At 40.5% G+C, this 71,918-nt stretch overlaps 2 protein-coding genes and 1 long non-coding RNA gene across 4 annotated transcripts in view; 2 read left to right on the forward strand and 1 right to left on the reverse strand.

Annotated features, from left to right (window-relative positions):
• The first annotated feature begins 397 nt into the window (after positions 1-397).
• LOC112542750 (low-density lipoprotein receptor-related protein 2-like) lies at positions 398-58,884 on the forward strand. Its single transcript, XM_088147461.1, has 33 exons — positions 398-553; positions 2,004-2,117; positions 4,628-4,747; positions 6,527-6,751; positions 10,675-10,788; positions 10,880-10,999; positions 11,344-11,469; positions 11,720-11,926; positions 12,628-12,796; positions 13,304-13,472; positions 14,558-14,780; positions 15,383-15,508; positions 16,120-16,350; positions 21,722-22,039; positions 22,680-22,889; positions 24,616-24,915; positions 25,757-25,972; positions 29,220-29,458; positions 30,093-30,222; positions 30,725-30,900; positions 32,480-32,666; positions 34,244-34,462; positions 35,591-35,771; positions 37,841-38,042; positions 38,320-38,484; positions 42,501-42,701; positions 43,173-43,719; positions 48,091-48,219; positions 48,667-48,774; positions 49,172-49,408; positions 54,260-54,797; positions 56,018-56,135; positions 56,538-58,884. The coding sequence occupies exons 1-33, from the start codon at positions 475-477 to the stop codon at positions 56,580-56,582; spliced, it is 6,489 nt and encodes a 2,162-aa protein (XP_088003587.1). The 5' UTR covers positions 398-474; the 3' UTR covers positions 56,583-58,884.
• Positions 58,885-69,020: 10,136 nt separating this feature from the next.
• LOC112540359 (uncharacterized) overlaps positions 69,021-71,918 on the forward strand; it is a 5,079-nt gene continuing 2,181 nt past the window's right edge. Inside the window, exons 1-2 of the long non-coding RNA XR_003084446.2 lie at positions 69,021-69,110; positions 70,433-70,619. This is a non-coding gene — a long non-coding RNA (uncharacterized LOC112540359). The remainder of the gene's footprint in view (positions 69,111-70,432; positions 70,620-71,918) is intronic.
• CLDN23 (claudin 23) overlaps positions 69,104-71,918 on the reverse strand; it is a 2,910-nt gene continuing 95 nt past the window's right edge. Inside the window, exons 1-2 of one of the 2 annotated variants that reach the window (XM_007425707.4) lie at positions 71,761-71,918; positions 69,104-71,253 (exon numbers count right to left, since the gene is read on the reverse strand). The exon at positions 71,761-71,918 is cut by the window's right edge and continues 95 nt beyond it. In XM_007425707.4, the coding sequence (XP_007425769.1) occupies positions 70,370-71,143 (774 nt within the window). In that variant the 5' untranslated portion in view covers positions 71,144-71,253; positions 71,761-71,918 and the 3' untranslated portion in view covers positions 69,104-70,369. Of the gene's footprint in view, positions 71,257-71,760 lie in introns of both variants that reach the window. The other variant, XM_025165096.2, reaches the window with a different exon arrangement.

Here is a 71,918-nt window from a genome sequence, read left to right on the forward strand (position 1 = left end):
TTCTGCATGCTTACACAGAGGTAAAGGCTCTAGTAAGCATGGTGACCTCCAGGTGAGAACGCAGAGTCATCCGGCAGGCCCTTATGCTGTGTTATCCAGCCGTTCAACCGGACTCCCGGGTTCAGCGCCCTCCGATCCGATATACGTTTACTCAAAAGTAAAAGCCGGCTCGTGCAGCGCCGCCGTGTTCTCTCCCCCCGTTAAGTGCGCTCAGGATGGCAACTGCCGCGCGCCACGCCGCCCTCCTGCGGGCGCGTCGCTAGCAGCAGCTTGGCCGAGGCCGGACCGAAAGCGCTGATTGGCGCCCAGCTGAGCCCAATGGGGCTTCGGCGGCCGATAAAAGCTCCCCTAAAGCAGCGCCGCGACGTTGTCTTTTGTGGGTGGTGGTTTTTTGTTTCTTTTTTTTAAGACTTCGTTCTTGTTCGCCTTGTCCTTCTAGACAGCCGCTGGCTCGGCGCGTTTTTCTCCCCAGTCATGGAGCTTTTCCCGCTCCACGCTGTTCTCCTGTTTTTGGCTGCGTTGGGTGGCTGGGGTCGCTTGTCGCCCAGCGGAGGTGAGAGCGGTCTCTCTGTGGTTCCCCTGTTCTGGGGGAGAGCGTGTCCTAGGATGGGGGGGGGTCTTGCCGTAGCTTGGTTAAACTATGAAGATCCAGAGAAACGATGGGCTTTTTTTCCTACGCGTGTATTGATAAAACAGTAAAGGGGTAGGCTCGCTCGTCTTAATTTTATTTGAATCAGGTGAAATTGATGGAGTTTCACTAGTTTCCTCTTCCAGCCTAAGGGACAAGGGACCTCCTACTGATAAAATTGTGGTCTTTCCTTTTTATCTATCCTGGAAGGGTAAAGAAGCAGGAGAATCTACTAGCCGGGGGTAGTGGTTAATCTGGCCTGGACAGAAGATCAGCCATCACCATGACCAAAGTAGAGGAAAGGGTTGAAATCCTGGAAGAGGTTTTTTGAGCCTGCTTAATTTCCAGCCAGTATTCACATAGGAGTCAAGGAGCTTAAGTCAGTAGTGCAGAAAAGCTCTCAATTTGGTCTTAAAATAAAATAATTGGGAGTAAGCTTCACTTGCCTAGGGTTCAGTTGATATTCACGTGATTGTGCTATGCTATGGTGGCTATGTTAGGTTCAGGGTTATTTGTCATGGTCAAAGGATCTTTGACATGTTCAGCTTACATGAATGTGTCCACGTAGTTTCCTTGGAAACTGCATAATATTGTTTGCTATTGCCTTCTCAGAGCTGTTAGGCCTTTTCAGTCTAGCCTATAGTTCTTGGATATCAGTGGTTGGGAAAGTAAACTGGGTGGGTGATCTTGACTGTTTTGGAGCTCCTTTCTGGAAATTTTGGAGGACTCTGGCTCAGAGAGCCCTGCTTGTTGCACCCATCCCTACTTTTTTAGCTTTGGGGAAGGATGTTGAAAAGGGCCACCTTCTAACTTAGTTGTTTAAATTGATGTTGCAATATTTAGTGTTGGTTTCTAATGGGTATTGCTATTTAGATCATTTTTCAGTGCCTACTGCATTGGTGGTTTTTAGAAAAACAGCTGTGCAGAGATCTGAATTCAAAGGGCAAAATGTGATTTGGAGAGTGATGGGCATCCATGTGTTATACCTGTTAAGATTACCTTAAATCAGAAGCCTCTTTTTGCATGGAAGGCAGTTGTGACCCCAGGAAAAGCAGAGGTGCTTTAAGATGTGCCAGATGTGCGTTTCAAATTGCATTACACCAAAATAGCGGCACAGAAACATTTGGAATTGGTCTTCCCCAAGTTATGGTACCTCTTCATCCAGGTCTGTTGGGGCAGTTACTCTCATAAGTCAAATTGCTACTATAATTTTTGGTAATTTAAGAAAAAATGGATTGCTACTGTGGAAGTGGTGATTCTCTGGATTTAATTGACTTTAGTTTGGATTCGTAAACATTCTTCTTAAGATTTCAGCTATGAGTACATGATTATGTGGTCTGTGCAGACTGTTTTTGACTGTGTACTTTTGTTCTAGATGGAAGACCTTGTAGTGCCAGCCTGCAAGCTGGTTGCAGAGATAAATGCATTCCTTTCTCATGGCTCTGTAATGGAGAACAAGAATGTCCCGATGGTTCAGATGAGCATTGCGGTAAGTTCTTCAGAGCTACTCCATGCAGTTGAGGGCTGTTGTCCCTCTTTAAAATGTGAAGTGGGATGCAAATTCTTCTAAGAAACAAACATTTGGGCACTGACTTGAAATATCCCAGATTTGGGGGGAGGGGGCAGTCTTTTGCTTCTGGTGAGAACACTGGGATTTTTGGCAGCATGTTATTCATTCTCATAAAATAGTTGCAGAAGCATTGGCAGTGACTGGTTATAAAACATACTTTTTGGAGGGGGGGAAACAAGCATCATTTTTTGCACATACTACATCAAGCAAAACACTGGGCTGCAGCTGCTCACTTTTATTTTCTAAAAGTCCCTGTGGGCCCCCAAAGCCTTCTGGAATACGGTCCGAAGAGGAGGGTAGGGTTTGGTGTTTGGCTTTGTTGCATGTCTGTTTCCCTGCTGGGGCAGAGAAGCCAGGAAGCCCCAAAGAAAGTCTACACAAGCACAAAACTGCGTAGCCCTGGCTTGCTATTACTTGCAATTATTTACTTTCTCAGGTAAGGAACAATATTAGAGTTAAGGCCAGCATTTTCTATGCTGCTTAGTGTTATTTTATTATATATACAAGTTGAAAAAGTGAAGCAGACACTATGCTAGCCTCTTAAGCATCTTTAACTGCTTTTAGTTTGAACAGCATGTTTTTTCAACATGTGCCATGTCTACTGCTTCATGCCAGCCTATGCCCAAACTTGCTAGTTTTATTTAGCTAAGTTTGCACCTCCCCAAAGCATCTATTTTTGGCTTCAGTCTGTAAAATGCAACAGCCCATATTTTTAAGATATTCTATATAATTACAGACAAAGGCTAAACTAATAAGAGTTTATAAATGTATAATTATTATACATGTGTGTTGGGGAAGGAGGAAACTGAACCAGATCATAATTGAAAGAGAAAAGGAAAAGATACTCAACCATTCTTCTATTCTAAATCTTCTCTCCCCTGTCCCCTCAAAAGTGGAAAGCTAGAATTGATCACTATCTGATCTTGAGAAATCCTGAATGTTAATAGAATTTATTGATGGCAAAGAATCTCATTTCAGAGAGCCATGCATCCCTGGTACAAAGAAATTCTAAGTCTAATGTTCCAAAGAAATTCTGGATCAAATTAATATGTGTTGCCTTTGAAATATTTTGGATTTTACTTGCCGTCAGCTGTAACTAGCATGGCACTGGTGAAAGACTCTGGAAATATAGTCCAAAATCTCTGGAGTACACCAGATTGTCTACCTCTTGTCTAGGAATTTCAAACTCTAGTACAATGCCATAATCTCCATAGACCTTTGCCCTTTTATCTAATATGGCAGATCAAAACAAGGCAAGCAAAGTTAATAGCTTAACATAGAGTCCTCCAGATGTTCTGGACTATAAATTCAACATATCAGACCAGCATGACTAATAGCAACTAATTGGAAGTTATCCAAACCATTTGGAACTGCTTAATTTGGTATTTTGCCTTGTCACTAATTGTCAAAAAGCTGAAGCTGAGTTCACAAAGCAAGGAGCTGAGTAGTTTTTTAATGTTAGTGGTCTTTGCCCTGCTGTGACTTTTGCAACCCTCAATGTAATCCAGAAAAAAATCCGGTTTTGGTAAGACTTAGAAACAAAGAATGAGGAATGAAGACCATTATGTGAATGTCTGGCTGAAGTTGGTATAACTCTATCCCTAAAAATACAGTGATGGCTGAGCTAATGATCTCTTAACTAGGTTAATTCATATAGGCTGTTTGTGAAATGAGAAGAAAAAAAAATCATGGACTCATTAATGTTCACAAAGCACCAGTAAGTTATTATTTTCTTCAAACATATCAGCTTGGATAGTCGAAGCTTATGAGAGAGTAATCAGGGTGGCTTTGATGTGTATTGAATGGGAATGCTCATTTCCTAGACAGCGTTGCTGTTAGTTGCACTTACTGGAGTTGAGAATTATGGTCCAGCTCATCCAAGGTAACCAGATTAGGGAGGGTTGGCATGAATCCTTTGACACTTGACCTTTCCAGCTTGCCTGTAGCAGGAGCTGTTAGATGGGCAGTCAGCCAGGAACAGAGTGCCACCTCATGCACGTGTGCCGTAGCTTGCCTTATGGAAAGATTGATTACTATAAGTTCTCAATATATGATATTGAGAACTTATAGTAATCCCATGGAGGACCTACCTTTGTTCACTGGCATCTTTAGGAGCAGTTTAGTGAATTGTATTTGTGGTGAGGGCTGTTTCTGCCATAGAGTCTACCTAATCTTGAGCTCTTGATTGAGGCGTACCTACTGTGGTTACTGCTTCATAACGCAATTTACTAGTTTAATACAATCATCTTGGGCAGCTGTTTTATAGATTATGGTAATTAATTGTAATCCCAGAACTCTAATGCTGGGAAAGAGCATCTAATTGGGAATTCTGAATGGTGTTGTCCAAGTTCACCAGGAGAACTATAGAGCAGTTCTTAAAGATGAGTTTAAGTGAAACTATTCAGCCTGCTTTTGATCCTCCTTTATAGTGGAAGAATGTGGTGGTGATCCATATGCCTGGCAGTGTGAAGATGGAGCATGTATTGCTGCTAGGTGGCGTTGCGATGGAACCAGTGATTGCCTGGATGGCTCAGATGAAGAGAATTGTGGTATGTTTAACATGTAAAGTCCCAAACAGACCATCTTCATGATGCAGCTATTCAAAAAGAAGCTGACAGATAATAATAGGGAATAATTTAGAAAAAGGCAGGTAGCTGTACACAGTAATAAAGCATGTGTAGAGAAAAGAATACAATTTGGAGAATTAGGTTAGTAAAAAACAACAACTCTGCAGGCAGATATTTGTGTGAAAGAAAAGATCATCTTTATTCTGGGAATTTCTTTGATAGATTAGACAACGTTGGCTTTTTGTATCTGCAGCTTAGAAACTGTATGGTATTCCCTCTATTGCTGAAGAGATAGAGCAGAAAGAAAATTAGGTGGAAGAGTACTAGGAAATGAAAGCAATGACAGGCCTGAAAACATCAGTCTGCCCAATGACATTATATAGAGACAAGAAAATTCAGAGGAATTTTCCAAGGAATATGCCAAGGAAAAGTGATCGAAGTGCAGAGTCCCAACAGTGGCCACCATGTCTGTTGCCCATTGTGGGCTTAATGCATTCAGTATTAAATCTTACAAAGCTTGGATTCCTGAGTACAAACCCTGAAAAGAAAGGTCTCAATCAGCAATGGGCAATTTCTCATTGGCCAAAAAATGTACTGGGGGTGAAGGAAGGATAGACTGCAGTGTGCAGGATGATGACACAGTGATGTCATCAAAGGAAGGTACAGTTGTTTCTTGGAGGCAATTAGGGCATTAGTCATCTAAGCAATGACTTAAGTTTGTTTCATTTTTTTCTTCCCCCCTTGAAAACTGTCTATTTCTATTCTGAATCTTGGCTACTCAGGTCCATCACATCTTTTTGTTGTTAATCTTGGGTTTAACCTGGATGGCTGCTGGGGAAATTGTTTTGGAAGGACTTCTCTTTTCTAGGAACTGAAGTAGGCTGCTGAAGGACATACCTCCATGCCCCTGTTGGCTACTTCTGTGCTAACTAACATTTAGAACCTTGGACCAAAAGTCCAGCATTGTGACTCTCTTGTGAAGAAAACTAAAAACTAGCTTGCCTTTTCTCTTTAGCTTTTCTGATTGCCACTTCTTAAACAACTTGAAGTATATTCTGTTCAGGAAGGTGAGAGTAAATGACATTTTAGGGAGATGAGTTGCAATGGGGATTTTGGCCTGTAAGGGCTGAAGGTGCATTATTAGCCTCTGTAGCCTGGTATCCTTTAGGTATGTTGGTTAAGCTCGTTAGGGATTATGAGAACTGAGGTCCAATATATCTCAAAGAAAAAAGAGTGTGAAAAATGTCTTAAGATTGGGAAAGAAAATCCCTTAGCAAGAAAACAGACTTGTCCCTAATGATTAGTCCCATAGTCTTGTACATGGACATAGAAGACCTCTTTGTTTCTTTTTTTGAAGATATGGAACAATTTTATATAATAAGAATAAAGTCATCTAGCCCAGTTTTTTCAAGGATTTGGGGGGCAAAGATCTTTGCTCTACTTCCTACTAGTGGTCCTTAATTAAAAAATATTAAGAACTAGCTATAGAGTCCTATGCACACAAAGTGCAATGCTTGAGTTTTCCATGCAGTTCCAAAACTCCATTTGCTGTTTTGGACAAGCAAAAGGAACTTTCCTCACCTCTTTTGAAAAAAAAAGGTAGAACTCTCTAATGTAGCCATTCCAAAGTTTGTCTCCTAGTAGACAGAAATCAGGCATACCAGTAACGGAATGAGGAGAGAATTTTTTAAAAAAAATCTATAAAAAAAAGAATGAGGAGAGGAAAAAATAGTCTTTTCTGATGTTACAATTTTAATGTAGTATGTCCAGACAAAATTCCATGCCAGAGCAACAATCAGTGCATTGATCCGTGGGAAGTATGTGATAATCATGAGGACTGCAAAGATGGCTCAGATGAAGCCAACTGCTCGCCCAATAAATGCTTAGCTGGACAGTGGCAGTGTAAGAACAAAGTGTGTATTATGGAAGACTGGAAGTGCAATGGCATTGACAACTGTGGGGATCACTCGGATGAAGACATCTGTGGTAAGCAACTTGGTCTACTCTTGGATGTATACAAATCCAGCTAGTTCACAGTAGCAGAGTGCATATCCAATATGATCCCTATAGAGTGACAGACCACAAGAGAGATGTAAACAACCTATTACAAATAATATTAACTACACAGTCATAACAACGAATAGTAAAGCAGTGATCTAAAGTATAAATCCCAAACAAGATAAGACAGCATTTCACAGTAAAAATAACCTTAAATTTCTTTTGTTCCCATTATTGCTAATGCCCTCACTTTGTAAGCAAAACACTCTGTCATTTTGCTGAGGTGAATTTTATGAACTTTAGTGTTGAATATTCTTCTGCAGTAATAAACGCACAGGTTTAATTGTTGTCCTATATCCTTAGGCCTGGGAAGCTGAAGTTGAACTCCTTTCTCTTCTTTCCTCATGGTGGGACAGGCCATTATGGATGTGTTTTGCTGCTTTTAATCTAATAGAAGTAGTTTTTATTTGATTGTGTAGTGGATGAACTCAGTTACAGTGGGTGAACCATTGGAAGACTTGAAAGACCAGGTTAGGGACGGATCCTCCTAGAGAAAATCTATGTGATGGCTAAGAGTCCATATTGACTTGATGGCACATAGTCAAGTCATGAGTACTATTGTTTACATCTCTCATTTGTTTGCCACTGTCTGATTGAATACCAGTTAGCCCCATATTAAAATGCCTCAAACAAGTTTACACATTTCCATGTGGTATAGACCACTGGGGTCTGAGGATTTCATATCTGATAGGTTGTTTGGTTCACCAAAAACAGCTGGACAGCAGTTTTTCAAAATTATCTGTAAAAATTGCAGGCAGCTTAATTTATGTACAGGTTTCAATGTTGCTAGAGGAGTTAGAAATGTACCATGATGTATTCTGTATAGCAGACCTAGTGGCTGATTTGGATTCCTGCTCTACAGGAAGATGAAATAACTCAGTTTAAGCAAGACACAGCATATTTTTTAAAAAATATGGTGTTTCTTTTTTGAAAAATAGTAGGCCTAAGACAATGTTTGCTATGAAAAAGCATCTGAAAAGTAACAATGCTTTCTTCAGAATTAGCTTTTAACTATGCATCTTTAATATTAGTTAATTTGTACCTTGTTCAACTACTATGTCTTTATCTGAATAGCAGTCCTAATAGTTAAATGATTTTGGTAATTGCATCATGTCCTTAACAATATCAGGAATTGAAGTTGGCATCAAAAATCTATTTAACTCACAAGCCCAAACTAAGTATCCAGAGCTGAAATAGCTGAATATGAGATCAGCATCTTGAACTAATCCTATATGAAGCTTTTCAGATGGTTGGGTAATAAAAGTATTACATTGGGTTATAGATCCATTTGATTGACATATACAATTGCAGGCAGCTTAATTTATGTACAGGTTTCAATGTTGCTAGAGGAGTTAGAAATGTACCATGATGTATTCTGTATAGCAGACCTAGTGGCTGATTTGGATTCCTGCTTTACAGGAAGATGAAATAACTCAGTTTAAGCAAGACACAGCATATTTTTTAAAAAATATGGTGTTTCTTTTTTGAAAAATAGTAGGCCTAAGACAATGTTTGCTATGAAAAAGCATCTGAAAAGTAACAAAGCATCTGAAAAGTAATATACAGGTGAAACTCAAAAAATTAGAATATCGTGCAAATGTTCATTTATGTCAGTAAGGCAACTCAAAAGGTGAAACCAATATATGAGATAGACGCATTACATGCAAAGCGAGATATGTCAAGCCTTACTTTGGTATAATTGTGATGATTATGGCGTACAGCTTATGAAAACCCCAAATTCACAATCTCAGAAAATTAGAATAGTGTGAAGAGGTTCAATATTCTAGGCTCAAAGTGTCCCAGTCTAATCAGCTAATGAATCCATAACACGTGCAAAGGGTTCCTGAGCCTTTAAATGGTCTCTCAGGCTGGTTCAGTAGGAATCACAAGCATGGGAAAGACTGCAGACCTGACAGTTGTGCAGAAAACCATCACTGACACCCTCCATAAGGAGGGAAAGCCCCAACAGGTAATTGCAAAAGAAGTTGGATGTTCCCAAAGTGCTGTATCAAAGCACACCAATAGAAGGTTATGTGGAAGGGAAAAGTGTGATAGACAAAGGTGCACAAGTAGCAGGGATGACCGCAGGCTAGAGAGGATTGTCAGGAAAAGGCCATTCAAAAGTGTTGGGGACTTTCACAAGGAGTGGACTGAGGCTGGAGTTAGTGCATCAAGAGCCACCACACACAGACGGATCCCGAACACGGGCTTCAAATGTCGTATTCCTCTTGTCAAGCCGCTCCTGAACAACAAGCAACGTCAGAAGCGTCTTACCTGGGCTACAGAAAAAAAGAACTGGTCTGTTGCCCAGTGGTCCAAAGTCCTCTTTTCTGATGAGAGCAACTTTTGTATCTCATTTGGGAACCAAGGACCCAGAGTCTGGAGGAAGAATGGAGAGGCACACAATGCACGATGCTTGAAGTCCAGTGTGAAGTTTCCACAGTCTGTGTTGATTTGGGGAGCCACGTCATCTGCTGGTGTTGGTCCACTGTGCTTCATTAAGTCCAGGGTCAATGCAGCCATCTACCAGGAGATTTTGGAGCACTTCATGCTTCCTTCCGCAGACGAGCTTTATGGGGATGCTGACTTCATTTTCCAGCAGGACTTGGCACCTGCCCACACTGCCAAAAGTACCAAAACCTGGTTCAATGACCATGGGATTACTGTGCTTGATTGGCCAGCAAACTCGCCTGACCTAAACCCCATAGAGAATCTATGGGGCATTGCCAAGAGAAAGATGAGGGACATGAGACCGAACAATGCAGCGGAGCTGAAGGCCGCTATTGAAGCATCCTGGTCTTCCATAACACCTCAGCAGTGCCACAGGCTGATAGCATCCATGCCACGCCGCATTGCGGCAGTCATTGCTGCAAAAGGGGCCCAAACCAAGTACTGAGTACATATGCATGCTTATACTTTGCAGAGGTCCAATATTGTTCTATTTCCAATCCTTGTGTTATTGATGTCATGTAATATTCTAATTTTCTGAGATTGTGAATTTGGGGTTTTCATAAGCTGTACGCCATAATCATCACAATTATACCAAAGTAAGGCTTGACATATCTCGCTTTGCATGTAATGCATCTATCTCATATATTGGTTTCACCTTTTGAGTTGCTGTACTGACATAAATGAACATTTGCATGATATTCTAATTTTTCGAGTTTCACCTGTAAATGCCTATGCCAAGGAATTAGAAACCCAGTTGTATCACTTTCAACTTGGAAGCTAATGGAAGTTTTAGGCTATTTTTCCACTGGTGGCTTAAAGCATTTCCATTGCATTACCTAGCCCTCATTGAACTGACATAAGACTGTTCTCATTACTGTTAGTTTGGTGCAACGATGATTGGATGACTCCAGAAGATGCTATAGATAATTAGATTGAAAATGACTAATGAATGAGAACCAGCTAACATGGGGCTTCTGGGAGGTGCATTCTGAACACATGGGAATGGTACCAGGGGCAGTAGAGTTGTTTTGCACTTAGTAAGCAACAGTCACAAAGCCAGAAGGGGAGCATTTGAGTCTATCAAGTCCCATCCTCTGCTCAGTGCAGGAATTCAAATTCAAGTACACCTGAAAGGTGGCCATCTAGCCTCTGACTAAACATTCATAGTGGAGGGAAGTCTGCCACTTCGCCAAATAATTGGTTCCATTCATTCAAAATGTTCATGACATTTGTCCTAATGTTCAACTGGAATATGCTTATGTTTAGAACATATTGTGTGAGTCTCACATTGGGAAAACAGGTCATGGTCTTCAGTACAATTCTGTATGAAATTACGTTGGTAACAGATTGACTTGCAATCAGCATGAACCATATGTAATCCTTTTATTTTTGGAATACAGTTAACTGCCCAGAAAGAATGTTCCATTGTGATAAAGAGAAATGCATTTTGGAATCTCTAGTATGTGATGGAGGTACAGACTGCTTGGATGGCACCGATGAACCCCTTTCTTGTGGTAATAAACCCTAACAGCATGATCTGTTAACATGGTCTTCCACTAAGCAAAAGCTGAACGGGGGGGCTAATTCTTACCTCTATTTTTCTAGGCAAAAAATGCTCTCTGAATAATGGAGGCTGCATGGAGAAATGTACAGAGACATTTTGGGGTGTCAAGTGTTCGTGTGCTTCTGGCTGGGAACTTCTTGCTGATGGTCAGAACTGTACAGGTATGAATGCAAAGGGGCAATCCCTGAGCCAGATTAGAAGATACTTTCAATTGCAAGATGTAACCAGTATATGTAAGAGGAGGAGCTGACCACTTTAGCTGATGCAAGAGTCTTGGATAGTTGAGAGATCTGAACTTTCAAAACAGGGAAATGGGAAATTACCAAATCATAGAAACTACATTTCCTAATTTACTGGGCAATTAAACTATGCCAATAGCAACAGCATGAGAGTCCAAAGGCTTATTGTGAACACCTAATGTTGTCTATAAATGATCAAATCATTGATGTAGCTGCCTTAGAATTTATAGCAACTTCCAAAAGAGTATTTGTTCTGTACTTTGCAGATATTGACGAGTGTGCAGCAGCATACAGTCCTTGTAACCAATTGTGCAAGAACACATTAGGTTCTTTTACTTGTGACTGTGTTGAAGGATACAAACTGTCCAATGGAACCATTTGCAATGTTGTAGGTAAGCTTTCAGGGTACAGTTGGCACGCAATGGGTCTAATGGCTGGAAAAAAAAAAAAGATCTCTTAGTTTCACTAGAGTCAGAATTAAATAATTTCATAGAATTGAGGCACAATTAAATGCTATATATATATTGTCACGCTGGCTAGGAATTCTGGGAGGTGCAATGCCAGCACATCAGGAGGGCTTCAAGTTGGGAAGACTGAGTTAGACTGTGTCATAGAGCAAAGGTAACTAAAATTTTCTTTCAGATGGTGCTACCAAAATACTACTGGCTGTCCCTCAAGATCTTGTTCTCCTGGATTTAAAAACACACAGCGTGGAGATTCTAGTACCTACAAAAACAAAGCCTAACTCTGTTGCTTATGACCTCTTAAGGAGAAGCTATTATGGGATTGGTGAAGAGAAAAAACTGTATATTTATGCGTCTGGAAAAAATGAGATGATTCTTTATCCAGGTAAAGTTGTTTACTACAGGTAAATCCGGGGTCAAAGACTAACTCTTCTATTTGCACTCAATGTTTGCCTCTATACTTCAGCAGAAACACAATTAAACTTCAGTTGTTCTATGTGAACCCTAATTTTCTCTGAGTTGAATCCCGAACGAACCTTGACCTGTCAAGATTACTTTTTACCCATCTGCTTCAGTTTGAGCTGTCACATAGTGTTGTGTGGGGCTCCTTTTAGTATCATCATCAGCCCAATCCACTATGAATTTGTCCAGGCCCCTTCAAAATGGTCTAAACTGGTGGCCACCATTATATCTAATTTCAGCAAATTCCAAATTCTTGGGTAAAAAGTACTTTATATGATTAGAACCCATAAAAATACAACAATTTCTGTATTTTCTGTATAGCAGGGGAAGATCAGTGATGAAAGAAAACTGATAATTTTATGGGTGACCATTCAATAGAATATATTCCATTACTGTGAATTAAATGGAATTTGCAGGAGGGTGAAGTAGCAAACAAAACACAACACAGGGACCTCTTATGCTCCAGAGAGAAGTTATATAAACAGCTGTCTTACAGAATACTGTTTCTAGAGAAATTGTTCCCCTGTGAGTTACAAGTAGTCTATTTACAGGAAAAAAGCTCACTGATTTATTTCCCCGGTGCCTGTGTATAGCCATATTGAACTTCTCTAATTTTGCCTATAGATGTCAGTGGTGTCAACAGCATGTCCGTAGACTGGTTCACAGGGCAGTTATACTGGGCCAGCAATTTTCCTCATGCCATCTTTGCTGGTTTGAATGATGGTAGGGGTTATGTAAAGATCCTAGAGAAAAATCTGGTGCCGGAGCAGCTGATTACATTTCCAGAAAAAAGGTACGAGTTCCAGAATAGGCAATACTGTGATTACTGTGTTGAAATAGTGATATAATTTCATGCATACATGATGCCTATGAGCACCACGTTATTTGCAGCATGCCCAAATAACATCTCCAAAACCCACATTATTTATTAAAAAGTGCCCAACATTTCAGGAGGTCACCAAATCTAATAAGATTTCACTGTTCTCTCCAGAAATTCCAAAAGACTTTAGCGCCAGAACCCCAGACCTTCCTGTAATGAAATCTCACAAGTTTTTAGGCCTAGAAATTTGATAAATGTTTAACCTGCTTCTTATAACTTTTGGCACCTGTGATATAATACAGCATTACATAGTATTGCTCAGCTCCTGAGAAGATCCTGATCTAAGAGTGCTTAAACTCTTCATGTGTGGGAACAAACGGATGACTATGGATTGAAGAGTCATATTTCAAGACTCTTCAAGACTCTTGAAGCATTTTGGCATGCCACATAGAACAGCTCTGGTTTTCTGTCTTATCACAGATACATGTATTGGGTGAATCGTGGTGAAAAGGACAGGACTGTAATAGAAGCTGCAGGTATGGATGGATCAGACAGACATGTGCTTGTGGTACTAATCACCGAAGAGCCTGTGGGATTGACTCTGGATTACATCACTGGTAGACTCTATTGGATCAGTGTGTATAAAAAGGTGTGCAATTCAGCCCATCCCAAATTCAAAATTGCCCATGGTTTGTAACTCCCTCTGATGATTTTTGAAAACCAATCCTAAGAATGTGTGTGTGTTCTTCCTTTAGTTAAATATTATATTGTTGTAACATTTAATACTGTATATCAATTTTTGGAATTTCTGCCCAGGGAAACCATTACATTTTTAAACTTGTTCCAGTCTGTATATGTTTTATTAGGGAGACCAACAAAGAGGTCATGGAACTACAATCTGTGCAGAGTTTTAGACATCACTTATACCAAGGGTTCAGAATGTTAAAGTTGTAATGATCTTTATTCTTCTTGCTGTATTCCCACTGATACTGAACTTTGTGAAAACTTTAAAACTATTTCTACTTGGCTTTTAGATTACTTTGGAAAATGTTTGGTTCAGGGACACTCCCCCCCCTCCCCCACCTTACTTCAATCAAATAAGGCTAAGTGATCTGGCAGAACAAACTTTCTAAATGTCTGTTCAGAAGCAAAAATATTTTGTTGAATTGCTCTAGTCCTCTGCAGAACTGTCCTCAAATGAGGATGTGAAAGTATGACTTGAAGTTGTTTGAACCCTGAAATCTGGGGGCAAACCCATATATAGCAATGGTTCAGGGACACTCCCCCCCTCCCCCACCTTACTTCAATCAAATAAGGCTAAGTGATCTGGCAGAACAAACTTTCTAAATGTCTGTTCAGAAGCAAAAATATTTTGTTGAATTGCTCTAGTCCTCTGCAGAACTGTCCTCAAATGAGGATGTGAAAGTATGACTTGAAGTTGTTTGAACCCTGAAATCTGGGGGCAAACCCATATATAGCAAACCAAGCCATGGATTTATAGTATATTTGGGGTATTAATTTCAGTTTGCCTGAATCCCTAGTTGAGTTGCTAGCATCAATCCATATAGAGGGCCACAATGCATTGTAAACCATATGATCTGAAGAAGCGGACATAGAATGCCATACTGGCCTATCTGAATTGCATTTGTTTTCAGAAAACATGGCTAACTTGAAATAATTAGATAGTAATAGTCCTGTAAGACTGAATGCTGTTTTCAAATTGCTTTTCTTTAGTCAATTGAGACAGTAAAAATAGATGGCTCTGGCAGATATACTTTCCCTGATATAATACTGAAAAATCAGGATCCCCTAGGACTTGCTGTATTTGAAAATCTGTTCTTCTGGAGCAATGCAACACACTTGCTTTATGCATCCCGCAACTCACCTGGCGTTGGTATACTGCTGAAGGCCTCAGTCTCTTCATTCACAGTATTGCATGAGCTACAGCAATCACAAAGTAAGTTGATCTCTTTGGCAAGCCATAAGCAGGGCTGGGCTAGTAACGAGAATAATTTCATTTTCCCATTGGTGCTTCTGGGGTACGCTCTAGGAATTCATAAGCAACTGCAATCTTGCTTGGGCAGAATTATCTTGGAGATTGGATTAAAAGATGGCCAGGAACATGTGGGGAGAGGGAAGAGGCAATCAGGTAATATGACTAAGGCCACTTCATTTGAGCTAAAGGTTAATAGGTCTTTGCTGGGTTCATGCTAGGGCTGGGGAGCACTTGGGTTTGAAGGCAAAATTTGCTTCCGAGCACATGGGTTGCTTGCATAGCACTTGTCTGCAACTTGTTAAAACAGCATATTTTCCTGGAATTGTGCTGCTGCCTTCAGTAGCTGCAGGTTGATCTTGGGAAAAAGATAGATTTGGTGTAAGACATTGCAGTCGGGTGCTGCACGTGTGCTCTGAAGCTTCTTTTCCTTTGAATCCAAAGCTTTGTACAGCCCCAGTTCACATGTCATGCTAAAGAATTGCATGGTTTGCTTGGTTTGGGCTTAGCATGTTGGAGAAGAGGTTAATCAGTCTTGATTGCTAAACTATTCTCTTGATTTCCAGATAACACAAATGCATGTGCACCAGGAGTGTGTAGCCACATTTGTCTTTTGTCACCAGTTCATCCCAAAGGCTACAAATGTGCTTGTCCAAAGGGTACTTTTCTCCTAACTTCTGGTGAATGTGGAGGTAGGTCAATCATTCTTGGATACAGCTGGAAGACCATCCTTCCATGGAAGATTGGTGGAAACTGTCTCTTGACATTTTAAATACTAGTTTTGAGATGTGCATAAGCATAATCTTTTAGACTTCAGCTGTTGCGAAGGTACTGGTGCAGGTACTGAACATGCTTTAGCTGTTGATAGGAGATAGGTTCATGATGGTTTGGGCAGCTACCTGTTATGACCAATGGTAGTCAAGATGAATGTTTTGATCCCCTGAGCCTGCTTTGTCATTCCATTACATCAACATGTCAAAAGCTAAATGGCAGTAAAGTTGGTAGCTAGTCCTTGCCAGCTTTCATAAGACTTAAAGCAGATCTTACTTCAGTCAAATTCTAATACAAATATACAGCTAAAATATATGGGACCATGTCTTAATTTCTTTTGGTTAAACAATTTTCAAGTCCTCTGAAGAATACATTATGACTTGACTATTACGTGCATTTTCTCCATTCAAGGTAGCACCTATGTCAGATGGTGATCTAGGAAGCTGATGGTCTTAAGTGAATGTTCTTCATGTTGTAATGACTGGTGAAGTTAGTATCCAAACTAATCATCTTCATGTCTGTACCTTGACAGAGCTGAACGTTGTGTATTCTACTCACAATCAAATCTTCCAGATGCATGTTGGACCAGAAAATTTGGTGGTGCAGCAGCATCAGCCCTTGATACCTGAATGGCCGGAAACACTCTATTTTCAGGACATGGATTGGAAAAGAGGATTTCTCTACTGGACTGATGATAAAGGAGAACTGATGCGGTACAATATAGCAACAAAGATAAAATTAATAATTCCTACAAACTCACCAGGTGAAGTACTAGCCATTGATATAAGTGAAACCTAGTATGTAAATGGGTCCTTGTGCTAACAGTATGTTAAAATTGCTTCAAGCCTTGAAGGCCTGATATAACCTGCAGGTTATTAACAGCTGCCTAAAAGAACAGCCTCCAATCAGTATTGAAACCAGGAAGCTAAGGAAACTGATGTTACCTGCAGCTAGAGTACATCATAACTAGATTTCTCAGTAGTCTACTCTCTGGGGTATTATAGGCTTCCTGGCATAATGCCATAAAGCTCCAGATTTTTTACTAGTGCCAATTTGTTTGAGGTTTTCCAGTTGCTAGGAATATTTTCTATCTCATGTATAACAACTGCCAAGAACAGGGGCAGAAGCTTGTAGACCAGTGTTTCTCAACCTCAGCAACTTTAAGAGCTGTGGACTTCAACTCCCAGAATGTTCCAGCCAGCATGCTGACTGGGGCATTCTGGGAGTTGAAGTCCATACCTCTTAAAGTTGCTGAGGTTGAGAAACACTGCTGCAGAGTTATGCAGAGGAGCTATGGCCCTGAATAATACGGCTGCTTAAGGACTCACTGCTCAATAGGAAGGCATTGCTTAGGTATCTTGTGCCCACAGGGAAGTGAAAATGAGGTAGATGCCTATATAACACTAACAGGAAGTTACCTTCACACTGTGTATTTAGTTTTCCTTTCCTGATTTGATTTGAAGGAGTTATGTGCATTATGGGTTGCACCGCTGCTAAGGATGAAATTTCTAAAACGTGTCTATAACTTCCATCTGTTGGATTCTTTTGGAAGAAAAGGAATAGATCACTCCATTATAGATTTCTGAATGTGGAATATTGGCAGAGAAGGCTAAAAAGAACTGGAGATTTGTAACCTGAAAACATGGAGTGAAAAACAGATGTTGAATCTTGGGCGTGCAGATTGTATATTTTAAGCACCATGTCTGTATCAAACATCTGTTTTAATCTCTCCCATGAATAAAACCTTTTTAGAACAAAGAGGGAAAGATAGTCCCTTCTATTTTAGGAGTTTACCGTAGGAATAAGAAAAATACACACACACACACACATAAAAATTAGTTTTGAACTAAGCACACAAACATCATCTCCCACTGACCAGACTGGAAATGCAGTGATTGGATTAGGAAACTACACTGCAGAGTAGTAAGTAAGTGTGGAGAGAAATCTGGGGTCATATTGATTCCCAGCAGCACAGTCCTTATCACTGGGCCAATGGCTTGAGAGTCACATACAGGTTCCCATTCAGGAAATCTACAGATAGCTGATAGACTGAAATGAGCTGTTTCCAATAAACTTTGGAGGTGTGGATGTCAGACCTATTTCCATTTTAGATGAAACAAAGGACAGCAGTATATTTGGTCTGAATCTCATATTCATTCTGTCCTTAGAAAAATGAAATGAAAATGATAATTCTTAATGCTCGTTTTGTTGAACCACCCAACATTTTTGAGTTTATATCACACTCATGGCTTGGTGAAAGTTTATTAGAAAGCATTGTACTAATTGTGATATTGTGATATTCCAAACTTATGCAGTTCCCCACTGTTTCAGTTGCCCAAATTATAAAACACTAACCCTTTGAGACAGTGTTGACTCCTGGCAACTGTCTGGACAAGTCCCTGCAGTTTTCTTGGCAAGATTTCGGAAGTGGTTTGCCATGGCCTCCTTCCTAGGGCTGAGGGGGAGTGCCTGGCCCAAGGTCACCCAGCTGGCTTCATGCCTAAGGCAGGACTAGAATTCACAGTCTCCCAATTTCTAGCCTGGTGCCTTAACCACTACATCAAACTCTCTCTCCCTCATCTTGCTTAGCTATCTGAGATAACCAAATGTCAGTTAAATGCTAGTAGAGCTACTATTAACACTTTATCCTCTCTAATCTGACCCTAGGACACAAGGAATTCATACTATTGAAGGAAGGCATAGAGCTGTTTTATCAGCCAAGACACATTCAGAGCATTCATTGCCTCCATTCCAGAATTATGACAATGTAGGAAGTAGTTTGGTAATATTTGCTTATGACTTGAAGCAAATACACTGATGCTCAGTGGACTAGTAACTTGCAGGCTGAAGACAAACCATTTTCTTGTCCACAATTCCACTTGCCTGGCTAATTTATGTATTGTGAAGTGCTGGAAGCCAAACTGGTCTTTGCCTGTGAGAAATGAAGTATTATCTCTTTACTATAGAGATCAAAATTTAACTCAAACCTGACGAGTTACATGATATAAGTTATTGCCTGTAACTCACTCACTAGAAAGTAGAAGCTCCTAAGGGATATCAGCTTCCTAGAATCAAACCACTGATGAGTAGCACTGGAAAAGATATCCATTGATTTTGAAGGTCCAAAGATGTTCAATTTGGTACAGAACTTTAAGGACTTCTTATTCTCTTAAGTTAACACCCTTTTTTTTTTTCATTGAGATGCACTTACAGTGGAACCTCGGGTTACGAATGCTTCTGTTCACGAACTTTTCAGGTGACGACCAGCTCCGGCCGCAAAATTTTGCTTCGGTTCGCGAACTCCGCCTCGGGTCACAAACAGGATACGTGGCCATTTTCCCGCCCGTGACATGTGGTCCGCGGCCATTTTCCCGCCCGTGACACGTCCGCGGCCATTTTCCCGCCCGTGACACGTCCGCGGGCATTTTCCCGCCCCTGACATGTGGTCCGCGGCATTTTCCTGCCCCTGACACGTGGTCTGCGGCCATTTTTCCGCCTCTGTGGTCCACGGCCATTTTTCTGCCCCTGACACGTGGTCCGCGGCCATTTTTCCGCCCCTGACATGTGGTCCGCGGCCATTTTTACGCCCCTGACACATGGTCCGCGGCCATTTTTACGCCCCTGACACATGGTCCGCGGCCATTTTTCCGCCCCTGACATGTGGTCCGCGGCCATTTTTCCGCCCCCGACACGTGGTCGTGGGGGGGGGGACTCTCCCTCCAAGCAATAGCTGCCTCCCTGTCCTCCACGCCAGAACGGATTAACGGTAATTACATTGAACCTTATGGGAAAATTTGCTTCGGGTTGCGACCAATTTGGGTCGCGACCAGAGTCACGGAACGAATTAAGTTCGTGAACCGAGGTTCCACTGTACTATGACTTTCAAACTGATTTCTACAAATGAGTTCCTCTTTAAAAAGGGAAGTTTGGTTAAAATAGAAATGAAAGAAATGCCTTGGAGGAAGCATCCAAGGTTCTGGCCAAGGAAAATTCCTGGCTACAAATGGACCTAGCACCTATTCTAGTGAAAGTGAAAAAGTAATTGGATCTAAAATGGGATTTGCAAAAAGCATAGGTCTTATATATCCAAGAGAGATCTTACAAGGAAGTGGTACACTAATTCTTTTCATTAAGACAACTTTTATCTACAATATAGAAAAAACATGATCATAGAGTTGGAAGGGACTGTCACTTTGTCCAGTATTTCTCAGCCTCCGCATGCTGGCTGGGAAATTCTGGGAGTTGAAACCCACACATTTTAAAATTGTCGAGGTTGAGAAACCCTGATCTAGTCCAATCCTGTGTGCAGTGCAGGGCCCGTTATACAATCTTCAACAGATGGCCATCCAGCCCCTGTTCAAAGACCTCCATTGAATTGGAATTTACCGCTTCATGTGGAAACCTGTTCCACTGGCTAACAGCTTGTATAGTCAAGAAGTTCCTTGCAAAGTCTACAGCGAACCTACTTCTATTGTATCTCCCCTTAGTTGTCTATCCTGAAGACTAAGGATACCCACACCCTTTAGCCATTCCTCTTAAGGCTGACTCCAGACCTCTCACCATCTTGGTAGCCTTCCTCTGAGCTCGCTCCAATTTACCACTGTCCTTTCTGAACGGTGGCATCCAGAATTGGATATAGTATTCCAAGTGGGATCTGACCAGGGTAGGGTGGTCAGAGCTAAATGTAGAACTTTGCACTATTCCCGCTTAAATTCCATCCTATTATTTCATCCACTGCTCAAGCTTCTCTAGATCTTTTAAAATTGTTTTTTTACTCTTTAAATTACTTGGCACTCTTTCCAGTTCTGCATCATCAGAAAACTTGATAAGCATCCTTTCAACTGTCATCAAGTCATGATAAAATGTTAAATATCATACAGCCCTGCAACACTCCACTTGATGTTTCAATCCAAGCTAAAGTGGAGCCATTAACAATCACTCGTTGGGTGCAGTCATTCAGCCAACTGAGTTCATCTTACAGCAGAATCAATCCCACATTTTACCATGTTATTAAGCAGAATATTGTGAGGTGCTCCACTGAAGGTTTTGCTAAGGCCTAGTTAAATTACGTGTACAGCATTCTTCTGAATGACTAAGAATGACTTTCTCTGAAAGACTACTATCAAAGGAAATAGTTAGTCTTATCAAAGAATGAAATAAGGTTTGATGGTGTCAAAAAACCCTGATAAGAACAGTACGTGTCCTTGTACGTGTCCTAAGGAATGATCAGGCCACTTAGTATGCTTTTTCTCCAAGGGAGAGGGTATCTGTATCTTTGTATGCTGAAGGTCTCAGGCACAAAAGCTACTATGCAGGATAGTGTTATTGCTGTTCAGGGGAGTGCCCGTGTCTTATGGTCCTAAAAGATGATCACCATCTCCTTCTATTTTGTTCTTGTTATGAAAGCCATCTGGGTGACTTTGGACCAGTCCCCCTCTCTCAGCCCTGGGAGGAAGTCCATGGCAAGCTACTTCTGAAAACTTGGCCAAGAAAATTGCAGGGGCTTGTTCATATAGTCACTATGAGTCAAGACTGACTTGGCTGGCTGGGGAGTTCTGGGAGTTGAAGTCCACACACCTTAAAGTTGCCAAGGTTGAGAAACACTGAGTTAGAGAATACAAAATGGGAGGAAGAAAGAGCCAGATATAATAAAGTTCATGGTCACATGTTCCCGGTCTTGTTGGGGATACGTGGAAGCCACCTTCACAGGAATGTGGAAATGTTTTTAAGTCTCTACCTTATATGATAAGGGAAAGTACTGCCTTCTAAACAGGGGTGGTTGGGTGGGGAGGGATGGCGGTGGTAGTGTGGGTTGGAAGACAGCAATGGAAATGCAAAAAAGTTTCCTTAGTCAATAATCAGCTGGGAGTAGTGCCTGGCAGGAAGACGGAGAATACGAACTGGGAACAGTCTGTGTTGGGAGAGGGTTAATTTCCACAAATTGTAGAGCCTTATGTCTCTACCTGTTGAAGAATCTTGGATCTGAATATGAGTTTCTGCCTTGTTCTATTGGTGAGTCTTCTATTTTTAAGGCTTAAGTTTCTGTACAGAAAGAGCAAATGTCCATTTTCTGTCCAGCAAGTTAGTAAGGATTATGGAGGAAAGAAAACTGATTTCCTTTTTCTTCTTTGTAGTCTGTGTAGCAACTGTTGATATACCTTCAGGAGATCTTTATTGGTTAACTTGCGACAGAACGAAAATTATGTCCACTACTTTCGTTGGCCTGGTGACAAAGCTCCTCTATCATGTGACAGTCAAGAGTATTATATGGCACCTCTACCTAGACTGGCAGAGGGCATCTCTGTACTGGCTTGAAAGTGGCAAACCCATCCAGTTCCATCCTCTGAGAAGTGGGCTAATCAAGGAAGTGTGGAATAGAAGCTGGACCAAAGATATCCTGTTAGTTCTGGATATAGGCTCCTGCAGTTTTTTCTGGACGTCAGAAGATATGGGTAATGGAATCATTATCTATGGAGATTTGGCTAAAATATGAAACAGCATGGAAGTGTAGTACCAACCTACAATTTCTCTCATTCCAATTTGATTTTCTTATAATAGCACGTATTTACATTTGACTAGCTCAGTGTTTCTCAACCATGGAAACTTTAAGATGTGTGGACTTCAACTCCCAGAACTCCCATGCTGGCTGGGGAATTCTAAGAGTTGAAGTCCATACATCTTAAAGTTCCCAAGGTTGAGAAACACTGGACTAGCTATAGAACAAGTTATGTTCGTGGCAAGAGTTAGAATGAGCTGTTTAGCCCACCAGGTCCCAGCATGCTAGCTGGGGAATTTTGGGAGTTGAAGTCCACATGCCTTAAAGTTGCCAAAGTTGAGAAACACTGCTCTAGAAATGGGAAGCAGAAACCCCCCTGGAATATCATCTTTATGGGAAAGATATCCTCACTGTAAGATACTTCAAAGCCACTTTATTACAGTGTTCATATGAAAATGTTAGATCTGGCAACTGGTTGAGGCTTTAAAGTTAGTCTATTCAATTCATTGCTTCTAGAAAGTGGATATACACCTGGAATATTTGCCTCTAACTGTCACAAAGGGTTTCTAACATCTGCACACGTTTTGTTGTTACAGTGCCTAAGGTACTGAATATCATCACGCACCAGACACCTAATTTGAAGCAGAGATGGCCCCACGGAGTGGCTGCTGCTTATAGGCCTTACCTGGTGACATTCAACGACACAGCACTTACAGTCTGGAACAGGAAGTCAATGGAGCCCTCCAGTGTGCAAGTAGCTAATGTACAAAAGGCGCTGTTCATCTTTGACACAGATTTGAAAAGTGGTAAGTAGAGGTCTGGGGAAGTCCCCTGCCTCTCCAGTGAATAGCAGGTGATGGCCAGGCAGAAATCTTTGTCTTGGAGAACAATTTCCAGTTTGACAGTAGGCAGACTGGATTGGTACAGGGTGGCTTCCTATCTACTAAAGTGATTTCTGTAGGGCCGGTCCATATCCGCATGTCTCAGGGAAGGAAGGCAGATGCTTAAAGTTGATCTTGGCTTTCGTTGCTGCCTTCCTGTGTTTCGTGGCCTTAGTAGCCCCTGGAAGGGAGCAGTGACTAACATCTTCATGGAACTGGGGAGAGGGTGAAAAAGAAACTAGAAACAAATGATAATGCAGCCTGTTACTTTGGTTCTGACCTCAGTTCCTCTGGGTGTCCATTAAAAATTACAGTCCTGAAGTTTCAGCCAAGACTTGAGTGCTGGCAATCATGCTTGAACTGAAAGGGCTGTGTTGTTGCTTGCCTCAAAGTGGGCAGAAAATGCTCAGCAGAGTAGAGGTAAAATGGCCGTCCAGTGTTATAATGCTTGACAACTGTCCTAGCAGTACAGAGTAGCCATGGTGGAGCACCCTACCGAGATAAGTTGCAACCTGGGAACCAGAGACAGGAGGTTATCGGAAGGAGTGCTCCATGCATTAGTTCTCCCACCCTCAGAAGACCTAAGTTTGTGAGAGAAGAAAATCATGTGTGTCACACAGTGAATGTTGTTAGATCACAAAAGAGAGAGAGAGAGAAAAGACAAAGCTTCAAGTCTCTGGTAGTCACTGAATTCTTTGTATTGGTGATTTGCCGCCTCCTAACAAAAAACTAATTTGATCATGAAGTTCAAAAAGTTAATGTACCTTTTTTTAATTTATTTGTCTATCTACAAAGACTAGTATTTGCATTTTTGTTTTGTGCTTTCAAGTCAGACTTGACAAGTGACTGGACAAGTCCCTGCAGTTTTCTGGGCAAGATTTTCAGAAGTGGTTTGCCATTGCCAAGGGACTGGCTCAAAATCACCCAGCGAGCTTCTGTACCTAAGACAGAACTAGAACTCACAGTCTCCAACCTGGTGCTTTTAATCACTACACCAAACTAGATCTCAGTATCTAAGTAGGAAAGGAAAATAGGTCATAATGGGTATTTTGCTAACATTTCTGTTGTTATTCGTATGAATTAATTTGGACTAGTAACTTTTTAGGAATAATAATTTAGTAATAATTAGAAGTGTGTACGCTGATAGCTAAAAAACTCTTATTACTGCAGAATTCTACTATAAAAGTAATTTGATAGTTCTCTGATTCACCATCCTAAACCCAAGGACTGTCTTGGCTTAGTGTGTAAAATATGTTTTGATATGGCTTGATTTATTTGATATGCTGTGTCTGTTCTGTACCTTTATACTGATGTAATGCTATGTTGTTATCGTATATTTTAAATAAGAGAGAACAAACTAGATTCTATCTTTTTCTTTTAAATGACTGATCCTTAAGAACATAGGTGAAACATTTTCATTCTAATGTAAAGGCTTGTAACACCTTTCAATTTTTTGAGTGGGATTGAAATACCCAAGAGGAGATATGACCCATATCGGCTGAATGCAGCTTTCCTGGGTTTTTAGGCAACTAGTCCATTTTTCCACCGAAGAGAAGAAAAATTATTGTCAAATGTAGGAACTATAGTACTATATAAATCAACACACAAAGAACTGAAATTAACCTTTTTAGCTGCAATTCAACTTTTTTAGCTGCATCGCAAATGGTTCCTGTTACAAATCTGACTGTTGGGTTGCTGCATACTATGACTAGAGCAGTTCCACTGACAAGACTGGTGACAGCTGTGCCCAGGACTACGTCTATTACAACAGTGGCAATTTCTACACCTACTGTGAAGGCCGGACTCGTGCCAGCTCTGGTCTGTGGATGGGCAGAATTACTTTGCCAGAATGGAAAAGAGTGTGTTTCCTATGAATACATTTGTGATGGGGACAAAGATTGTTCAGATGGGTCTGATGAAGAGGGCTGTTCCGAGTTCTGTAATAACCCAGGTATTAAGTTCTCACAGTTGGACACAAAACATTGGGCTCCTGTTATTTCACCAATTTTGTTCTGAGATATTTGATCTGCAGTAGGTGGCTTGGAGCATAAGGAATAGGCACTGCACTGGCCGCCTCTATGTTCCGAATACAATTCAACATGCTGGTTTTGGCCTATATGACGGGTCCAGGTTATTTGGGGATCATTTTCTCTGGGTAGAATCTGTCCATCTTGTGCAATTAACCTGCAAAAGGATGCTTTGGATTCCCTCTTGGCAAGATATTAGGGAGGTGGGAGCCAGAAATTAGTCTTTGTCTGTGGCTAGCCAGCTCTTTGAAATAGTTGCCCCCAGTGGTTTGGATGGTTCCCACACTTTTAGCTTGTAGGAAGGTGATGAGAATTGTGCTTTTCCACCACATGTTTGGGGCTTATGTGTTACTTCACTGCTTGGTTTTCATCTTAATTTTATTGTCAATTTTAACTTTTAACCTTTAGTTATTGTTTCTGTTGTTTGGGGATTTACATGTGAGCTGCCAGAAGTCTATGGGGTATGACGTACGTCAGGTAGTAACTAAAATAAATCATCTCATGATCCATACCACATACAGCACTTAAAGAGCAGATGGAGAAACTCTTAACCTAATGAAATTAGACAATCTTGACAAATGTGGTTAAATACTTCATCAAAGGCAGGCTTGCTTAAATGATTGAAACCTACTCTTACTGAATATGGCAACTAGCTTTGTAGATAGTCTGTACTGAGATCGGTTCAATAGGAAAAAAGGAGCATGGAGACGTTTGTAACTAGAAATGCCTGAAAATAGAGCTTGTTGTATTGTGTCCCTCTTAAAGGAGTCTTCCAGTGCCTGAGTGGCCACAAGTGTATTAACGAGAAGTACCAGTGTGATGGGATACAACATTGCCCTGATGGCTCTGATGAATCTAACTGCTGGGTGCCAACACCCCTCTGTGCTTTACGTTGTGATGACAACACTCGCTGCATGCCTGAGAGTTGGTTGTGCGATGGGGACTCAGACTGCATTGATGAGGCAGATGAAAGAAACTGCGGTAAGCCAATGTAGGAAAGGCAGAGATGCCTAAGAGGGAACAACTGATTTTCAGATTGTTGGCTTTCTAGGCAAGTTGCAGTTGGAGTAAACAGGAAATGCTCTGAAATACATTTGAAGCTACTTGGATAGATGATTGGGGGCCAGGTGCCACATAAATGCTAGTGATACCCAGTTCTATTTTTCCTTGTCACTGAAGTCAGGTGAGAACTTGAGGGGGCTAGGTTTGGATGTAGGTTAATCAACATAGATAGCGTCCCAACAAGATGAAAGTCCTTTTGGGCTGAAGTAGATAAATAATCTGTACTGGATGGGATTGCTGTCCCCATGAAGGAACAGGTTAGGAATATTTTTCTAATACAGCTTTGTCCCTTGAAACTTGCTTGGCTTCAGTAGTAAGAAGTGACTTTACTCAGTTTAGCCGAAGTACCAGCAGTCCCAGACATGGGCAGCCTGGCTTGAGTGACTCCATCTAATAACCTCTTCACTGGTTTATGGTAATGCCTTTTAAAAAATATGGGATGCCTTTTAAAAAAAGAAACCAGCAGGAAGCTATAGTTAGTCCAAAATGCTGCTGCCAGGAATAGATGGTGGGGTTCATGTAACGCTAAACGTAAAGGGCTCTGTTGGTTGTGTATTTGTTTCTGAGCCAAATTTAAAGTGGTGGCATAGACCTACACTGCCTAAACGTCTCATATAGCTAAGAACATGAGCAAGGGTGCTGATATGGGAAAAGGGCTTCCTTCAGAAATCTCTTGCTCATGTTCTTAGTTATATGAGGTGAAGACAGCGCCTCCATCTCATCAGTAGGGAAAATCCACTGAGAGGTGATACGACCAGCAGCTTCAGTGTATTGAGTAGAATACAACAGTATCTCAAGACCCATATGAATAGCTGAAATCCATTATAACAAATGTGGGATCTGTGGCAAATGCACTGTAGGTTTTATTTATGTTGAGTGATACTTCATTTTCGTGTTTGTTAATATGCTACTTGTTTGTTTTGGTGCCTTTGAGTCAGTGTTGACTCCTGGCGAGGTTCCTGCAGATTTTTTTGGCAAGATTTCAGAAGTGGTTTGCTTTTGCCTGCTTCCCAGGGCTGAGAGAGAGGGACTGGCCCAAGGCTATCCAGCTGGCTTTGTGCCTAAGGCAGGACTAGAACTCACAATCTCCCGGTTTCTAGCTTGATCCTTAACCACTACATCAAACTGGCTCTCCACCAAATATGTTGCTTGCCCTGGGCTATTTTTTGTGATAGGCCACAAAAGCAAAATGAACCATGATTTGCTTTTCCCTGCATGTACCACTAAAGACTTGCACACCAAGTTAAAATGCTACAGATTGCCTTGTGGAAACCACATTTTGAACTTAACAGAGGGCTTGGGGAACATATAAGGCAGGCACTACCTCAACCGTAGTAACTGTGGCTCTTTTATGGTTGAGAGCAGTAGCTTCCTAACTCATGTTCTGTACTCATAGAACTAGAATGTTTCATCAAGATACTTAAAGACCTGACATGAACTTACTTATCAACTTACATCAACTCTAGGTATCTTAACACAAACAAAGGCAGAGTGATGTCTGAGGACACTTTTAAAGTGAGTGACAGCCCTGTTGCTCCATGTGAAAATATTCCCAGATTAATCATTGAGTAATATCTTTGTGTAGTCCAGCCAAAATGTTATAAAAGAGTGTGCCAATTTGGGGGCTCCAGACTTCTTCATCAAGCAAGATGTACTCTCCTATTGTCTTCTAGACATACTATCTTAAGAGAATGATTGAAGTTTCTTCCCCATTATAATCCTCAAACTGAGGATGAACTAAAGGTATTGGGAAATATTTTTTAAAATCTTTAATCTGCTGGGATTTAGAGCAAATAAAATATTTTTAGTGCTTTACTCATACTTCCATTTGGGCAAAGATGAGAAAGATAAGCTTTTGTGTCACTTTCCGTGACAATCATGGTAGTTAAGACCCAGCGTTGGCACCTGTTTGTTCACCTGTGCTAATAAATGTAAATGTGTTTCAGTTGTTTATGAATTTCATATTGTGCAAGATTCCAGCTATCTATATTTTATTGAAATTTTAAAACATTACAATTACATCTTCATAAAACATTTCATATTAGTAGCATATACGGACACACAAATGTACAGTATATAATAGAAAAGAAAGCCTAGAAAACAAAGAAAAACAAAAACACAAACAAAAATTAATAAAAATACCAGACTTTTCAGATTCAAAATTATACTTGTTTTTTGAAAATTTTGTTATCCAATATTTTAATGGTGAATTTTACCCTAAAATCACATGTAATCATATTGGCCTTGCTTCTCCTTTGATACAGAATTAATTAGAAGGTGAGAACTCAATATATCACAAGCTCTTCATAAACTGAGAAAATCCAGATTTGGGGGATAGCATTTTTAAAAATATTAACATCTTTGTCCTTTAAATTCCTTCTGAGGACCTAATATTCAATAGTAATAATACCTAATCAATAAATAATTACTAGTGGGCAAATCCATAACACGTGCACTAAAGTTTCTTCAAATGTGTGTCATTTCCAACCTATAAAGGATGACAGTCAACCTTTTAAAAATATCCTTTAAGGAGTCCAAAAAAATTGAAGCCATTGATTGGGCGATTTGAGATGTTCTAATTCTCTATTCCCGGTTTCCAAATTTGTTTTTGTAATTTTTTTTAAATTTTATGATGATAATGGTTTAGGTTCAATAACGATCTTCTCCAATACACTCAATACTCTGGAGTTTCAGAGGCCATAAAAGCATCTGTAAAGTTCCTGGCTACCCCACTTCCATGGTTTCCTCTAGAATTTCTTTACCAAGATCTTGTTGAAACACCTTGAGATAAGGTTACAGCACTCTCAGCAACTAGATTTTTTTCCTCTCTCTCAGAATTCAGTTTGTCTCCCAGATTCATAGGTTTCTTACCCATGTCTCTAGTATGAATTGGTAAAGAGGGTTTATGGAAAATATCTAGCTGGCTAGAATATGATTTTTCAAAATTCTAAATATATTTTAAACGTTAATGGCCAAACAAGGAACATAGCAAATTTTTTGCTGTATCTATTATTATTTTGCCATTTAAGGTAAATTGCAGCCCTTTTATAAAATCTCAAAGGTTTTAACAGCATTGTTACTTATTAATTGATTCTCTCTGCCTGCCTAGGTTTTTGGGGCGGGGTGTTGAAACAAGGGAGGGTTAAATGTTATTGTCTGCTTGCAGCTCAGGTCAAATGTGATCACCTGCACTTCCAATGTAGAAGTGGCCAATGTGTTTCTTATCTCTTGCGCTGTGATGGAAATTATAACTGCAAGGACCACTCGGATGAAGAAGACTGCCCAATCTTCAAACAACTACTCTGCTATGCGGATGAAGCCAAATGCCTTAAAAGTGGAGAATGCATCCTAAAGCAGTGGCTCTGTGATGGGGATCTGGACTGCAAAGATGGGTCAGATGAGCAGGTACAAATGGCTAGGAGTGTCTGTGTCCTTGGGCCATGGAGTGGACCATTTAAGCCGCATCGTAGCAGTGAAAAAGTAAAGCAAGCTAGCTGTCCCTTTGCTAAACAGGACAACATGGTCCCATCTCAACCACTCAGCAGCTGGATTAAGCTACTGGGCACTCCAGTACCCTTACTGCCTTAAGTTAGAGTTAAGTAACCTAAAGTGAGACGCTTATTTCCTGATATCCCTCAAGATGTATAGCTCTTGGCGAGATTGAAAGACTCAGTCACTGCTAGTACACAGCATATTCCTATTCATGGTCACCCAATGTCCCTGAACTGCTACAGATGCTGTTTCTTTCCAAAGGTGTATGTATGGGTAGACTTATAAACAAGTCAGAACAGGCAGGAGCAAACAGTCCTGCCCCTTCCACCAATAGCAGCCAGTTTTCAGGTTTCCTCTCAGAATTGCCCACCAGTCCCCAAAAGTTCTTTGTTCTCCTGTAAAGTAAAGCTCGGATAACATTTTTTACAGCAATATAGCCATTTGCCAGCCAACTCCCCAAGTATTTCAAATGTTCTCAGCTCCATTCCTAGCTGGCAAAACCTCATTGCTGCACAAGAGCAGTGCTTGATTGATTGATTTTTTGCAGGACTGTGAATTTTCAATGAAACAATGTGGTGCCCACCAGTGGCAGTGTAGCAACTCATCACAGTGTATCCCAGACCAATGGAAATGTGATAGGGAACGTGACTGCAGAGACGGGAGCGATGAGATTGGATGTATGTAAGCACTCTTCATTCCGGCAGCTGGTGCGATGGTCTTGCTCTTTGGAATCAAATGGTGGGAGGGATCTGTCCTTCCTGCGAGGCATTGGCTTAACAGAGGAGCACCTCTGCGGTTCTGCAAAACAAGAGCCAACGTACATACAATGGCAGGAGTCCTATATTAGTTTTCAAACTTTTGGTCTGGTGTCCAGTGGAGCTGAAATTTAAACTGTAACGGTGATGGTAGGACACCTCACTCTCACCACCCTTCTGCCATACCTTGCAGTTTATTCCCATTTGTGCTTGCCAGATGGTTGAGCTCATCTGGAGAAAGGATTGCAGCCAACATCACTGCATGTTCTTCTTACCTACCCTGTTCCAAGTCAACTGAGTGAAAAGATACAACGTACTGTATCTATATATCGAATTGGAATTATGCTTAATTAGACCTAAATAGTTACTTTGTATTTAATTGCACTGAAACTACAATCTTGAAGCCCTCTTTGCTTTTTCACAGGCAAGCCCAGGAACTGCTACAGCTATGAATTTCAGTGTGGCGAAACGTGTATCAATTACACTTTGGTCTGCAATGGGAAACCCGATTGCCGAGGCGGGATGGATGAAGGCAGCAATTGTGCCATGCCGTGCCAAAAATCATGCCCTCACACTTGTTATAAAACTCCTAGTGGGCCTGTAAGTAAAGAGCAACATTGGAATAACACGTTTTAAAATGAATATACTGTAGAAGCAAAACAGTGGGTTAAGGAGAGTTTGCTGCTTCCTAGGCTCTATTCCAAAATTATTTTAAAGCAGGAAGAGTAGGTGGCCACTCTCAAATAATAATACAGTAGGGACTCATCTCTACTATAATAGCAACAGGCTTTGTCATCTTAGGTTAAAAAATTCACAAGGATGGTGATTGTAGCCATGAGATAATGAGAAACACTTGGGGGGGGGAAGACTGACAGATCTGGGCAAAGTATTAAAATGCAGAGGCATCATGCTGGCAACAAAGGTCCATATTGTCAAGACTGTAGTTTCCCAGTTGCAATATATGATTAAAAGCTTGATTATCAGAATCAAGCTTTATTAGCTGAATAAAAAAGAGGCAAGGCTTTAAAACTGTGGTTCTAGAGAACATTTCTGAGAATGCCTTGGACTGCGAGAGCCAATAATTTAAAACTAGGTAAAGGAAAATAGATTGTTCACTGGAAGTGTTGCTAAATTAAATTAAACATTTTGAACAGGCAGTACAAAGACAAGACTTGTTGAAGTCCCTGATGCTTGGAAAAATGGCAGGTAATAGAAAAAGAGGCCAAACAACAGCTTGGGTAGCTAAATTGTCTTGCTGATGACACAATCATAATTTGACAAGAACTCAGAGCAGTTCCTGACAGATAATCTTGGCAAAATGATGATTATCAGGGCATGACAGCAACAAAAATCAATGCAACCAGATTGAAAGTATAAAATGTGGAAAGAAGGGAGCCATGATGTAACCTTAGAGAGAGAGGATAAAATATAAATGCATTTATAACTGCTGTCAAGGAGAGTGGAAGCCACTTCTTTATATCTTTTGTTCTTTTTATTTTCCTTTCTTTCCTTGTTTTTTTTTCTTTCATTTCTTTTCTATTTACTTATCACTTTTCCTTTCCTTTCCTTTTTCTTTAAATTTGTATTGTTTTTACTTCGTAAAAAATTCTTCAGTAAACATTAATTGGAGATAACCAATGTAATCTTATGTAGTATTTAACTGCATCCTTGCAAACTAAATCCCAGTTTGTATTTGATCGTCAGGACTCTGTGTTACCAGCAGCAACCCTTGGAGTATGGGGTGGGGAGAAGGAGGGGTGTGTGAAAATTTAGGTTGATCATGTGGAGTCCTTGGGGTTCTCTGAGCTTGGTTCTTTTCTTGCAAAGGTTTCATTACCCATCTTCAGTGCTAAAATGGGTTGGGTTTGCTCTCTATTTATATACTGTGGCCTGCCTTGCCAGTGCTGGTGGAGGTTTTGCTCCTCTGGTAGTTCCTTGATTAGTACATGTTGACTGCTTGATTGTGTGTCTGGTGGTATCCTTTGCTTATCTGGGTGATGCTTGCTGGTGAGATGATCTTCTGGTCTTTTGTCTCTTTTGAATAGTATGTAGATGCTGTTTATCTCTATGTGTCTGTTAATTGCTGCCTTGTCTGTATATTCTTACAGACACAGTCTGTATGCCTTGTCTGTAATATTCACCTCTATTAGGCTGATCATGCCTGTTTTCTCTTTTTCAGAAATGTCCTTGCAACGAGGGGTTCAGGCTAAGCAGTGATGGACGCTCTTGCAAAGACATCAATGAATGTAAAGAGTTGCCAAATGATAAATGTAGCCAGACCTGTGTCAATACAGGTGGCAGCTACCGCTGCACGTGCCACCCTGGGTATTTGTTGGAACCTGATGGTCACACATGCAAAGTAGTTGGTAAGACTCCTCATGTTTACCAATTGGCCTTCCTATTGATTATCTGTATGACTCAAAATTAGTGAACACATAAACCTTTTCTGAAGTCAGATGTAACATAGAAAGCTTTGCCTTCTGGTTAAGAAGCCCTAGAAATCAGTTCTTTTGGCTTCGCAGCTAAAAATCTCCTGACTTCCTAGATCAGGGTTTCCCAAACTGAGGGGTCCCTCCCTTGAGGAGGTACAGACAGAGTCCAGGGGAGGTAAGAAGAAACGTTTAGTTGTACATTGTTACAGTAAATCCCCCTTTCCCGAAGTTTCATTGTATTGTTTTCATTGTTCCTTTGTGTTCATTTTGGTGTTTGGATTTTTAGGGGAGGTGTGTACAATTAGATTACACTAAAGGGGAGATGTGATGGCAAAAGTTTAGAAACCCCTGCCCTAAATGGTGATCTCATATAGATCTACTAAAAGCAATCTTTCCTGCTAGGACTGCAGCTACAAGTACAGGAAGAAAAATGTAATCTAACACAATAATGTACTCATAATGAAATATAAATGCTCCAGGTAGGGTGCATAGTTGTTCAGTGTTTTCATTCTGCAGTGATCCTGTTTGAATTTCTAAATTTCAGCCAGTTTAATGCATATGCATATTAACAGATGTGCAAAATATTCTGAGTTTGAAATGTTCAAAACAGGCATGGGTTCTGAGCTAGGGACAAAAAAGTGTCTTCAGTTTTATGCCATTTCATATTCTGCCCTAGGAAAATATAGAAACTCAGATCACATCGCCATGCCTTATATTTAATCCTTGGTCCACAAATGATATAACCTGCAGTAAAATCAGCAAAAGCAACAGTTTTTCTAAAACTCAGTTCTTATAACAAAAAATGGAAGTTAATGGCCATTCTGCAGCCAGCAGCCTGTTGGCCCTAGGAATTAAAAACAAAAAATAATACCACCTTTAGGAATTTCTCTGTAGGGCTGGATAGCAGGTAACATTCAGTATGGATGACTTTGGTGGCTCTAGGGGGAAAAACCTAAGGGAGCAAAGAACTGAGCTTTCATAGTTCCCTATAGCAGAATATTACATTTACTTAAACAGAAGACAAGCCTGAATTTAAGAGAAGGTCTCCATAAAAGAAAAAGTAGACAGAAAACAGGCAAAAATCATGGGGGTTGCCCAGCTTCCCCGTGTTTTCATTTTAGGATTGCCACTTCAGGCTAATCTTCAAAGGCATCCATCAGTCTGAAGTCATTTGTACTCTAGACCATTGTTTGATTAATAGCTTCTGTTCTTTACAGCGAACACAAGACAACCCACACTCTTGGTATATAATGAAATGTTTTGAATTTTGTCTCAAGTGTTTTTGGAATCTTTCTGTTTTGTGTGTATATTTATTTGTTATGTCTAAATTTGAGCACAGTGCTAAATAACAGGAGATGAAGAATAGGGTGGAAAGAATGAACGCCATCACTCTTGGAATGGCAACTTGTTGAAGCACCTTCCTATCTCTTCTCCCTCAATTCACATAGCCGTGAGGTTGCAATATACACATATTTCGCATGGAAAGGTAACTATTTTTGTCTTTGCCATAGGCTCCGAGCCAGCACTGCTAGTTGCAGTTCAGTTTGACTTGCTTCTATATGGATTAAAGACCATGAAAGAGGATCTTATCTTCAGAGTTGATCAGGACATCATTATCTTTTCCATTGACTATGATTTTGTAACACAGAACATTTTTTGGATGGATCTTAACGCAGAAAGTATTAAGTGGGTTAATATGAAAACCAAGGAAAAGGGAACTTTAATAAAAGGTTGGTCTTAATATATTTTCAGACGTTTGTACATTTAAAAAAAATCAGTGGCTTGGGACAAAACTAACTTTAATTGTAACTTGGGTGAGTTAAAATATTGGCAGAACTCATATTTGACTGTTGAATCTGACTCAAACTCTCGCATGGTCATGAAACCTCATAGGTTCACTTGATACAAGGTGTACATTCAAACCCATCTGTATTTAAAAGGTGGCCAGAGCTCTGAGAATAAACCAAGGAAAAATTGAGCGCTCACATTTCCAAACTGATAACTTTTAACAGTATAATAAACTAACTTTGAGAAATAGCAATGTGCCTCATGTAGGTTCACAGATCTAATCCTACCTGCAGGTTCTAGCTGACAGATTGAAGGAAAGATTCCATCAAGCTCCTCAGAGAAGAAAACATACAAGTTGACAAAGTCTCACACCACAGATGAGGTTTTCCTACCCTAGTAAATTCCCTCGTGAATGACAAAGGAAGATTGAGTATATGTCATCTGATGACAACTGCTCAGAAGGCCAAGAATCCCTTGCTGTAGGGTTGATGATGGTTGAAATCTGCAACTTCCAGTCTATAAATGTAAAGGCAATCTGACTGCCTCCTCCAGTGTACACTAATATAGAGGGACAATAATAAAAGAGTTGGCCCCTAAAATGCACCCTTTTATGGTAATTGGTCAAGGATGAGTATTTTTGAGGATTGTCTGAGAGGAAGATGGATTTCAAGCACTGTGAAAAATGAACAATCTACCCTGAGCTGAGTATTAACTGTTTAGCATTAAACCAGAGGCATTCAACATGAAAGCTTCTGAACAGCTCTGTCTTTTCTCTTGTATGGCTATTTAAAGAAAGAACTTGTAATGAAGTTCTGCTTTATAGTTACTTACTAATAGTAGATGTTGACTGATATATCCTGCCCAATATTTTTGTAAATCCTAGCAATAGACTATTGATCACCAAAGGTTGGTAGATAAAAGCAAAAATAAATTTGGTTATCATGAAAGCTGGAATGCAACATAGCTGAATATGAAAAAATACTTCATTTTCTGGCCTTGTGGCCTAGCTTTTTTGACAGGCTGGAAACCTGAGTAGGTTCACTTCTGTTATTTCAAAAATCTGATTTCAGGGATCAAATCTGACAGTATAGCAGTGGACTGGTTAGGAAGGAATCTTTACTGGACTGATGGTAGAGCAGGACAGATCTTGGCTACGTGGTTAAATAGTACTTGGAAGGGAAATCCTGTCTACACCATGGTTCTTGATGATCTGGAGCAACCACGGTCACTAGCTCTCCACCCACTGGATGGGTAAGCCTTTTGTATTTTGCTTGTGCAAAGCCTGGCCTTGTTGGATTGGTTTAAAAGAACTAGAAATATATCTCAGAAATGAAGTGGATAGATGACTCCATCCACAATTAGCAACTATTGTGAAGTCACTAATGTTGTCGTCTTAGGGAAGATATTTGAGAGGGTGGCTGTTGTACAATAGTAGATACTCTTGAAGGAAACATTGTCTGGGCTCATGCTAATGGGAGGTCAGGTCTGTCTGATTGTGGGATTGAATCATAATTGATAAGGCAGGGGAAGAAATTAGGAGTACAGACTTATTGATTCTGCTTGATTGTTCACAGCTTTTGATATTGCTGATCATGGGATTTCCCTGGCCTGGCTAGGCACAATTGTTCTGCTGCCTGTCCATAAGGCTGTGCACCATAAAAGCACTGGATGGGCATACCTTGGCAGTTCCCTTAAAGGGTTATTCAGTGTCTGTAATAGTTTCATCGTTAGGCTGATGATGCCCAGCTTAAATTACCTTGTCATCAGAGTCAGGTGAAGCTGTGCAGGCCCTGTTCCATGTCTGAGTAGGATGGGATAGGTGAGGAATACTAAGCTGAGGTTGAATCCTGAAGGATTGTTTTGTGGACAAGACGGAGTTGCACTCTCCTGAAGGAGCTGACGTATGACTTGAGCTTTCACTGTGAAGGAGTGCCTTTTCCAACTCCACCTAATTTGCCAGCTATGGCAGGACAGAGATACCCTAACCACAGGAATCCATTCACTCGTAACCTCAAGACAGGCTATTGCAAAGCTCTTCATACAAGGCTACTCTGAAGTTCGCCAGAAGTTGAATTAGTGCAAGATACTCTTACAGATTGGAAGAGGCTGTCTCACAGAATTAGCAAACATTACATATCTATTTTGAAAGCACACACTGGCTGCCAGTTTGCTACCAGGCAGAGTTCCTCAAACTTGTGCTATAAAGCACTGTGTGCCTTAAACCAGCACACCTGATAGAGGGCCTACTCCCATAAGTTCCTATTTATCAACTAAAGCTAGAAAGGATGCCTTTTTCAGGATGCTTCATTGGCTGAATATTTGCTAGGTCAGAAGCGGGTATTTTCAGCACAAGTGCTGGGTTGCAGAATTCCCTCCCTTTTCACATGAGGGTTGCAGTAAGCCTTTTAAACCTCCAAGCCAGTTTAAAACATATCCATTCATCCAGGCTTTTGCTTAAACTGGCATGGCTCTGCCAGTCTGGTCCGGTATTGTTTCAGGTTTTAAAGTTGTTTAAATTTAAAAAAAAAATTAATATGTTTCTTGGAGTTTTTATTGAATCATTATTTTTGTTTAAATGGTTCCTTGCTGTTCTCCTTTACTGATGAGAGAGCTAAATTAGAGCCTTTAATAGCATGTTGCACCACTTGAATTTTATATTTTGGTTTCACTTTTGTAAGTGACCCTGGTTATTCTTACCTGCTGAAATAAATACACACAGAAACACGCATAGACACACACAGTGCATCATTCATACGCATTAGATCTGGCCCCTACCTTGGGAATGGCATGGATTTTCAAAATGAAGACTTGACCCAGATTATCAGAAATAAATGGTAAATAACATCTTATTAATTTAGTTTGGCTGTAATACTGTATAAATGCAAATAGATTGGCCCACATGGTCTGAAGGCTACTTTCCTCAACTTTGACCTCATATGTATTAAACTTTAATACAGTATCCCCCCACCCAACCTCCATGCTTAATGGGGGCTAAAGTACATGATGACATAATTGTGCCGAAACGAAGTGTTTGTAGATCTGATGCATGACTGGATAGAAAGACAGTGGTGATCTGACTTCAAATTCCAAAGAGTAGGATTCAAATGAAGAGACATTAGCAACAATGACCTGACATTAAAGTTCTCCTAGATTAAAATCATCTGAAAGAGGAGTGGGATACTTTGTCTGGTACCCTAAAGGAGATGTGCAATGAAAGCCAACTAACATGGCAGTGTGATAACCCTTCTAGAAAGCACTGTAAGCTGTAGTGATTGAATTCCATTCTATAAAAGTATATAACATTATCTTCCCTTTCCCAGATTTATGTATTGGTGTGAAATAGGCATTGAATCCAAAATAGAGAAAGCAGGGATGGATGGAAGTAATAGAAAAGTGCTAATTGATGATGGACTTGGTTGGCCCACCAGCATAGCCATTGACTTCTTGAGCTGGAGAATTTTCTGGTCTGATGACAAGTTTCACTGCATTGGCTCAGCCTTTTTGGATGGTAATGATATGAAGGTATTGTGCACTGTACATAAACTTGTCTAAGCTGGAAGCAGGCAAGAGTTTATTCAAGTTATTTGTTCCTAAGGGAAAGAGTCATTTCTCATAATGTGATAATCTTGCTCTGCTGTGGGTAGCATTCTGTATTCTTACAGAATTCTGTATCTGACCAGAGCTGAAATAAATGTGGGTAGCAGTGCCTGTCAAACTTCCAAATCTTTTTGCTTAGCTGAAATAAAATCTCAGTCCCTGAGTTGTGATACACCTCTTGACAACAGCATTTTTCTCTCAGGTTTTTCAGCTGAGTGAGATTCACAGTCCCTTCTCAGTGAGTATCTTTGAAGACTCCATCTATTGGTCTGACATGCAAACAAGGATAGTACAGAAGATAGACAAAAGGACAGCCAAAAATAGAACCGTTCTCCTCAAGAGCCATGGACAACCTTATGGGCTAAAGGTATTATTTAAAGAATACACATTAGGGAAAGGTTGATCACTGGAACAAGTACCTATTTTTATTTTATTTTGCCAAGGAGATTCTGTAGTTTGGAAAGAATAAATGAAAACAAGTTTATCTGGCCTGGGTCTTCATTTCTTAGCATCTATTTGAGCCAAGCCCCGTATTTTGCCAGACTAAGGCTGCTGCAAAACTGATCAGTATTGTACTGATAACAGAATTTTGACTAAGAATAAGGTATATACAGGCAATAGCATGGTTTGTTGCCCTAACTGAAAGTTAGAAGAAAACTACATCTAAACCATACTTTAAGGAAGAAGGCCTTCTTCATTCCAGTAAAAGTCCCTGATTTAGGCATTTCTTGCTAAGTTAGTTGCCCTTAAAATCCTTGAAATAATTTCAAACTTAGGAGTATTTGCAAGAGGCCTGGCTTATTAAAATAAGGTTTATCCAGTAGTAGATAGGATCAGTGCAAGGTATGTTAATATTACTAGGTCTTTCATCTGGATCATGTAAATATTTAGTTATCTGTTAGGAAGGCCAACTTGAACTGCACTCCATTCATCCAAGACCATATTCTTTGCTTGGAGCTTGAAGCTGTTCAAGTAAACTCAGGCGCAATCCAGGAAAGCAGGAAAATAACATGATTGAATCTGCTGTTACACCTGTATTTGCTCTCCTTTCTTTTCATCCCTTTGCCCAGGAATACCTTTAGCTGTTTTCTCACTCTGTAGTTCTAAGCCTTTTCAGACCCTTTAGACGAGTGTTTTTCAAACTTGGCAACTTTAAGATGTGTGGACTTCAGCTCCCAGAATTCCCCAGCCAGCCTGCTGGCTGGGGAATTCTGGGAGTTGAAGTCCACACATCTTAAAGTTGCCAGGTTTGCAAAACACTGCTTTTGACAATCAAGGATACTCCTTAGTTGAGAATGTTCCTATCATTCATAGACATATCAGAAGCCTACAACCATGTTGCTATAATCCTGTCATACAAGAAATTCATACAATTCAATTATCAGGGCAATTATTTCAATTTAAAGCCTTTCCCATCACTCAAACCTCAGCTTAAATATTTTTAAAAATCATGAGAACCTGGTAACTCACTTCGACCTCCAGCAGTTGAATATTTACTCATATCTAGACAAAGCTCTTCAAACCTCTGAGATTCATTTTTTTCAGGCTACCATCCCTAAGATCCTATTTCTCATAGCCTTCATCTTGGCAAAATGAATCTCTGAAATCTTTTCAGCTTCCAAGAAATATACATTTTTCATAAATCTTAATCATTTTGAAACAGGATCCTTCCTTTATTTCTAAAATCAATAGGCCCTTTCACAGGTCTCTTGCTTTTTCTCTTTTCCTCCCTCCCTTCTTTCCATCCCATCCCTTGGAGAGGTAGAGCATAAACTGGGCATCCATAGAAATTAAACAATTATATAACACATACGATGTTCTTAAATCTCACTGAATCTCTGATTCAGAAGGCGTCTGGTAGCAACTTTTCTGATTAATGAAGACATTTTTGTGAGCTACAGTTCACTTTATCATATACAATTCCATCCGGCTGAACCTGTTGCTTCTTGTTGTAGACATTGTAGGACGAGAGCCATATTACTCTATGCTGGCCAAAAATCAGGAGGAGTCTGGTAGCACCTTTTCCAACTAACACACTTCATTAAAAGGCATAAACTTTTAATAATGTGCAGCTCACCAAAGCTTATGTTTAACACATTTTAACACATTTAATAAAACATGTTAATCAGAAGAGGTGATTAACCCTTCCTGATTTTTTTGCCACCATAGACAGCTCCTCCTACAATAAAACTCTGATTCTGTGATGGAATGGAATTATGAAGGCCAGACTCAGGGAGAAAAACATTTTCTTTCATCTCCTGAGGCGAGAGGGAGAGATAAGAGGATGAGACTGGCACCTCCCTGAGGAATTCACAGTGTTGTGGTTGGCATTACTTGGGAAATGGGGTTTCAGTCTGGGAAGATTGATGTCAGGCCTAGCCCAAGGAACTCCAAGAGACCATGTAAATTCAGTCTGGCAATGTTTATTAGCTACAACCTCTAGCAAGAATCTTCCCAGACTGAAACCCCAGCTCCCAAGTAATGCCAGCCACAACACTGTGAATTCCTCAGGGAGGTGCCAGTCTCATCCTCTTATCTTTCCCTCGTGCCTCAAGAGATGAAAGAAAATGTTTTTCTCCCTGAGTCTGGCCTTCATAATTCCATTCCATCACAGATTCTTTCTTTTAACTCTACTTCCCTGGAAGAAAAATGTGCAGCACCACAGGTTTAGAGCCTGTATTTATATGGTCTCTGATAGTAAAAACTCTGTTGTATCATTCCCATTCTACTAGGGCTGCATCCACATTAGCATTCTCTGCTAATGCGTCCTTGCTGGATATTTGCAGAGCTGCAATGTTGCCTAACCTATCCACATTCCTCAAATATTGCAGATATGATCTTCATCCACCAGTAGAAGCAACCTTTGGATATCAAGTTTTGCAATAGGTCTTTTCTGCTTTACAACTTCAATAGGTTGCTCATACTCTATAGGAAATATTCTGTACATATCTCATACTTCAATAAATCCAAACAGGGAACAGAACATTGATTAACTTTAATCAATGCAAAGTTAGTGCAAAGGGGACAGCTAAGGCCTCTTACTTTATTTCATTCCAACCATTTTATTTCAGAGATTTTAGCCTATCTCCTCTATGGATAGAACAGGTTTATTTCTTTTACTCAAGCTACCTTCATAGGGGTAAATGAAAAATGTTGGTTATTATTGAACATTAAGAAGACAAAGGTAATGTCAACCAGTATGCTTAGTGATCTTATACCTGATGGCAAAGAAGTAAAGGTGATACATGACTTTGTTTTCTTGGACTTGTGAAGATAGATTAATCCTAGGGAAAAAACCAATGGCAAACTCATATAAAATCATGAAGAATAATGATATTTGAATGACATTGATAATAAAGATCAAAAGAGTTAAAGCAGTGGTCTTTCCAGTGGTGATGTATGGCTCTGAAAGCTGAATGAAGAGAAAGAGAAAGAAGATGGTCACCTTCCAGTTATAGATTTGGAGACAGTTCTAACAATATGATGAACTGAAAGAAAACCCAGTCAGTCAGTCCTGCATAAAGTAGATCAACTGCTTCTTTGAAACTCTCAGACTTTTACCATGTGATGCAAGTGGATGATGGATGAAAATACAGGAATGTCCTTAAAAGAACTACAAGTTTTTACTAGAGACAAATAGAGATGATGAGCATTCGCCCCGGCAAGATTGGAGCCTTCTTGATGGCACCTAGCTAACGTTGAGCTTGGCTGTGGTTAAGACCTGAAGGGAGGAGCTGAGCAGTTAATATGACAGTAAACTTTAGCCATTGTGTTACTTCTTGCAGAGTAAGAAAGCTTAATCAATTCTTGGATGTAACCTTTGTGCTGATCTTAGGTTGGTCCTTAAGTTTGTCAACCGGCATATGAAAAGTAAACTTATGAGAACTCCCCTTCCATAGGAATTAACATGTGAAGTAGAGCAAAACTCTAGATAAGACCAACCCTCTTCCTAGTTTTATTGTTGTTGTTGTTGTTGTTCAGTCGTTAAGTCGTGTCCGACTCTTCGTGACCCCATGAACCATATTGCGCCAGGCCTTCCTGTCCTTCACTGCCTCCCTGAGTTTGCTCAGTTTCATGCTCATTGCTTCAGTGATGCTATCTAACCATCTCATCCTCTGCCGTCCTCTTCTCCTTTTGCCTTCAATCTTTCCCAGCATCAGGGTCTTTTCCAAAGACTCCTCTCTTCGCATTAGATGACCAAAGTATCTGACTAGTTTTATCAACCTAGTGCAAATTGGCCTAGCTTTACAGGTCCCATTGATATGATATGCACAGTGTGTATTCCTTTTAATACTTTTTGAAGAGGAACATATAAAATGCATAATAGAGATGCCCTGAAACTCCTAGTGTAACATTCTCACACTCTTGAAATTTGGTTTTCAGGTGATACATGAAGTTCTGCAGCCAGCAGCCCCTAATCCATGTGTAGGAAATGGCTGTTCGTATTTGTGCCTCTTAAGCCCCAACAGAAGAGGAAGCTGCTTTTGCCCACTTGAACTTGTGCTTTCAAGTGATGGAAAGACCTGCATTCCATTAAAGGAGTCAGCATTCATGTTACTGACTGCACAGACAGCTGTTACACAGGTATTGTTTTCAACTGGATAATAAACAGAACAGCCGCAACCCAGTTGTCCAAATGAAATGTTCTCATAGCTTCTAACTGGGTGGCACAACAAAGGGGTTTCCACATGAATTTTCCTTAGTAATAAGTAAAAGCTGTTGACTACATTTTAATTTGTCCAGAGCTCTCCTGAAATATATTTTTTTTACATTTCTCAAAAGGAGTGAGTTAGTCGATTAGTCATTTTTTTTTTTACATGTTATTGAAATTCTGTTGGAAAGTGATAGTTTAGCCCCAGTAATCAAATGTTACAGAGATAAATGGAAACTGTTACACAGCGTTTTCATTTAGCATCATAAATGGTAGCAAAAGCTGTATCAGCTTCAACGGTCTTAGGCTTGTGCTATGATAGAATTGTCTTAGGGTCGATTGCTTAATGATATGGCCACTTGTAAGCTGAAGTTATAATAAATGTTGTTTCTATTGAACTCTAGGTCTACCTGAAAAAACTGCGTTCCACAGCTGGGCAGGTGCCTCTTCCTGAGCACAACACTCTCCCCTTGATCAATGTTACTCATCTGACAGCTGTAGACTACTCCATACGCAGCGCTGCATTATACTTCTCAGAGTTTGATGATGGCTTCATAAAAGTCCTGGCTATTAAGGATTCTGGAAGAGCTTCTTTGAAGAAGATTCTGCCAGTTGAGGGTACTGTGATATCACTTGCACTTGATTGGTTGAGTGCCAACATCTATTGGATTGACAATAAACATCCATCTGTCCAAGTGGCAGCATCAGAAGGCAAATATACACATGTGGTAATTAGTGATGGTCTTTACCACCCAACCACCGTGGTATTGCATCCCCCAGCTGCATCTATGTGCATTGTGGATTTAGCTGGTGAACATGGCACACCTGATCCCAGGATAGAATGTGCTTCTATGGATGGGAGTAGGCGGAGGATACTCTGGAAGAGATCCCAGGTTCCTGTTGGTTTAACAATAGTGGATGCTGGCACCCGGCTCTATTGGGCTGACCAAGGTTAGCAGTTTAACATGTGTTGATCAAATTCTTTGGGTTCAGCTTACCTTTCCTAGCATATGAAAGAGTTGGCCATGTTCCTAGTCTAGCATATGTTCTTTTTCTATAGTAATTGTATTAAGAATTATAATTACAACAGTAAAAACTAATACAAACTGAAAAAAACTAAAACAATAAAAAAAAGTAGAAGGTACAGAAAAGAAAAAATAGAAAAATAGAAATGAAAGAAAAAATAAGAATATAGTAAAGAAAAAGAAAAGAAATATATAAAGAAGTGACTTCCCATCTTCATCGCAAGTATAAACAATTTTTACTCTTAAAATTCAGCAAATGATCTCTTCTTCCCATCTCTTAGCTATAAACAAATCCATAAAATTTTGTCATTTCATTCCTATGTCAGCAAATTCAGTCCCGATGTCATTTCTATTTTAGCCTTGATCAAATAAACCAACTATATATTCCTTTTTTTTTTTTTACTTCTAACAATCTTGATCTTTAGTCCCTTCAAATAATGTTGTAGAACTTGATTTCTTTTCATTTTTTCTTTGTCCCGTCTCACAAAATTCTTCAAAACTTTACAGGCCTCTTTTATAAATCCAATATTGGATAATTATCCAGGTCACTCTCTTGGTTTGTCATTTGTATATCCCTTTTAATTATTAAGACATCAGCCGGTTTCTTTTCTATGTCCAGTGTAGTATCTTTTTCCATGTTGTTCTTGTAGCCTGTCATTTTTAAATCCACTTTCAACTCAGTCTCAATTTTGTCAGGTAGAACTTGTTTCTCTTCCATAACATGTTTTAGACACAATCTATTTATAGAAATGGATGCTATTAAAATTAACTTCTGGATCCATTGTTCAAAAATATTCTTCAGTATGTCCAATGTTAAAATATTTTGCTTCATTCTGTAATTGTAAATCAAATTTAAGCATTCTTCTTTAATTGTAGTTTAGTTCCTTCTAGTTGCCTCTGGTATCCAACCTTCAAAGTCCCATCCTTTTTTTTTTTAAAAGAATTCAAAATAAAAGCATTGTTTCACAGGACTTTATTAATTCCAAATCTTATTTCAAATTTATCTGGACCCTTAGTCCATTTGTAACTTTCTAAAATCAAAATTTTAATGACTCTTTCGCTGTTTATTCCAAAAAATTTTTTAAACAAGTTCTTAAACTTGTAATTAAAACATATTTTGCTAAGGATTGAAGGAAATTTACTCACTGCTGTAAAACTTGTTGATCAAAAAGTTCCTAAATGCTGAAAAGCAGTTAACAAGCAATTTCTGAAAGTGATTAGAAATGAAGTATGCAAACTTAGTGTCCTTTCAAAGGCGCTGACTGCAGTTTGAGCAAAATATCTATTCCCTCATCTCCCAGAGCTCTAAACCCATTGGAGATCATTGTCTTGCAGTCTCCTCATGAGGAGCAGCTGTCTGGAGCACTTGTGGGTGATCTCAAGTCCTCTTGTCTGGAGAGAAATTATTGAAGGGACACTCTACTTGCCAACTCTTCATTCTGCTGCAGTCATCAGCTCCACTTTTTGTGGAGTCATCTTCAGTTCGCCATTTCTTCCCAGGAAATCTCTAGACTAGCACATGTTCTGATTGAACTACTATTACATTTCTGCTTCACATTAGGATTTTTGAATCAATGCAAATTAGAACAAATGTATTTTAAATAATTTCCTTTTGTTAGTCATCTGCTAAGATTCATCAAATTTGCCAGGAATAGGAGGGAAGCAGAATTTAGGCCTCTTTCCAAATTCAGGCACCTAAGTTTTCCCATTCATCTTGTTGCCTAAAAGGAAAATCAAGTTTTGCAACTGTATTGTGGATCTTACACTGCAGCTCTCTTTGCTTTTACAGAACTTGTGAGAGCTACTAATAACCCAGCCAGCTTGTACCTATATAGCTCTTATTCTTTATTTGCTATAAAGCATTCCAATTTAACTTTGCTTTCCCATCTACTTTGTTTTCTTATAAACCAATAATCTAGCTTGCTTTTAGATACTATCAGTTTACTTTACATGGAAGTTCAAAATCTATCCCATCTATCCCGTTCTCATGCTTGAAAAATCTGTGGGCATATCTATACTTACTGTTTAAACTGCTCCTCACTTGTGCTTGCACTGGCTTGACTCTAAACTGGATTAAGAAAAACTTGTCCAGACTGAGACGATAGATTACAAGCTATTCAGTTCAGATTATAAGCTATGACAACCTCCCATTGGACATTTCCCTTGCTCCTATACCCACCCTGGTTCTGCTATTCCCAAAAAGCAATTGCCAAGTGGTCAGATCTTCCTGGATATGTATACTTTTATGTGTCCATGTATAGGTAGATATATGTGTATTGTGTGTATGTAAACAGACATGGACACATACATAAATACAAAAAGTTAAGCTCCTTTTTTAACCTGAATTCATTTACATTCCAACTAATTACTCTAGGAGCCATGCCTCCATATTGTTATAATATTTCTCAAGGTCATCTTCTAAAAACAATACAGGCACTTTGTGTTGTAATCAGCTTAATAAACAACAGGTATTCTAATGTTTCTATACCTTCTTTTATCAGCACTGCAGAAATAGCATAGTGATTAAGACCTTTGCTTAATATAAAGAAGGTTGCCAGTTCAAAACCCAACAGAAAATTATGATTTTTTAAACTTTTTTTTTAAATTATGATTTTTCTTTTCATGAGTAGCTACTTTGCCCCCTGCTTTTGTTTTATTAAGTTCCCAATGGGATATCTAGGAACTGGAGGGAGGGGGGAACCCTTCTACAAAAATTCTAATATGTGCCCCATCAGAACATGATCCAACCACAACAAAAAAACAGCAATTAAAGTTACATAAATAGAATAAGATCAATATGTAGTATAGTTACAATCACAATGAAAATAAAACTATACAATTATAAAATCCTAAATCTACTAGCCATCTAACTTATTAATAAGATTTATAGTCAGATAGCCATATCTGCCTGAATAGGTTTTGAAATCCTTCTTAAATGCATCCGAAAATATGTGCAGCCACAGTAGGTAGGAAGAGAACTCCATAACTGAAATGCATGCAAATGAGAAGCAGCACACATAAAGGGAATGGAAATAAGTCCCTGTCCTGCTGATTGTGTTGTATAAATAGGATCATACCACAACAGGAGCTGGGACAGGTAGTGAGGAAAGGCAAACCCCAGGGCCTTAAATGCTAGCGCCAAAAACTTGTGATGGCTGATAAAATGGTAAGTCCCTAGATTTATTTTTGAAAAACCTGGAACTTGTTTTAAAATTCTATTAGGTTTTGAACTGGCAACCTTCTCTGTGCTAAGCAAAAATATTAGCCACTAGGTTTTTTCAGCAACACTGAAAAAAGGCAGTATAAAACCATTGTAACCATTGGCTCAGTTGAAGGGGTGGTCCTTCCTCTGCAAAGTAGCCAATGAACTACTGAGATTAGCCTACAACCAACTGAAGTGCTGTAGTCCAAAAAGACAAGAGCACTCTACGGAAGAGGGGAAAGTATACTTTGGAATTGGGGAACACAGAAATGTACCCTGAGCTTGCTTTGAAGGTGAGTGTGGGATTAATAGAGGGTGATGCCATCCATTTCTGCCCTCCCCAAACAATAGTCTGCCCATTCTGGCAAATGAGCAACCAGACAGTGTGGCAATTTAACCTATTATACAACTTGCCATTGCAATAGTTAAGCCACTATAATTACTGTTGTAGGTTAATCTCCAGAACTTTAGACCCATCATATTCTGAACTTGGATTGACTTCAGAATAAAACATTAAAGAAGTATTTTGCTAATACTCATAAGCACGGTGGAGTAAACACCAAATGCCCTTTGTGTTAATCTAGGTACTGGTGCTTAGCAGTGATAGACATATAAAATCAGTAATGAAATGAAAAACTGTCTAATTAAATTGCCTTTCCCCCTCTAATTTTACTCCTGGTTTACACAACAACTTATACCCTGACAGATCATACAAAGTTGAGAGAAGACCTACAAGAAATTGGCCAGGAAGAATTTCCCTGAGGATCTGTGAGACCCCAATATTCTCTGTAGTTGTACCCATGTTCTGAGACATCTTGTCTCCCGAGCCTCTTCACGTTTTGCAGATTGCTTAAGAGTGGGCTATTCCATCAAATGGTCAAGGATTAATGATGTGCAGGCTGCTTATTAGATAGAAAGTTGTTGTTTGCTCCTGTTTTTACTGTTTGTATTTTTTCCATTTTATGAACCTCCTAGAGTCCCAATGAAATGGACAATATGTAAAACCATGTAATAGAGACATGCCACATGGGATGAATCTCACCAATATTTTTACTCTTAGTGCTAAGAAACAATAGGGTTTCTTTTTTCCTGTAGCAAAAGGTACCGTGGAAAGCATTTGTCTAGATGGTTCCCAGTACAGACTTGTTCAGAGAGGACTGCATGGCCTTATGCTCTTCACAGTTGGGGATGGAATGATATTCTGGACAACAGCAGCACACAACCGTAAGCAGGCTTGAGCTACACAACTCTTATGGGATATTCTGAAGGAAAAGGGAAGCTCTGTGTCACAGATCATAATATATTAAATGGTGTGTCACTTGTGTCATCTACCCTGACTCTGAACAGTGACATACCATACAATTAAGGGAACCAGATGTCAAGTTTTTAAGTCAATACTTGCACTACAAATATTTTGTAAGTTCAGATTCAGAACCTGCCTTCAACCTGTATTAATACATTATTGGCAAGAGTTCATGCCGTGCTTAGTCTAATTATTAGACTATTATATTTTATTGTATATTGTGTTCCAGCTGAATCAGTAATTAACAGGTTCTAGTCACTGGCAAAATTGAGAATTCTAGTGTTATGTAGTATCTTGTAAATTAGTGGTGATTTCCTGTGTAGTAGTAAAAGATTTTCTCCAAGTCTGCTTAACTTTATTCCTAACAGGTGCAACAAAGGTGTGGCATAGTCAGCTGGAAGTGGCAGAAAACTGGTGGTTTCAAATAAATCAGAAACTTGTGGATATAAAGACCTACAGCAAACTAAACCAACAAGGTAAAGTTCATTATAGCTGTGAGGGGTCATAGGGGGATGCCTGGACTATACTGAACAATAACATGATTCATTGGTACCCTTTTGGTATAACACATAGTACAAGCTTTAAGCATGCCAAAAGTGGGATGTTCTCTAAGCATCTATCCTGGACAAGGACATGTCAGCCACTGTTTTTATTGAGAACGTCTCTTCCCCTCTAAGCACAGGCTAAGTGAGACCTTCTGGAAAAATGGTGAGTGCCTATCTTATATTGACTTATTCTAGTTGTTGAAATTGGTGAGATGGTGCCAGAAATACAGCATCCCAGCCAGGTTGACAAGTAGATGCTTCCTTAATCCATCATATTATGCATGGGAGATAGAACTGAAGCAATTAATTTTTGTCTTCTGGTTTCTAGGTAGAAATGGTTGTTCAGAAAAGAATGGGGGATGTAGTCAGATCTGTTTACCAATTCCGCAAGGACGAAGCTGCCGGTGCACCACTGGGTATATTTTAGAACGTGATACTGTGTGTATCAAAGCCATAAAATGCTCAGAGCCATTTCAAGCCTGCTTGGATAACAGCTACTGTATTGTAGAAGGACAAGTCTGTGATGGTAGCATTGATTGTATTGATGGATCTGATGAGTTGAATTGTAAGTACTGAAATCTTGCATTTAAATAATCAGAGAAATGAATGCTTGGGAAACAGACCATTAAAACCTGAAGGATAGGTAGCTGTTGTTAAAATGGCTTTTTAAAAGAGTTGAGATCAACTGTTTACTTAACACAAAGGCTTTCCCTTTTTATAAACTTCTGAATTTGGATATGCTGCTTGTGTTTACTGAAATAAGGTGCTTTCCTAGTATAAAGCAAATGCTACACTCAGCTCTAGATGTAAAATTTAAGCAACTTTATGCTTATCAACATTAACATTTTAGAAATCAGAGTTCATAACTCCTTTTCTTCTTTATCTTTAAAGGTTTAAGTTACCTAAAGCATCCAAGTGTTAATATTTTCTAATCAACACTGTATAAATACAACTGTACCCAAACAATATAATGTACTACTTGTGTTTTATAATGATATAATGAAACAATATTTTTTTTAAAAAAAGTAAAAGCAAGAGAAGGATATTCATGCTAGACATGTGCACTTACTACAAGATTTGCTTGGGAAATTAATGGATATTTCCAAAAATAGCCTGCTTCAAATAGCTGTAGTTTCTAGGTAGCTGTGGTTATTCAGAAAATAATAGGGGATTTGCACATCGGATTTTTGAATCGCCTATCAAACTTCCCAGTTCAAGTTGCTTTATTTTGTTTTGCTATCAGATGGCTGAAACAGCATGTTTGTTCAGTCGTTAAGTCGTGTCCAACTCTTTGTGACCCCATGAACCATATTGCGCCAGGCCTTCCTGTCCTTCCCTGCCTCCCTGAGTTTGCTCAGTTTCATGCTCATTGCTTCAGTGATGCTATCTAACCATCTCATCCTCTGCCGTCCTCTTCTCCTTTTGCCTTCAATCTTTCCCAGCATCAGAGTCTTTTCCAAAGACTCCTCTCTTCGCATTAGGTGACCAAAGTATCTGAGCTTGAGCTTCATTATCAGTCCTTCCAATGAACAATCAGGGTTGATTTCCTTTAAGATTGACTGGTTTGACCTCCTAGCAGTCCAGGGGACTCTTAAGAGTCTTCTCCAGCACCACAGTTCAAAGGCATCAATTCTTCGGCGCTCAGCCTTCTTTATGGTCCAGCTCTCACAGCCATACATTACAACTGGAAAAACCATAGCTTTGACTATGCGGATCTTTGTTGGCAAGGTGACGCCTCTGCTTTTTAACATGCTATCTAGGTTTGCCATAGCTTTCCTCCCAAGGAGCAAGCGTCTTTTAATTTCATGGCTGCAGTCTCCGTCTGCGGTGATCTTGGAGCCCAAATAAATGAAGTCTGTTACTGCTTCCATTTCTACTCCTTCTATTTGCCAGGAATTGATGGGTCTAGATGCTATGATCTTAGTTTTTTTAATGTTGAATTTCAAGCCAGCTTTCGCACTCTCCTCTTTCACCCTCATCAAGAGGCTCTTTAGTTCTTCTTCACTTTCTGCCATTAGGGTGGTATCGTCTGCATATCTTAGGTTATTGATGATTCTCCCTGCAATCTTAATTCCGGCTTGTGATTCTTCCAGCCTGGCATTTCTCATGATGTTCTCTGCGTATAGGTTAAATAAGCAGGGTGACAGTATACAGCCTTGTCGTACTCCTTTCCCTATTTTGAACCAATCGGTTGTTCCGTGACTGGTTCTAACTGTTGCTTCCTGGCCCGCATACAGATTTCTCAGGAGACAGGTAAGATGGTCTGGTACCCCCATCTCTTTAAGAATTTGCCACAGTTTGTTGTGATCCACACAATCAAAGGCTTTTGCATAGTCAATGAAGCAGAAGTAGATGTTTTTCTGGAACTCTCGTGCTTTCTCCATGATCCAGCAAATGTTGGCAATTTGATCTCTAGTTCCTCTGCCTCTTCGAAACCCAGCGTGTACATCCGGTAGTTCTCGGTTCATGTACTGCTGAAGCCTAGCTTGTAGGATTTTGAGCATAACCTTGCTAGCATGTGAAATGAGTGCAATTGTGCGATAGTTTGAGCATTCTTTGGCATTGCCCTTCTTTGGAATTGGAACATAAACTGACCTTTTCCAATCCCGTGGCCACTGTTGCGTTTTCCAAACTTGCTGGCATATTGAGTGCAGCACTTTAACACCATCATCTTTTAGTATTTTAAATAACTCAGCTGGAATACTGTCATCTCCACTAGCTTTGTTGTTAGCAATGCTTCCTGGAATACTGTCATCTCCACTAGCTTTGTTGTTAGCAATGCTTCCTAAGGCCCACTTGACTTCACTCTCTAGGATGTCTGGCTCAAGGTCAGTGACCACACCAGCATGGACATCAGGGACATTAAGATCTTTCTTGTATAGTTCTTCTGTGTATTCTTGCCACCTCTTCTTAATCTCTTCTGCTTCTGTTAGGTCCCTGCCTTTTTTGTCCTTTATCATGCCCATCTTTGCACTAAACGTTCCTTTGATATCTCCAATTTTCTTGAAGAGATCTCTAGACTTCCCCATTCTATTGTTTTCCTCAATTTCTTTGCATTGTTCATTTAAGAAGGCCTTCTTATCTCTCCTTGCTATTCTCTGGAAATCTGCATTCAGTTGCTTATATCTTTCCCTTTCACCCTTGCTTTTCACATTCCTTCTTTCCACAGCTATTTGTAATGCCTCATCAGACAGCCATTTTGCTTTCTTGCATTTCTTTTTCCTTGGGTTGGTTTTAGTTGCTGCCTCCTGTACAATGTTACAGACCTCCGTCCATAGTTCTTCAGGCACTCTGTCTACCAAATCTAATCCTCTAAATCTATTCATCACCTTCACTGTATACTCAAGGAATATGATCTAAGTCATACCTGAGTGGTCTAGTGGTTTTCCCTACATTCTTCAATTTAAGCCTAAATTTTGTAGTAAGAAGCTCATGATCTGAGCCACAGTCAGCTCCTGGTCTTGTTTTTGCTGTCTGTATAGAGCTGCTCCATCTTTGGCTGCAAAGTATGTAATCAATCTGGTTTCGGTATTGACCATCTGGTGATGTCCATGTGTAGAGTCGTCTCTTGTGTTGGAAAAGAATGTTTGCTATGACTAGCTTGTTCTCTTGACAGAATTCTATTAGCCTTTGCCCTGCTTCATTTTGTGCTCCAAGGCCAAACTTGCCTGTTATTCCGATTACTCCTTGACTTCCTACTTTAGCATTCCAATCCCCTATGATGAAAAGGACATCTTTTTTTGGTGCTAGTTCTAGAAGGTGTTGTAGGTCTTCATAGAACCAGTCAACTTCAGCTTCTTTGGCATCAGTGGTTGGGGCATAGACTTGGATTACTGTGATGTTGAATGGTTTGCCTTGGATACGCACTGAGATCATTCTGTCGTTTTTGAGGTTGTACCCCATTACTGCCTTTCCCACTCTCTTATTGACTATGAGTGGAACTCCATTTCTTCTAAGGGTTTCTTGGCCACAGTAGTAGATATAATGGTCACCTGAATTAAATTCACCCATTCCCGTCCATTTCAATTCGCTGATTCCCAAGATGTCGACGTTCAATCTTGTCATCTCATGTTTGACCACATCCAGCTTGCCTTGGTTCATAGATCTTACATTCCAGGTACCTATACAATATTGTTCTTTACAGCATCGGACCTTCTTTTCGCTTCCAGATACATCCACAGCTGAACGTCCTTTCGGCTTTGGCCCAGCCGCTTCACTCTTTCTGGAGCTACTTGGAATTGCCCTCCACACTTCCCCAGTAGCATATTGGACACCTTCTGACCTGAGGGGCTCATCTTCTTTTAGCCTTCTGACACTGTCCATGGGGTTTTCTTGGCAAGGATACTGGAGTGGGTTGCCATTTCCTTCTCCAGTGGACCACATTTTGTCAGAACTCTCTGTCATGACCTGTCCGTCTTGGGTGGCCCTGCACGGTATAGCTCATGGCTTCACTGAGTTATGCAAGCCCCTTTGCCACAACAAGGCAGTGATCCATGAAGGGGAAACAGCATGTTAGTCAAATCTAAAATACTATGACTTGTTTAAATTACTTAGTCATTTCTTCCTGGAAACTGTAGCCACGTAAACAAGGGATTAACATCTCCAGGATTCAGCGCCATATTTAAAAGCGCAGTTCCCAGCATTCTTTCAGAAAGCAGTAGAGTGGTGCAGATGTAATATGAATAAAAGGAAATGCCTGCATTCATGAATTGTAGTGAAACATGATCACAACTGAACTGGGGGTCAGACTGCCGGGTTAGCTGAAATGCAAGCATTGCCTGTTTTTAAAATTTATCTGTGCACTACATCATCTTTAGCAGATGAGGAAAATGTAATGGCTTAGCCTTTATTTCAATTTAGATGCCACCTGACTCCAAACTGACTTTAGGCAGCTCATAATATAATAACAAAAACACAATGCAGAACAAAACAAGATGGGATTTGGTAGTTCAAAACAAAAACATAGACAAAATCACATCCAACAAGGGGTTCCATCCACCTTAACCAAATGCCTGGGAGAACAACGAGGTCTTCAGGACCTTATGAATACCATCACGGTGGAATCCAACAGATTTCAGGCGGGATCTTGTTCCAGAGGGTGGGCACCATGAAGAAGGCACATTTCCTGGGTCCCAGTAGGTGGCACTGTTTAATTGAAAGAACCTGGAGCATGCCAGCTTAGGTGGCATGTACCATCTGGGCAGAAACCATGGAAGATAGGTGGTCCTTCAACTAACCTGTCCCTGTCCCAATGCCCTATGTGTAGCCTTTGAGTATACACTATAGGTTTTGAAAAAAATTAGGCTTGCTTGCAGTTACTCTTTCTGTTAAGAACCTCTGGCCAGCTGCAAAATACTCAGCCTTGACCCTGCTATATTCAGAAATGATATATGTAAATGATGTTCTCTACTTACAGGCAACTATATTGTCAAGAAACCCCAGTCCATCACTCCATCTTGGACAACACTGCTGCAAACAAAACCATTTCATGAAAAGAAAACCCCAGCACCCATAAAAATCACCACTAAGAAACTTGCCACCAAAAAGGTGCATATACAACCGCAAGAGACAAAATACAAGAGTACTACTGTTATTGTATATACAAGTACAACTTCTACCACTACACAGATCCTTCCTTCAAGAAGAGGACAGAAACCTATGCTATCTGCAGCGGGGAAATGGCAAAAGCCTTCTCTAATGCATGGGGTCAAGCAAAGTGGCTTAGGGTCACAAGCCTGCAACAGTGAGACTTGTAACATGAGAGGAGACTGTACTGTGGAAAACCATAGAATAAAGTGCAATTGCATGTTGGGATATAGTGGTGACTACTGTGAAGAAGAGGAACCAAGGTCTACAGCTGGTTCCATTGTTTTGAGTATCATTGCTGTCTTACTACTGACTCTGGGAGCAGCAGGGATCTTTATATACTTTAGGAAACAAAAATCACGCCAAAGGTAAGCTTGATTATTCTCTCTCCACCCTTCAAAGTAACCGATATTCAATGGTGAAAACAGGTGAATGCAATGGACTTCTTTGCTACCTAATCCATAATGAAATTAGTATCCTCTTTTCTGTACTTCCCCTTTGAAGGACTAAAATGTTGGAATTAACAACCATTGGTGTGGGACACTAGAGTGTAATTCTACTATCTGTAACTTTCTCACTCTATTTTTATAATCCTGTACATGCTTACTGCATTTATACTGCATCTTTTCTGCAAGGAATTTGGGATGGGTGGCATTTAAAATAAATTGTATTACCTTGCTCTATTAGTCAAGTATATCCTGCCTGATAGATTCTTCACATCTGCTCCTATTTACATTTTTTAGTTTTACTTCACTAGATCTTTATCTAATGCTTGCTGTAGGACTGCATTTGCTGCTGAAAGATATGAAACTATAAACTTGGAGGTAGACCACCCAGTTGGCTGAAGGTTATCTAAACAGTATGAAGGCTAAATAGACATGAAGTCTTCTGTTGAAAGCCCTGAATGCTATTTAATTCAAAACTCAGTTCTATCCAGTCAGTATACTTGCTGAATTCTATTTTCAGGTGACTGTTGACCTTTGGCAACAAAAAATTAGCTTCATGTTGAGTGTGATTCATGCTCTAGGTCCCTTCTTGAAACAATGTCATCTGAGGAGACTTAAGTTGCAAGGCTTTTCTGTTGTGGTGCCTACCCTGTGGAATTATCTTCCCCCTGAGATTCAGCTGGCCCCAACCTTGTTAGACTTAAGGAAGACTTTGAAGACCTGACTGTCCCCTTGGGGCATTGGCCAAAGATGTTAGATAAGCTTGTCCTGGGAGGTGTAGTATATCTTGGTATGCCTCAATTGTGTGTTTTGCTGTTGTTGATCTTTGTTTTTGTTATTGGGGACATTGTAGTTCTGTTTTTATTGCTGTACGCCACCTGGAGTCACAATTTTGTGAGTTGGGTAGCCGAATGAACGAATGAACGAATGAATGAATGGAATATTGACCTATATGCAGGACTATTAAGTTGTCTTGACCAACAACTGTGGTCTTAATGAGGCAACATGATATTGGAAAGGAAATGTGGTAATGTAAATGATACTAATGTAAAATTACAACTCTAAAAAAAAGAAAAGAAAAAAAGAACTGCCTGGCATTTAAACTGTTGCTCACATTAAAATTCTGGCCATCTTTCTCAAAGGACATCAAGTACAGGGTCAGATAAAACACTGGCCATCTACCAGAAGGATGATGAATCAGAAGGAAACAACTTTGTTGAAGATGAAACCTGTATCAATGTAGCTTATGACCCAGACCAGGTAACAACTTCTAGTAAGATTTTTGTGTTGCACTTCAGTTCCAAGCACTTACACTTGGTAGATTTCTCTATAATCTTGAATGAACTATATAGCCCCTTCATACTAGGATATTTAAACTCTGTGCAGTTGTTCTGAGATGTGAACTTCTCAGAATTACAACATCTCTTTGCCTGGAGAAACTGACTTTGAGACTGATTAAAGGACAATTTGTCTCCTAAAATAGCTGCATCTTATTTTACAAAGTTGATAGTATTTCTCCATAGATTGTACTTGGTTTCAGAACTTAAGTGAGCTTGCAAACATCTAACCAGGCTGCAGGATCTCTGAAAATGAAAAGAAAATCTAAACATGCAAGGAATGATAACATAAAATCTTAAATCCTGATTTTGTTGTTTTCAACAGGAAATGTCAGCTCCTCTGAAGACAAGGACAGGCACAGATTTGTAAGAAAAAATAAACTCTGTTAACTATAAATCTCATGCTGTCTTCTTCAGATGGAAGAAAGGATGATTACATAGAACTACATAATGCGGATTTCTCATTAATGTCAAATTCAATGTATTAACACTCAGCCTGTTTGTTTTCATTTTAAGTAGCATTTTTGAAGCCAGCTGAAAGTAGCAAACATGGAGAAATCCTGCTGTGGTACTAGCTAATGGGATTATGATAGTGTGAGTTAGATTCTGGATTTACAGTGGTGTGGAGACCCAATGAAATGAACTGCAGTCACTTCTAGACGCCAAACAGCATTCGTGGATCCAGGAGTTATGCAATTGACAGCTATATGGTACCATACCTATAGTCATATACCAGTTTTGCAAAGGAAAGATGATATATGATGTGTAAGAAAAACCAAATGCACAGTAAAAGCTGTGTCTCAAACTACTTCACAATCCTCCAAGAATTCAGCCATTGAGTACTATGGCTTGCATCTGAGCCTCACTAAACTTTACTAATCCCTCTGTCGCAGGCTTTTATGAATTCACGAGTTCAGATGAAAGGCACAGTGCAAAACATCTCTCGTGGTTTTTCCCCCCCTTCATTAAAATACCAAAGAGCATTTACTTTCATAGTTTGCAATTGTATTTCTTGGCAAGAGTTATATTTACACCGAAGTCACTACTTTCCATTCTCTATTTGGCTAATAACTTCTTGTGCTTTGGGGGGACAAATGCTTTGAAAAATGACTCTCTCCCTCTACTGAATAGTATGCAGCATAGGTGTTTTCCGCCTGTATGGGTATGGATTTTGTCCTGTTGGCTTTATTATGCTGTGTTTCTAACTAATCTACCTTTCTCTATTTAGAAATAAGAAGGCTAAATATAGTGGCCAGCATATTGTCTCCCTGTGTGTATGTGTGTGTAAAGCTGACAGCAACACTTTTTGGCTGGTAGAACATGGTCTTCCTTTCTCATTTCTGGCTCCCTAGAGCCTTCTGCACGGGGTAGTGTTATCTCATGATGGTCCTCAATTCTTTGGTGGGTTTTCCAGTTCTTCCACTAATGAATGCTTCATGCTTCTTGCTCCCAGACCCTTCCTTGAAATAGCAGCTTTTCATCAGAGGAATACTGCCCAGGCCAGCTCAGGATCACCAGGCAGCATTGCTCTTTACTAAAGCCAATAACAATCTTCAACAGCCAAGACCGTTTAGATCAGTGTTTCTCAACCTTGGCAGCTCTAAGAATTCTGAACGTTGAAGTCCACCATCTGAAAGTTGCCAAGGTTGAGAAACACTGGTTTAGATCCATCGTGGATTACCAGCCATCACACCACATCCCAGTTCTCTTTCCCAAGTGGCTTTCTACTTTCTTTTGCCACCTCAACAGCCACCCTTCTGATTTTTTAATGGGAAAAACCTTCCTGTGAGAAAGTCCTTTCTCCTGCTTTCAGGTTCTACTCATCAGGTAAACTAAACAAAGTGATATTTAGGTCCTTCTGTGAATGTATGGTAGGCTCTCATGGAGGCTGTCATATCCTCCTTACCCCGCTCCCCCAAAGGTTCACATTTTCACAAAGCTTATAATGTGAGTAGATATTGCTTCATTGCAGAACGGGATTTTTCTCTCCAGTTTTATTATCTGTCTGTAGCAGCATCAAACTACATAATTGATAGAAACTATGAAGCATTGCTGGAGTAGGAGAAAAAGCCATATGGAGCACAAAAGCATGTAGTGGTTTCAAGTCTACTTTGGGTGAGCATACCAGAAGCAAGCTCTTCACACTGTGTTGAACACAGCAAAGCAGCAGGAATGTCATGCTCAGAGAATGTGTGTTAAGAGCTTTCCTATGAAATTGGCTTTGACTGTGAAAGTTCACAACTATGTATTAGAAGAACTTACACTTTCCAATTAAAGATTCTTTATTGGAAGAAGGAATAAAACATTATCTGGCCTGCCTTTTCTTTTGTGTGCAAGATGTTTTCAAAAGGTGAAGGCAGCTCCAAAGTTTATTTCCACCCTTATTGACTTATAACTGCTGGCATGGGGCCACCAGGCTTGCTTATGTTGGGACAGAGGTAGCTGTGCCAGAAGAATATGGCAGGAACTGTTTATATTAACAATCTCATCATTCTTAAATAGCCATAGAAATATGCGAGAATGATTAGAGAGTGTTTTCACGATCACTGTGCTGAGAAAGATCCCGTGTTCCTCAAGCATGTTTTGTTAGTTTGCTGGGTATTAGATTACACTACGTTGGGTATTACAATTTTAGTACATTTCCCATGCTAATATTGTCGATTGATTGATTGATTGCCTTGCTAACAAGCTCTCAACTTGGGCTTGAATGAATAGCTTAGAATTAATGTTATTATTTTATACTGAGATAGTTTGAAGTCCGTTTATGTAAAAGTAATTCAAACACACATAAGCTTGTCTGTGTTTTGCTATCAGAATTTGGACAAGCAAGAGCTGTTTTAACACTTCTCCCTTCATCATAGTCCACTGCCCACCTTGCTCACTAGTGCTGCACTAGGACAGAAACGCAAATGTTGGTTCAGGCAAAGACAGTAAACTGAAAGAGGATTACAGTGGTACCTCGAGTTACGAACGCCCCTCCTTACGAATTTTTTGAGATACGACCAGCTCCCGCCCCAAAAATTTACCTTGACTTGCGAACTCCGCTTCGAGTTACGAACCGGATCCGCAGTCATTTTCCCTGCTGCCACGCGGTTGCGGCTTCCTGTGGGCGAGATCGCGGTAGCAAGGAGACGTTCGGTGAGGCTTGTGGTGTGTTTTGTGGCGTTTGGAAGGTGTTTGGTGTGCTTGTCAGCATGGCTCCAAAGAAAATGCAGAGCAGGCTTGGCAAGAATAAGGCTTTGAAGAAAAAAGTGACGATCGAACTTAAGAAGGACATCATAGAAAAGCATGATCGTGGTATTCGTGTGACTGATCTGGCCTTGGAGTACAAGGTGGCGAAGTCGACCATCTCGAGTATTTTCATGTTTTTGTGGTTTAAAAATAAAATGCATATGTTTCAGAACTGTTTAACCATATGTATTTACATTGAACCTTATGGGGGAAATTTGCCTCGTGGTGCGACCAAATTCAGAGGGTGGATTAGCCGTATTTACATTGAACCTTATGGGGAAATTTGCCTCGTGGTGTGACCAAATTTGTAGGGTGGAACGGATTAACCGTATTTACATTGAACCTTATGGGAAAATTTACCTCGAGTTGTGACCAACTCGAGTTGCAACCAGAGTCATGGAACGGATTAAGTTCATAACTAGAGGTACCACTGTAGTCCTCTCCTTATCCACCTACACCCCTAGCAGAAATGCAGGTTGGGTGTAGCATATTTAATCTTGAGAAGAGAGGGCTATCCTCAGATATTTGAAGGACTCCCACATAAGTGACTGCTTTCACTTGTTCTGTAAGAGAGGGTTTAAACCCGTATTTCTCAATCTCAACATTACGTTATGTAGAGTTCAACTCCTAGAATTCCCCAGCGGCATGTTGGCTGGGGAATTCTGGGAGTTGAAGTCCAGATACCTGAAATTTGCCAAGGTTGAGAAACACTGGTTTAAACTAATAAGTCACATTAAAAGCAAAAAGCATTGACCGTAAGCCTTAGTATAAGCTACCTCACCATCTTAGCTACTTAACAGTGGATTCCCTGTCCTAAAAGGAAGAGAAACTCTCCTTGATCAAGGAGTATTGTAGATGAAATCTCCCTTGCGCTTCCTTGACTCTTGGTGTTTTCACGGACGCATCCATGTGTTTTTCCTGGCCACAATACGGAAATGGTTTCATATTGTCATTTTTTTCTTTTTTAAACTTAAACCCTAACCCTAACCCTAACCTACCCTACAACCCCAGGATTTTCTGGCATGTCTTTTTCTCAATCCTATTCTCTGTTAGAGGAGTTGATTTAATTACAGATGTTTAGGTTTAAGTTGGGATTTTTGTACTTGAAATGTATGTGTATTTTTACGGAGCTATAGATTTTTTTTTTCCTCCCTCAGTCCTTTTCCCTGCCTCTCCTGCCAGATGATAAGCACGGTGCTTTCAAACGCAGGCAGCTGCTATCAAGACAAGGGTTTTGCTTTACCAAAACTTTACTCAGAATTCTTAGTAATGAATGAAACAGAGTTATACCTGTGGTGTACAAAGTGCATTTTTCAGCTGAGCTGAGCTGCTATCAGATCCAAAATCCATTGGTTTGAAATCCTGCCTGTCAGAGTTATATTTTTAGCTGTTATAACCTAAGAAATCTATTAACAACACACAAGGGCCCTTTTTTTCTCTGTTTGCAGGCATCTGATACTGCTTTAATGGCATCCTCGGGTTGGACTGGGGATCACTAAGGGAAGTTGGAAATAATGAGTGTGGGTAGCTACACAATTTTTTTTTAGAAGGGAAGAAGGCTTAAAAAGAGTAACTTGCCTAAGAAAATAAGTATATGGCTGTGATAATGCCTCAGTACTAAAATAAAAGTGCGCTTTAGAATTCAACATTTTCTACTTTCCAGTATATCCATTTTGAAGGGTACAGCCAGATGGCCACATGAAAGTACACCCTGAAAGCATTTGAGCTCACAGAAGGGTAAAATTGATGCAGCCACCATCAAGCTGCATTTTGCATCAGTAGCAAGGCCAAGAGCTAGTACCTTTCTTGCCATTTGAATGCAAGACAAGTTAAGGAACAGGAATGGTGGATTTCCTTGACTTTGTTTCCCCTCCCACTAGTGATACCTGTCAACAGGAAAAATAGCCACCATTGTTCTCTTTAAAGTGCTGAGTGAATGTTTGTGTTGGGTGTGTGTGTAATTTGAACAGGTCTGATCATCTGTCAAGTTGCCCAACTAACAGGTTGCATTTTTCTATTCTGTCCCTTGAGCTATTACTAAACACATGATGAACCTGGAAGTTGTATCTAGTTAACAGGACGCAAAGACAACAGTATCTCCCATTAATGTGGCTGGCATCCCAAACATGCATACTTTTGAATAAGTTCCATAGAACGCAATACACTAACTTTATGCAGTCATGTGTCTGTAGCACCCACTTACTGCCCCCTCTTGGATATGGTTTCTTAACCAAAAATGAAGGCTTACCTATTGTCTTAGTACTTTGCCCTAACTTGAACCAGCCATTATTTTTGTGTTTTTGGAAGCTGAATTTGAACTCCATTACAAGCCAGAAATGACAACTACTCTTGTTCTGAATTATAGAGTTTATCTCTATCCCTGGTTAATCAGCTACAGGGGAAGGAGGAAGTATGATGGTAATCTACTAATCCTTTACAGTGGCAAGCACACGTAGATATAGCCAGTAAATTCTGAGCCGATAAGGGTAGGATTGTGCTCTAAACTGGTGGTTCCCACCCTAACGTTTGGTGATGAAGACATTAATGATAGGTTGGGCAATGCATTTATTTTTATCTAGAGCAGTGTTGTCCAAACTTGGCCACTTTAAGATGAGTGGACTTCAACTCCCAGAATTCCCCAGCCAGGGAATTCCATGGCTGGCTGAGGAATTCTGGGAGTTGAAGTCCACTCATCTTAAAGTGGCCAAGTTTGGACAACACTGATCTAGAGTGTAGGAGCCCTTGCGAAGTCATGCAAGGTAATTCTGGGAACGCTATCAATTCTTCTCTTTTATTGTGGCTCAAGTGCAGCAGTACTTGTAACAGCAGTAGTTTAATATTTTTCATTTGCCTCCTTTCTCCCAACCTGCACCAAAGGCTTTCATATCCATTAAAAAAAATCCAGCTCTCATTTCAAGAGCAGAACTGCTTAACCTCTCCTTTTCCATGTTATTCCAATGTTATATCTCAAAGCCACCTTTTTTCCTCTGTGTTCCTGCACCTGGGAATAAAAATTAGTGGAGTCAACATTACTTCTGAATCAATGCCTGTGATTGTGGTGTTAGTTTCCTAATAACATACTTGTGGGATTGGAAGGAAAGAAGTGGGGGGAAATGTCAAGAGAGAGGCACAAACAAGCATTCTGATTCTTTCAAAGGAGGAAAGGAGATGTGGGGAAGAAGCATTTGTCACACCAGGTCTACCTTTTTGCATGTGTCTGTTTTGGTGCCTTTGAGTCAGTGTTGACTTCTGGTGACTGTCTGAACTAGGCCCTGCAGTTTTCTTGGCAAGATTTTGGAAGCAGTTTGCCTGTTGCCTCCTTCCCAGAGCTGAGAGAGAGAGGGACTGGCCCAAGGTCACCCAGCTGGCTTCGTGCCTAAGGCGGGACTAGAACTTATGTCTCCTGGCTTTCTAGCCTGATGCCTTCACCATCACACCAAACCGGCTCTCTTTTACAGCAAAAAAAATTACAACAGTGTTGCTGTACCTTTCTTTTAAAATGACCACAACATGACTAGGCATGCACTGCTGTGTATTAAAAAAATATATGTCCCCCCACACACTGACTTACTGACAAACAATGCATGTGATCAGAAATTGGAGGACAATTGAATCATAGATGCCCCCGTGAAAATCACTGTCACTATTATAGAACCAATGTGATAAGCAAAAATCAACCATAAATAGTTTACAAAATTTGTATTTATTTATATTTCAAATTTGGATACCACCCATCTCACAAGGAAGTGACTCTGGACAGTTTATAATAAAAGCAACATATTAATTAAAATACAATAAAAATAGTATAAAAGTACAATAAAACCAAATACATAAATAAAAAGACTGAACTAGAGAGGCAGAAGCAGCAAGCTTGGCACTAGGGTGCTGATATCCGCAAGCGGGGGGTGTTATTTAGCCAGCTGCAGTATCCGCTAGCAAGATTTCTAGCTGTTGGAGGAGTTAGGGTTAAACTACATTGTCAGGCCAAGTTCTTTTTTCCAGCTGCTTTGAGATTTAGGAAAGCTCTACCTACATCCTTGCAGCTATACAATGCCTGCTATTTGAAAAATGTAATAACTGGTAAAATATTAACATGATATAACTGTAGGGTGTTTACAGGAAAAGGAGGCCAATACTGACAGTACAGTACTACGCCTGCCCTTCACATTTGCTTTATAACCAGATTTTATTGAGAAACCTAGACACCTTTGCTCAGGGGCGGGGAGGGAGGGGGCAGTTCTTATGTCTCTAAAGATGCAAACTCATTTCTGGCAGAAACTGATTGCCTTTTGAACTACAGAGGCTCTGACGTTGCATTATTTATCATCCAGTACATAGACATGCATGCATGCTTAGCTAAAGGTATTTTTGCAAGCAAGAAACCTTTCTTTTAATTTTACCACACCTTTATTGGTAGAGCCCTCAGCCCTTGTGTGGTATTTAACTCAGAGAGCCAAGTATTCAGTAAACAAAGCACAGTCTTCACAAAATATAGTTTAGCCATTGGGTGGGGGGAGGGATAATCTTCTCCACTGTAGGGTGTAGTGGGTAGATATTCTTTCACCTAGAGGGGCTCAGCTCCCTGAGGCCACCAAGTGCTTGGGTAGACTCCTATGACCAGGAGTGGTTGGGTCCCTTGAGGAACCAGGCGGTTTGTGTGTTAGTTGTGGGTGCCCTGGCCTTGGAGGAAGGAGGAAGGAGAGGGAGCAAGCAGAAACATCTGCCTGGCACCCCTTCTGTGGAACATCATCCCTCCCAAGATGAGACTGGCCCCATCTCTGCCGACCTTCCAGAAGTCCCTCAAAACCTGCTTGTGCCAACAGGCCTGGGGGTCACAAGGGAATGGTGATCTGATAAGGTGGCTCCATTGTGCATAGTATCTGACACTCTCTCCCAGCCTTTTAATAGTAATTTTCATTTTTGTATTTGTTGAAAGTTCTTTAAAATTGTTTTTATGGTTTGATTGTACGCTGCCCAGAGTCATGTTTTGTGAGATGGGCAGCCATATAAATATGATACATACATATGGGCAGTGACAGGCAGAGGAAGGTATAGCAGGTGTCTGGCCCGCTGTTTGCAAGTAGACCCACACTCTGGCCCCTGGGTTCAACCCTTAGTGCTTGGTTTTTGGATCCTTGGTGGCCCTGGGCTCTGGCTGCTGCTTTTGAATGCCTGGTCAGTTTGTAATAAGGCTGCCCTCATCTGTGATCTTATTATGGATGAGGGTGCTGACCCCATGGGAGTGGGGGAGAGCAGCTATTGTTATCCACAATTTCTTGCAGGCTCCCTGAGGCTGTGCTCCACAGATAATGGGATGTGAGGTGCTCTGGTTAAAATTGGGCTGTAGGGAACAGTTGGGATTGTTGATGCTGGGCAGCAGTGAAGGGGGTTCACCACCATCCCTGCCTGAACTGCTGGATTCCATTACCAGGCTAGCAATAGAGTCTCCGAAGCTCTTGGTGCTCGGAGATTTCAATCTGCTGCCTGCTGGCATTGAGTCCAGGGTGGCCCAGGAATTTATGACCTCGTTGACAACCATGGACCTGTCCCAACCCATCAGTGGCCCAACACATACTGGTAGCAGCACATTAGGTCTGGTTTTTGTCTCAGAGCAGTTGCAGTGTGATCAGGTAATTGAGGACATTAACACCAGTCTGTTGCCATGGACCAATCACCCTGATGGACCCTATGGGATTCCAGATGGAGTTTGGGGGTTTCCCGAAAGATCTGGTGGGCCATTTGGCTGAAGTCTCAGTCGCTGCCTGGAATGGGCAGTGGCTGGGACCACATTGCCCTTGTGGGGCCTCTTGCTATGGTCTGCTCCAGGGGCTCACCTTGTTCACTGAGATGAAATATCAGAAGAGATGCCTGGAGAGCCACTGGAAGAACACTTGGAACAGATTCGATAGAACACAGATAAGGGCCCATGTTAGGGATTACTCTGTGGTGATAACGAGATGTCAATATTTCTCCATCCTTGTTGCATCTGCACATAGCCATCCAGCAGCCCTTTTTAGGGTGACCTAATCCCTGCTAGGTGTGATTGAGCCCCAGAACCATCTGCAAGGCCGCTTTGATGGATATTTTGGCTATCTGGCAGATAAAGTCACTCAGATCTGCCCTGACATGGACTCTGAATAGGTAGGTCTATCCAAGGTGCCGAGGGCATGTTCTGCTGGTGTGATCTGGGATGAGTTTAAGTCAGTGACTCTCAAGGAAGTAGACAGGGTTCTCTACTGTTAGTTCAGCCACCTGTTTCCTGGACCTAGACCCCTCCTGGCAATGCTGTCAGCCTCTTTGAGGAACAAGTGGTACCTCCTGCCTTGAAGGAGGCTGTGGTGCACCCCATCCTCAAGGAGGCCATCCCTGGACTCAACTGTTTTAGATATCTGTCATCCTGTCTCCAACCTTTTTTATTGCAAAGATTGTTGAGAGGGTGGTCACTGTGCAGTTACAGAGGACCTTGGAGAAAACAGATTATCTAGATCATATCATTTGGGTTACAGCAGTGTTTCTCAACTTCAGCAATTTTAAGATGGGTGGACTTCAACTTCCATGCTGGCTGGGGAATTCTGGGAGTTGAAGTCAAAGTCCACCCATGTTAAAGTTGCTGAGGATGAGAAACCCTGGATTCAGTATGCAGGCAGCCTTGGTCATGTTTGTTGATGACCTGTGGCAGAACCAGGATGGGGGTGGTGCATCTATCCTTGTGTTCCTTGATCTCTCAGTGGCTTTCAGTATCATTAACCGTGGTGTCCTTCTAGACTGGCTCCAGGGACTGGGACTTGGGGACTCTATATTATGGTGGTTCTCTTCTTTCACAACCAGTTCCAATTAGTGTTGGTGGGGAAAGAGAGGTCACTTCTCAGGCCCCTCCTTTGTGGGGTGCCACAGGGCTCAATGCTTTTTCCCCTCTTGTTCAACATCTACATGAAATTACTGGGTGAGGTCATTTGCTGGTTTGAGGTCCAGTATCATTAGTATGTTGATGATACCCAATTATATCTTTTGGCCCCAGGCTACACAAGTGAGGCTATCCCATTGCCTGGAGGCTCTGTGGGCCTGGATGGTGACTCTGGCTGAATCCTACCAAGACCAAGTAATTATGGTTGGAACTACCTAGGTCTAGGGATTTTGCATCTTCACTCATGGATGGGATTGCACTTCCCCAGTCAGGAGTGGTGTGCAACTTGGGGACTCTCTTGGGCTCACAGCTCCTGCTCAAAGAGCAGATACAGCTGTGGCCAAGAGGGCCTTTGCACAGCTCTGTCTGGTGCACCAATTATGCCCCTTTAAGCTCTCCAGTCACTAATGCCCTAGTAACCTCACTGCTCAACTATTGCAACATATTGTACATGGGGGTTTCCTTGAAGACCATTTGAAGTTTCAACAAACCCAGAATGCAACCCTAACTCTATCCCTGGGTTTCTCTCCTGGAATTGTGATATAATTTCCAGTCGCAAACTCTGAGCTTAGTGGTCCCTAAGACAGCACAAGGTTGGGGAACACTACTCTTTGATAAAATTATTTGCATATCCAAATATTACAGATTGACAGTTGTGGTTTTGGCAGAGACATATTTGCATAGATGTTTCTGGTTTTTATAGAAACAGGCAAAACGTGCCTCAAATGACCGTGAAACGGTACCATAATCACTCACCTGCATGCCCCTTAAAAAAGAAAGAATGTATAATATAAATAGCTACCCAAAATATTTTCTTTGCTCTCTTTTTAAATACTTGGAGCAGAATACACCCCAATTAACTCAGGATGCAATCATTGTACATTAATTGACATCACAGATGTACAATCAGTGTCTCCAGAGACTTCAAAAGTTGTTACCAAACTGACATTTTAATATAAAAGAGAGGAGAAAAGTATTAAATACTTGACTGAAAAATAATCAGTTAAAACTACTGAATTTAATTACCTTTAAATGTAAACAAAATGAAATTACATTCAGTTTTTGCCCTAGTCCCAGCCACTACCTTGAGAGTCCCTTCAAAAAACATAACTTTTTGAGCATTCGGTCTTGAAAAAGTTTTCCAGCTCTGATTTCAGCAGGGATAAATTAAACCCCTCGTAGCTTGGTTAGTTAAGCAGATGTTTAAAAAAAATGGAAAAGAGAGAAATGGCATGCTGCAAGACTGCTGATCCCATTATTGTTAAGATGTAAATAGACTGATTTAAATTTGGTTCAAAAACATATTCAATTAATAAAAGGCAAATAAACCTGAGATAAGTAAACACTGGGTCTGTAGGCAGAAAGGAAGCCTGGCTCCTTCAAACTTAAGGAAAAAAGTTGTTTTAGACCAAACTAAACACAAAACATAAAAATACAACAAATAAAAGAATCAACAAGGAAATAAATACATAAGATTTAAGGGCTACATGTATAAATATGACCATTCTAAATGAAATGCAATCAGTACCTTGCAATAATTTAACTGCCCTGAATTTTAAAGGTGGTTATTATTATACCTGGATTTCAGTTTCAGGGGAAAAAAGTATATCTTCAGCAGCATTTCATCCATATCTACCAAATCTTTCAGCTTACTGTATTTTAGTATAGCTTCCAAGTATAGCCAAAGGTTGCGCATTATTGCATGAACCAGTTAAAACCAATACAAGTTGGTATTTATATAAATCTTGAAAATACTTCAGGATCTAATTAAGCTTCATTGGTAACTTACTATACAGAACATATCCTTCCAGTAAGTCAGCATTCCTCCAAATTCTCAGCTTTCTTATGGGGAAAAACCCTTCAAAGAATCCTACAGCAGGATTAGGCTGCCTAATAGCTTGGCAAAAAGTAACTCTAGCTGCTTGAACACTTTTCTCAGAAATCACCATAACTATTCAGTTAATCCAAACTGCATTATTACACAATGACTCCATTTCAATGTATGTTTGTCCTCTGTGTGTTCAGACCTTATTTGTTGTTTTGTTGTTGTTTTGCAATTATGGGTTCCTGTGCCTTTAATTAAAAGCTACCCATCTGTAGATGCTAATTCTTTTAGTATGATTTGTTCAGTGTGGCAAGATAGTCTGCGGTAGTGTCCCCTTATTACATTCCTTATTAAAATCATATTTTCCCTTGTCATAAAGAGAATACATAAAGGCAAGCAGGAATTCAAGTGTTTTTCCCATCTAGGCATTAGACACTGACCAAATTCATTTTTAATACTGCAGGCACAATATCCGAAGAGAAATGAAAGAACCCATGTGGAACATTGTAGGAGACAATATAGAAGGATCTTGGCCAGGGGAGAGGAACTGCTGCGTAATTCAAAACCTATCAGAAGTGGGCGATACCAGGCAGCAGCCCCTGGCTGAGCCTGGTTGATCTCAAAAAAGCTAAACAAGGTTGGACCTGGTTAGTACCAGAATGGGAGGTCACCAAGAAACCTCAAGACTATAGTTTAGATTGGGAAAATGAAAAAAAAAAAAACACTCCTAAAGAAGGTAATGACCACCCACCTGCACTGCAGTCAAGGACACCATGAGGACATGTTCATGAAGGTATCAAGAGCTGAGCTCAGCTCAAGGGAATCTTTGAAGTGGCCCAGTGGGCTCTATTCTAAACGCTGCATGTGGAGCAGAATGCAAGATTGTACAGAAGATTGCTCTGCAGTGTTTCTACCAACTAGTTTTCATTCAGTTTGAGGTAAGAGAAATTGTTTTCCAAATGTTGTTGAAAAGGAGAAGAGATGGTTGGTGAAATCCTCAAAGGTGGAATGGGATGTCCTTGCACTTCTTTAGTAAAGAGGTGGCCAAGGAACGTGCTACTGTCCTGTCTTTCACTATACGGTCCTCTCAGGAGCAGTCTGCACACTGCTGGCTCTCACACTTCAGTCACTGAATCCCAGAATAAAACATTATGAAGGAGCCACTCCCTTGGGCTTTTTTCCACTGGGAAGGCTGGAGTGGCATGGAGACTTCAGAGAAATAGAGAGATCCCAGAAACTCTATTGGCACTCACACCCTTTGCCTGACAATAGAGCAGGCTCTATACACCGTCAAGAAAAATGTGAAGGAACCTTTCAAGTACCTTATAAATATGAGAAAAACAGAAACCTCTCTGGGTGGAAAAAAAACACTTTTGAGAAATTGCAAGGCATATTTTGGCACAGCCTTAGCAGAAAGTCTTAAGAGCAACTGATCTGCATTCAGGGACATGTACATATATAGACTTCTCTGTGCAACTGATTCCTGCTTCTCCACATGAATGTACACACATTCAAAGAAATGTGCATATGTTCCCCCTGCAGCTTTCCATCTGTGCCTAAACACATGGAGGAATAATTAATGAAGAGCGTTATAGCCTTGTATTAAAAGTTGTGTGGAATCTCTGTTAAGTCTCCCTTCAGCTTTTCAGCTGACAGTGGAAAAGCAAAGTCTTAACAGCTCTAAGCTGCGCCACTGTAAAAACAGTTCTTAATACTCAGGAAGGCAATCCTATGCATGGCTACTCAGCAGTAAGTTTTTGCAGCCTAATGAGGCTTCTGCTCAGTTCAGTGTCTTGCTTGCGGCTTAAAGTTATATTTAGATCTTTTACAATATCTTAGAATACTTATTTTTGACTCCTGCTATTACTTACTGACCAGATGGTTCACTTCAGTGTGTCCTCAGCCCACTTCATCTCCAAATTGCTAGCAATACAGACCCGGTCAAGGGTATGGCTCATTCCATTTATACTTTTTCAGTGTGCTGTGATAATAATATATGTTGCCTAAGCAATATACCAGCATCCTGAGAAAATGCATAAATCATGTATCGCTCCAGAGTCTCTTTGATGTGTTCATTGGTCAAGAGGGAAGGAAAAACGTTAAATTGGTAAGGGGACATTCCTGGCTGGGCATTTCACAGCGTAACACCAAGAGTCTTCCTCCTTGTTTGGCTTTGTGAGAATTCATAAGTTTAGGGCTATACATCTGTGTCACAGGGAAGTTTGCTCCTGCTCTGACTCCAGGTCCGTTCCCCTTCCAGTACATCCAGAGAATTGCTGTAGGATCTGGGCATAGGATTCTGAGATTGCCTGTGGATCTCTCTGCTGTTGATGGAGGCGGAGATGGTGCCAACATTTGAGGGACTCTGCTGGTTGTTGGTTGCATACCTGGAATTCATGGTGCCTTTCTTTGGTCTACACTCTTTGCAGCATTGGCCAAAGCTAAAAGTAAGTGAGATGCCTCCAATAATTTCCAGGCAACTCCCTAAGTATCCAAGAACCAAGCAATAGGCTACGTGCACGGTAGTGGAAGAAGGAGAAGGTAAGTCATACAATTCATAATTGTACCATGAAACTGCAATCAAACTTAGCAAGCCAGAAACAAAGAGCACCAGGCCACCTAGCCCCGCAAGCAGGTAGTGGGGCAGGTCCTGCCAACATCGCACACCCAAGGAAGCCACAACCAGCCCCAACACTGTGACTGCGAGAGAAGAGGGCATGAGCCCTCTGGCCACTTGCACAGGCAGCTTGGTAAAGTAATCAAGGGTGTCTGGAATGTTGCAATCAGTTGTGTGGGTGCTCTGGCGCTCGTTGCAAATATCCCAGATGCCCTGGTGCTGAATCACATCTATTGGCTTGTCAAGGAATCCAGTCACATCCCTCCAGCTGGGTGCCAGCGTGCTTGTCAGGTTCAAGACAAGGCCACAGGGACCAAGCACAATGCCCACAATCATGGGGGTCGGGGTCCGCATGCTGCTGACCAAGCAATCAACCCCAAGAAGCTGTTATGGGAACTAGCAGAGGTTTCTCCTGGGTTGGTCTGCCTGGATAAGTTCTCCTGTTGGGCATCTGTTGGTGATCCCTGCTGAAAAAGATTCTGGATTAGGATCCAAGAGATTTGGCTGTGTGGTACCAGGCAGGGCTCTCAGCTCCACATTTGCTGCAGAATTCCCCTAACAGTCCCTTATGGCTCTGGAATTAGAAGGAGTTGGACTGCTTCATTTCTCAGTTTGCTGAAGTTCTATCTAAAGCCCAAAGCAGCTTGTGAAACATTTTCTTTTTTCTAAATTCTGCCTCCCTTCCCTGATGCTAAAGAGAATGGCATTTTCCTCCCTCCTCCTCCTGTAATCAGGAACGGCTCCAAAATATGGCAGGTTCTCATTCCTCCTGAGTCCCTGCCAAGAGTGCCCCATTGCAAACTCTGGTTGCCATCTTCATTTTGCAGAGAGCCTCCAGCTAGGAAGATCAAAGGCAGGCTGAGAATCCTTTTCTGCCGGTTCAAGTATAAAGATGGTTTGAGGATACCCTTCCTGAAATCCTGAAGCTCCCACTGACTCAGAATCAGACATCAAAGAGAGCAAACATTTACCTGTCCACTTGCTCAGTCCTACTGCAGCCACACCTGTGGTGTCCGTTGTCTTCCCTCCTCTATGTCCCCAGCTAAACGCACTGGGCTACTTTGACCGAAACTCCTTTGTATACAGAGAAACTGAATGCTGCTGTTGCCAAACTCGTTCTAAGTTGTAT

The sequence above is a fragment of the Python bivittatus genome, unplaced genomic scaffold, assembly GCF_059951505.1.
Source record: "Python bivittatus isolate LINGU-HERP-01145 unplaced genomic scaffold, Pbiv_v1 ctg000520_np1212, whole genome shotgun sequence".
Classification (NCBI taxonomy): Eukaryota; Metazoa; Chordata; class Lepidosauria; order Squamata; family Pythonidae; genus Python; species Python bivittatus.

Coding starts and splice junctions, on each gene's coding strand:
- LOC112542750 (XM_088147461.1), top strand. CDS start 475: ATGGAGCTTTTCCCGCTCCACGCTGTTCTCCTGTTTTTGGCTGCGTTG. Junction 22,040..22,679: donor CTGGACGTCAGAAGATATGG/GTAATGGAATCA, acceptor TTGTTGTTACAG/TGCCTAAGGTACTGAATATC. Junction 38,485..42,500: donor GACAACCTTATGGGCTAAAG/GTATTATTTAAA, acceptor TTTGGTTTTCAG/GTGATACATGAAGTTCTGCA.